The 71,629-nt window shown below is 47.2% G+C and overlaps 3 protein-coding genes across 6 annotated transcripts; all 3 read right to left on the bottom strand.

Moving 5' to 3' along the window:
• Window positions 1-16,389: 16,389 nt before the first annotated feature.
• LOC147991951 (uncharacterized) lies at window positions 16,390-21,714 on the bottom strand. Of its 2 annotated transcripts, none has more exons than XM_048687265.2 (2): window positions 21,579-21,714; window positions 16,390-19,561 (listed from the first exon to the last, which is right to left on the bottom strand). In XM_048687265.2, exons 1-2 carry the CDS (start codon window positions 21,620-21,622, stop codon window positions 16,927-16,929), a joined length of 2,679 nt encoding a protein of 892 aa, XP_048543222.2. In that variant the 5' UTR covers window positions 21,623-21,714; the 3' UTR covers window positions 16,390-16,926. The 2 variants fall into 2 exon arrangements, with proteins under 2 accessions (XP_048543222.2, XP_048543226.2); XM_048687269.2 differs by lacking the exon at window positions 21,579-21,714 and adding an exon at window positions 19,799-20,676.
• LOC125522173 (vacuolar protein sorting 38) lies at window positions 21,115-23,811 on the bottom strand. Its single transcript, XM_048687272.2, has 6 exons — window positions 23,384-23,811; window positions 23,086-23,292; window positions 22,809-22,971; window positions 22,361-22,569; window positions 21,579-21,812; window positions 21,115-21,454 (listed from the first exon to the last, which is right to left on the bottom strand). The coding sequence occupies exons 1-6, from the start codon at window positions 23,540-23,542 to the stop codon at window positions 21,341-21,343; spliced, it is 1,086 nt and encodes a 361-aa protein (XP_048543229.1). The 5' UTR covers window positions 23,543-23,811; the 3' UTR covers window positions 21,115-21,340.
• Window positions 23,812-24,913: 1,102 nt separating this feature from the next.
• Window positions 24,914-29,760, bottom strand: LOC125522202 (transcription factor GAMYB). 3 transcript variants are annotated; one of them, XM_087526646.1, is made up of 6 exons: window positions 29,539-29,760; window positions 28,265-28,650; window positions 26,494-26,887; window positions 25,902-26,384; window positions 25,646-25,806; window positions 24,914-25,569 (listed from the first exon to the last, which is right to left on the bottom strand). In XM_087526646.1, the coding sequence occupies exons 2-5, from the start codon at window positions 28,631-28,633 to the stop codon at window positions 25,676-25,678; spliced, it is 1,377 nt and encodes a 458-aa protein (XP_087382772.1). In that variant the 5' UTR covers window positions 28,634-28,650; window positions 29,539-29,760; the 3' UTR covers window positions 24,914-25,569; window positions 25,646-25,675. The 3 variants fall into 3 exon arrangements, with proteins under 3 accessions (XP_087382772.1, XP_048543254.2, XP_048543248.2); XM_048687297.2 differs by having other exon boundaries at window positions 25,646-25,809; window positions 29,539-29,759; XM_048687291.2 differs by having other exon boundaries at window positions 25,646-25,809; window positions 28,265-29,759.
• Between the last annotated feature and the right edge of the window lie 41,869 nt (window positions 29,761-71,629).

Consider the following 71,629-nt stretch of genomic DNA (forward strand, 5'->3'; position numbering starts at 1 on the left):
TTTTTGGTCCTTACTAACAAAAGGGGGAGAAGCATATGAGTTTGATAGTCTTCAAGCGGGTCCATATGGGCGGGTGCTTTATATTTTGCTTTGTGTTTACAACTCTCGTTTTGATACATTTGGTTCTTTGAGTTGTAACACTTAAACTCAATGGTCGTCTGCTGCTTATTTGCCACTTTGTGATGCGATGATAAATTCCGCATTTAGATCATTTTGCAGACGTCCATTTCCATTATGCATGTCATTATCTTCACATACCTTCACATGTATAATGAATTGTCATCATAAGTTGAAGAGGATCTCCACAAGTACAACCTGCCATGTACATTTGCATTCCAAAAGCAAATTACTTATATGCACATCTTCAGGGGGAGCCCTTGCAACTTATGAAGACAATTCCTTATCCTTTACAATTTCACATATTATATTCCCCGTTGAAAACTTCAACTAGTTTGTCATCAATCACCAAAAAGGGGGAGATTGTAAGTGCATCTAGTGCCACCCCTAGTTGGTTTTGGAGTATTGATGACAAACCTAGTTGAGGGACTAATGTGTTTGTGAGAATTGCAGGATAACACAGGTAGAAGTCCCTCATTGATTCGGTTTTCCTACCAGAGATGACCCCTAAAATTGTATGAAGACATTGATGTCAAAGGTGGTATGTGAAGATACTCACATTGAAGACTATGACAAGAGAAGACATCGCATGAAGCCTATGGAGCTCGAAGACTTAGATCTTTCGTAGTTCTTTTTCTTCTTTGAGTCATAGGAACCACCGTACTGTTAAGTGGGGTCCAAGTGAACCACTCAGAATGACTGAAGTGATGCTTAACCAAAACCTATGTCTTCGAGTGAAGACTATGAGAGCGAAACTTGTCCAGAGTCGGACAAGTCAGCTTTGCTTGTAGCCCAAGTAAAGCTGCCGCGTGAGTTTGAAATCTGACCGTTGGAACACGTGTCAGTTCCTTAGTGACCCAGGGTCATTTCGGACAAATCAGGTCGGGTTGCCTAGTGGCTATAAATAGCCCACCCCCTACAACCATAAACGGATGGCTGCTCAGAGTTAGAGTACGGCTTTTGTCGTTTGAGAGAAACCCACCTCGAAGCCTTTGAGAGAGAATTCCTTGCGAGGATAAAGCCCTAACCACCCAGAGCCTAAGAGTGTTAGGCATCACTTAAGTCTTCTTATCTGTGTGATCTGAAGACTTATTACACTTGAGGACTGTGAATCCTCCAGCCGGTTAGGCGTCGCGTTCTGAGCATCCAAGAGACATTGTGGATTGCCGGTGAACGAAGTCTGTGAAGGTTTGGGAGTCTACCTTGAAGACTTACCTGAGTGATTGGGCGAGGCCTATGTGACCTTAGCTCAAGGGGAATACGGTGAGGACTGGGTGTCCTGAGCTGCGTGTTCAGGACTGGGTGTCTGGGACTGTGTGTCCTCAGGTTTAAATACCTAGCCGCCCTAACCAGACGTACAGTTGTCACAGCAACTGGAACTGGTCCAATAAATCATTGTCTTCAACGAGTCACTGGTTTCATCCTTCCCTTCCCTTTACTTACTGTTGGTCCTTGTGAAGTCATAGTATGATTGCACTATCTTTTGTCTTCACTGAGTGACTGCGTGTTCTGTTTGGCTTCAGAATATCTTCCTACCTGATCCTTACTACCTAGCTGCTATTAGTCACTGTGCTTTCACTTCATTGAATACTTGACTATGGTTTGCCTAGTGTAGTCTACCTTCCGCTGCATGGTAATAGGTTTATTTCTGTTGTTTGTCTTCGAAACTTCCACGTTTTGAAGACTTTCATAAAAATCACCTATTCACCCCCCCTCTAGTCGATATAACGCACTTTCAGTAGCAGTTCTAATGCAAGCATGAGAGGGAAAGAAATGGGCGATATCGGTATGCTCAAGGGGGGTTTGCTTGCCTGGTTGCTCAGACAAGAAGAAGAGGTCGTCGGTGACGTAGTCGATCATAGCGGCATCATCGGTCTCGGGGTCTACTGGAGAGAAGAGGGGGGAGAAACAGTAAATACAGAGCAAGCAAGTGCATAACAGGACAACAGGCAGAGCTAGACGTGTTCTAACGCGGTGCTACACGATACCGGCGAAGGGAGAAGTCAACCGGGAATGTTTTCCCGGTTCCGGACCTATGTCAGACAGAGGACCGGAGGGGGGAATGTTCCATGTTCATCATGCTAGGGGCATGTGACAGATGAACGGACTGCGCATTCGGATTTGTGGGATTTTTCTGAGCAACTTTCATATAGAAAACATTTTCATCAGAGTTACGGTTTAATTTCTACGAATTTTCAAAGTTTTAAACATTTTCTGTAATTAATTAAATTAACAGAAAAGAAAAATGATGTTAGTAGAGTGTCAGCATGACATCAGCAGGTCAACAGACCCGCTGACTAGTCAAACTGACCAATGGGTCCCACCTGTCATAGACAGAGGGCTAACAGTGGGTTATTTTAATTAAATATGGCTAATTAGCAGTTGGGCCCCACATGTCAGTGACTGATTAGGTTAACTAATTAGTTTTATCTATAAAAAGTTTTAATTAACTTAATTGTGTGGTGGGGCCCGCTTGTCAGTGACACGGGGCTGCCCAGTCAGCAGTTGACTGGGTCAACTGGTCAACAGGGGACCAGGGGCCCCACTGGCAGTGACCCAGGGGGTGGCCCTCGGTGTGCCACGTCGGCGGCCGGCGCCGGAGTGAGCTCCGGCGAGCCCTGTTCACGGCGGAGGGCTCGGGCGGCCACCGGGATGCGTCCCTCGTCGTCCGTTTGACGCGCGGTTAGGTGCGTTCGGTCGAGGGCGATGAGCCGCATCAAACTGGGGCGATAGCGGGTCGGGGGCGGCCGGAGACGGCGCCGGCGTTGACGCGTCGGCGACCAAAGAAGGGGAGGAGAGCGTCGGGTTCACGTCGCAGGTGCCCGTTTGGCACGCGGAGCGGTGCGTTCGGATGCGGGCGAGCAGCCGCGTCGAGCGGTGCAAGTGGCTGGAGTGGGGGAGGCCCCGAGCGTCACCGGCGATGAGTAGAAGCGGCGGCGAGTGACCACGGGTTAGGTCCGTGCGTGAGGGCGGCTGGCGCGCTGGTCGCAGCCGACGGCGGTGGGCGCACGCGAACCGCCGGAAGGAGCAGCGGTAGAGGCAGTGGGGGGGAACGGCCGGGCGTGGCCGGGGCCAGCGGGACGCGACGAGAACAGGGGCGTCGGGCGCGCATGAGCAGGCCCGGGCAGCTGCGGGCGAGCCCGAGCGGGGGCGAGCGGCAGCGATAGCAAACAGAGACGGGAGGGCGTGGGCAGTCGGGGCGCTGGGAGGCTGTTGGCGTGCGCGGGAGCTCGAGCGAGCTCATGGTTGCGGCGGCGGGCTCGGGCCACGGCGACGGAGCAGCTAGGGGACGCCTACGACGGAGGGGAAAGGGAGGAAAGGTAGGGGGCTCACGGCGGAGTTGTAGAGGGGTGGCAGCGGGCTTGGGGGCGGTTCGACGGCGATGTATGGCGGCGGAGATGACGACGAGGGAGGTGGCGTCCGACGAGGAAGTAGGGTCGGGGGCGCCGTAGTGGTGCTCCTCGGCTCAGCTCGTAGTCGAAGGCGACGAGGCGGAGGGCGGCGAAGGCCCTGGCACGGTCCTAGGTGACGGGGACGGCGGAGAGCTCGCCTGCGTCGGCGGGCATGGCGGCGGTGCGGTGGCGCGGTGGATCTGGAGAGCGAAAGCGACGCGAGGAGGGGGAATGGATGGGGACGCCAGGGGGAGTGGAGAGGGGATCGAGGAGTCGGGGCGTGGCAGCCTTATCCTCTCGCGGGGTTCATCGCCGGCGAGGTGGTTCGACGGCGACGAGCCCCTTGTAGCGACGAGGGTCGTGGGAACAGAGAACCGACCGGGGAGGGAGGGGGTGGGCTGGACAGCTGGAGTGGGCCGAGGCCCAATGGGAGGCCAGGGGCTGTTTTCTCTGTCCCCCCTCTGCTTTTCCCTGCTAATTTCTTTTTTTTGTAAAACCAGAGAAGGAAAATGATTTATCTAGGGACGCTAACGATTTAGGAAAATTGTGAAATTGGATCATAAAAGCCCAGTGCATTTTTAGGCACTGCCACAATTATTTTTGGGAGAGGTTTAGATTCATTTGGAATTTTCATAAATGAATTTGCATTTAAAAATGCTAGAATGGCACTGTTTAATTGCTATAGTCCATCTTGGCTTGGAGGCGATGTTGTGTTCCTTAAAAATCAATTTGTTATGGAATTTTGGCTAAAAGATGAACTATTTTTTAGCCACTTTTGTGCAACTCCATATTTCACTTGTAAAAAGAATATGATTTGAAAGTGGAATTTCAAAGGATATTTGAATCAAAGGTGGTCAAGCACTGTTTAGTAAAATGATTAGCTTAATCACAGAGGGTTACTGTAGCATGAAACTGGGGGTGTTACAAATCTCCTCCACTACAAGAAATCTTGTCCCGAGATTTAAGAGGTGGAGTAAGGAAAAAGACTCGGGAAGGACGGAGCTCAACACAAGATAGGTACGAGGGGACTATGGCAGTGAACGCGGCATAGAGGCATCTCTCGAGTTGAAACTTAAGAAAACAACAAGAGCAAAATATGAAGGTACAATAGGAAGTTTCAAGCGAATGGACAAATGATCGATACCTGAACAGAGTGTGAGAAGGGGGTTCAGAGCATCAGGAATAGATCATCTCTCGGACGGTGGCTCGTGACAACACACAAAGCCAAGAGCAAATGATACTTCGGAATAAAGGATATACAAGAGAGTCAGGTTCCAATCCTGTGGAATGGTGGGTTATGGGCCCACCATGTGGGTGAAAAGTAGGGGGAGCGGTGACATCTTGCATGGTCATGATAGCAAGGCATGTCAGAGGGTAGCATGTCAGTTATGTCGGCAACAACGTCGGTACCAAGGACGAGGGACGAAGAGAACCATTATCCTGCTCGTTGAATGAGGCGGGCCATTAGGCAAAGTTCTCGTCCATCGGTAGTTACCGGAATGTCAACAGCAATAATAACAGGGTCTTTACTGACAGGGTTGTACATTGAGGTGCTTACCTAAGCAAGAAATTATCCCTGCTGAGATAAGTTAGTTTACCAGAAAGGTTAAACAAAAGAATGGAAAGGAAAATATGATTAGCATATTAATCAGAATAATGGAAAGGAAAATGTGTTCAACACAATTATCAGGAGTATATCCTTCCCAAGGACAAGCAGAGGGTGATATCCATGACAGGATAGTAAGTAGATAACCAATTAGGTAAAGGGAAAGAAACTTCATGACATCACCCATACAACGGTGTTTGGATAATTGATAAAGAAAATTTAGTATCGTGCTTCAAATGTTCTTATTGGAGATCGGAGTACCACAGACATGCTTCAAGATAGCATTGACATGGTTTCAAGCAACGGTCAGACTTTGGATACACCAAGGATCCATCGGAAACAACTTGAAATAAGTCATACAACTTTAGCAGGGAAGAGATGAGGGTGTGGCCGACGGGCTTAGTAACAATCCATCGACATGTCAAGAAGGATGTGTTTGCGAAATTATATGAACAAGTTTGTGTTGGGGAAGGCAAGAATGTTGTGATGATAACATAAATCATCGATGGGGAGGATTGTATTTCTCACCATGAATTCCATTGATATCCTGGAAAAGCTCAGAATGTTGATGATGATCGCGACACATTTGTTGAGAGATTTCATGAAGATGTCACCGAGCAGAAAGGAAGGAAGAAGTGAAAGGCTATGGGAACCACGGATTCGACACAAGCTCAAAGTCAAGCTTGTTTTTCAAGGTGAAATGATAAGATGAGGACGATCGATGTAAGCTTAGCTCATCGTCGGAAGTTGCTCCGAGCATAAGGACCAGGTAGCACAGTTAAAAAGTTGACACGATAACAATATAGCCGATCAGGCTAGGAATGATGTGATGGGGTATAAAGCTTCCCAGTATCAAGTACTAGGTGTAATGCCAGAAGGTAAATCGGAGTAGAGGTTGGACGGGGGAATGATTTGCGCAGGATAAGTAATTGTAACTTACCCAGTAAATGGGATCATGGAGGAAATATGGTCGGGACCATAACTACAAGGGATCCAATTCACGATACCGGGAGAATTATTCAAATGATTAAATATCCTTGCAAGAAGCTTTCATGATAAGTCCCACACCGTGTCCGTGGGCATGAACAAAAGGTTCAGGGTCGACTCCCACTTGTACAATGCATAACCTTTCATTTTACTTCTCGCTCTTGGTGAAGTTATAGTATTGAAATTATATCTGATGAAAAGCCAGTAGAGTATAATCCACATAACTTTCGAGTTCACACAGATTAGAAAAGGCATAGGTTCAACCCATGAGGGCATCTTAGGAACATATACCACCAACTTAAAGAGTAACTAACACAGCTGCAAAGGTAAAGCATGGTTGACCAAAGAAGAGGATACAATTTAACAATGGTATTATGTATCCGGGAAGAACTCACAAGGTGATTAAATACGAGGGGTACTGTCGGGTAATGATCCAACAAAGGATGTGGTGGTCCACAAGGGATCTGATGTGAGCATCGATACTCAACCAGAAGAAGAAAGAATGCAAGGATATCAGATTATAGAAACAACTAACTAATTCAAAGCTCAAATGTAAAGGAATTATGATTTCCAAATCAAAGGATTAGAAGCAGACGCTCTCATTAAGGATGGATAAGTAGAATAGACCTAGGGGCACCATCGATGACAAACAGATTGGTCGAGAACCAGCTCATGTTCAAAATGACGTCTAAGCCGGAAAGATAATTTAGAAGGATCAACTGATGATTGTGCGCTTTCACACACATGTTGAATCCATAGGAACAGAATGACAATCACGAAGAATTTTAAAGAATATTGCTAGACATATGGAATTAACTGCAATGCAAGTAAGCAAGAATTCCAAGAACAACAGGCTATTGAGATTTTCGAAAGATCAAATAGTATTTCGAAGACACATAAACAACAAGGGAGAAACAAATCCTCGGTGTGGGTGAGGATTAATTTGTAGGCGTATTCAGGTGACAAGGAACTGCAAGGCAATAGGCACAAAGTATTCTCGAAACAATAGGGAGAATTTCCGGGCATCTTGTAGTAACAAGAGCAACTAGGGATGAAGGAATGAGCGACAAGGATATGAAGTTAGTCATAGGGGCTTATCAGTGGTAGGGAATTGTAAACGCGATGAGCACATGTTCTCAGGAGAACATCAGAGAGTATCTTCGAAATCTTCTGGTGAAGCAGACGATCATCTAGAAAGAAGGGCTCTCCGGGAGAAAGTAGTTACGAGAACCTAGAGTTAGAGTTAGCAAAATCATTTAACCCGAATAGAAGAGAGATCAGAGTCCCAGAGTATAGACAAGGAATAAAAGATCCTAATACCACCCAATTGGCGACGTGGGCCCATAAGACACACAACCATGTTAGTAAAAGTTTTGTAGTGACTAGACTCAACTTTGGCCAAGGAGTTGGAAAGGGGGCTACCTACAGGCAGTCGGCTCTGATACCAACTTGTGACGCCCTCGATTCAATCGTACACTAATCATACATGAAAATGTGTACGATCAAAATCAAGGACTCACGGGAAGATATCACAACACAACTCTAGACAAAAATTAAAATAATTCAAGCTTTATATTACAAGCCAGGGGCCTCGAGGGCTCGAATACATAAGCTCGAAAGCACAAGAGTCAGCGGAAGCAACAATATCTGAGTACAGACATAAGTTAAACAAGATTGCCTTAAGAAGACTAGCACAAAAGCAACAAAGATCGAAAAGGCAAGGCCTCCTGCCTAGGAGCCTCCTAACTACTCCAAGTCGTCAGCGGACGTCACGTAGTAGTAGGCACCCTCGGGGTAGCAGTAGTCATCAGTGGTGTCGTCTGGCTCCTGGGATCCGTCATCTGGTCGCAACAATCGGGTATGGGGAAAAAGAAGTAGCAAAGCAGCCGTGAGTACTCATCCAAAGTACTCGCAATACTTACATCAGATCTAAATTAAGTATGCATCTGTATCAAAGGAATGGGTTGTATCTGTGGACTAAACTGCAGAATGCCAGAAGGGAAGGGGAAAGCCTAGCCTATCGAAGACTAGCATCTTCTGGAAACCACCATCTTGCAGCAACAGGAGGGAGTAGAGTAGCATAAAGTAAAGTAGCAGTAATGTTATCAACCTCGGCCGAAGATCCTTTCTCGACTCCCTGCGAGAAAGCAATCCCAGAGCCATACTATCCAGTTATCATCACAATCCAATTCTCATCACCATGTCTCACCTCAAGTATCCAGTTCGAGTTGTATCGATCGGGATACAACTCCAAGTGTCCGTTACCATAGGACAGGCTATTGATAGATGTTTTCTTCCCTGCAGGGGTGCACCAACTTACCCACCATGCTCGATTAACTCCAGCCGGACACACTTTCCTGGGTCATGCCCGGCCTCGGCCAAACAATACGCCGCAACCCGACCTAGGCTTAATAGAGAGGCCAGCACGCCGGACTAAACCTATGCCCCCAGGGGTCATGGGCCATCTCCCCGGGAACTCCTGCACATTGCGTGGGCAGCCTGTGAGCAGACCTAGCTGCCTCCCTAAAAAGGCAGGAGCTTACCAGTCCAACCCGGCGCGCGCCGCTCAGTTGCTAACGTCTATTAAGTTTCGGCTGATGTATACGACGCAGAACGCCCATACTATGCCCACATGATGGTTAGTGCTATCAGGCCAGAGGCCCCTCGGATCAAATATCCAAATCGTAGTGGATTAGGAACGCACGGTAACAAGCAGAGACTCACGAAAGATGTGACCCCGTTGCCCCGTCTTGAGTACTTGCGGCAAGGGATAAGAATGCCCGGCCACGCCTCGTAAGTATCTCGCGGGCACCATCCAGGTCAACCCGACTACACATCACTCGCAATTAAGCTCGCGCGGGTACCACTCAGGGTCAACCCGTCTTTAGTCACATGGTTTAGTCCAAAGTCATAGTAACCATAGTAACTGTGTGTCTAACACCAAGGGGAAAACCCGGGGAATCACCCCCGGTGAATTCCACTCGATGTTGTCATCAAGGTGAACATAAGAGGATCCACCCTCGAGGTTCACGTTTGATGGGTTGCAAGACAAAGCCGTAACGGAAGTGGTTAAGGAGGAAATCACCCTCGATGACCTCGACCGTAAAGCTACACTACGGAGATCTCATCAGGAGTGATGTATGAGGTTCACCCTCGGCACTCGATAGTAACTCTGTAGTGTCGTACAACTAAGGGGGGTGATGTGCGGTGTCGGGGCCTGGACGTCGATCACGTTGATCGAGTCATCGAACATAAAGCGAGGCAACTGGGAGAAGGTGGGGGTCACTGATGGATCACTAACCATCCTATACTAAGTAGTTTAGGATAAGCAGGTAAGGTATGTAAGCAGGTACCAACAACAGGCTATGCATCAGAGTAGGATCATACAGAAAACAGTAGCAGTTCTAATGCAAGCATGAGAGGGAAAGAAATGGGCGATATCGGAATGCTCAAGGGGGGTTTGCTTGCCTGGTTGCTCAGACAAGAAGAAGAGGTCGTCGGTGACGTAGTCGATCACAGCGGCATCATCGGTCTCAGGGTCTACCGGAGAGAAGAGGGGGAGAAACAGTAAATATAGAGCAAGCAAGTGCATAATAGGACAACAGGCAGAGCTAGACGTGTTCTAACACGGTGCTACACGATACCGGCGAAGGGAGAAGTCAACCGGGAATGTTTTCCCGGTTCCGAACCTATGTCAGACAAAGGACCAGAGGGGGGAATGTTCCATGTTCAGCATGCTAGGGGCATGTGACAGATGAACGGACCGCGTATTCGGATTCGTGGGATTTTTCTGAGCAACTTTCATATAGAAAACATTTTCATCAGAGTTACGGTTTAATTTCTATGAATTTTCAAAGTTTTAAACATTTTCTGTAATTAATTAAATTAACAGAAAAGAAAAATGACGTCAGTAGAGTGTCAGCATGACATCAGCAGGTCAACAGACCCGCTGACTGGTCAAACTGACCAATGGGTCCCACCTGTCATAGACAGAGGGCTAACGGTGGGTTATTTTAATTAAATATGGCTAATTAGCAGTTGGGCCCCACATGTCAGTGACTGATTAGGTTAACTAATTAGTTTTATCTATAAAAAGTTTTAATTAACTTAATTGTGTGGTGGGGCCCGCTTGTCAGTGACACGGGGCTGCCCAGTCAGCAGTTGACTGGGTCAACTGGTCAACAGGGGACCAGGGGCCCCACTGGCAGTGACCCAGGGGGTGGCCCCAGGTGCGCCACGTCGGCGGCCGGCGCCAGAGTGAGCTCCGGCGAGCCCTGTTCGCGGCGGAGGGCTCGGGCGGCCACCGGGATGCGTCCCTCGTCATCCGTTTGACGCGCGGTTAGGTGCGTTCGGTCGAGGGCGATGAGCCGCATCAAACTGGGGCGGTAGCCGGGTCGGGGCGGCCGGAGACGGCGCCGGCGTCGACGCGTCGGCAACCAAAGAAGGGGAGGAGAGCGTCGGGTTCACATCGCAGGTGCCCGTTTGGCACGCGGAGCGGTGCGTTCGGATGCGGGCGAGCCGCCGCGTCGAGCGGTGCAAGTGGCTGGAGCGGGCGAGGCCCCGAGCGTCACCGGTGATGAGTAGAAGCGGCGGCGAGCGAGCACGGGTCAGGTCCGTGCGTGAGGGCGGCTGGCACGCTGGTCGCGGCCGACAGCGGTGGGCGCGCGCGAACCACCGGAAGGAGCAGCGGCAGAGGCAGTGGGGGGGAACGGCCGGGCGTGGCCGGGGCCAGCGGGACGCGACGAGAACAGGGGCGTTGTGCGCGCATGAGCAGGCCCGGGCGGCTGCGGGCGAGCCCGAGCGGCAGCGGTAGCAAACAGAGACGGGAGGGCGTGGGCAGTCGGGGCGCTGGGAGGCTGTTGGCGTGCGCGGGAGCTCGAGCGAGCTCATGGTTGCGGTGGCGGGCTCGGGCCACGGCGACGGAGCAGCTAGGGGACGCCTACGACGGAGGGGGAAGGGAGGAAAGGTAGGGGGCTCACGGCGGAGTTGTAGAGGGGTGGCGGCGGGCTCGGGGGCGGTTCGACGGCGATGTACGGCGGCGGAGACGACGACGAGGGAGGCGGCGTCCGACGAGGAAGTAGGGTCGGGGGCGCCGTAGTGGTGCTCCTCGGCTCAGCTCATAGTCGAAGGCGACGAGGCGGAGGGCGGCGAAGGCCCTGGCACGGTCCTAGGTGACGGGGACGGCGGAGAGCTCGCCGGCGTCGGCGGGCATGGTGGCGGTGCGGTGGCGCGGTGGATCTGGAGAGCGAAAGCGACGCGAGGATGGGGAATGGATGGGGACGCCAGGGGGAGTGGAGAGGGGATCAAGGAGTCGGGGCGTGGCAGCCTTATCCTCTCGCGGGGTTCATCGCCGACGAGGTGGTTCGGCGGCGACCAGCCCCCTGTAGCGACGGGGGTCGTGGGAACAGAGAACCGACCGGGGAGGGAGGGGTGGGCTGGACAGCTGGAGTGGGCCGAGGCCCAATGGGAGGCCAAGGGCTCTTTTCTCTGTCCCCCCCTCTGCTTTTTCCTGCTAATTTCTTTTTTTTGTAAAACCAGAGAAGGAAAATGATTTATCTAGGGACGCTAACGATTTAGGAAAAATGTGAAATTGGATCATAAAAGCCCAGTGCATTTTTAGGCACTGCCACAATTATTTTTGGGAGAGGTTTAGATTCATTTGGAATTTTCATAAATAAATTTGCATTTAAAATGCTGGAATGGCACTGTTTAATTGCTATAGTCCATCTTGGCTTGGAGATGATATTGTGTTCCTTAAAAATCAATTTGTTATGGAATTTTGGCTAAAAGATGAACTATTTTTCAGCCACTTTTGTGCAACTCCATATTTCACTTGTAAAAGGAATATGATTTGAAAGTGGAATTTCAAAGGATATTTGAATCAAAGGTGATCAAGCACTGTTTAGTAAAATGATTAGCTTAATCACAGAGGGTTACTGTAGCATGACACTGGGGGTATTACACCACACTAGTCTACGGCCGGTCGCGGCGGATCCCTTTGTCTTCCCCATGTCCGGCAGCTCGCTCACCGGACTGTCGGGAGCCCGGAAGGTATATATGCTTCAGCGCAAAAGGAAGCTTACTTCCCCACCGGTCATCGAAGTGGAACCGTCGACTGATGCTTCAGCCGGAGGGGAAGCGGGGAACCTCCGCCTTTGTGGAGCCCAGGCTTGGGGCGACGATGTTCTGCGCTAAAGAACCGGGCAAGTCACTGGCGACACGCCGGCGGTGGCCTTCCTGGGACCCAAGCGAATGCAGCCTCCCGTGTTTACTTTCCCTCGATGTTGGGCGGCAGACGTGGACGCACAGGCCACCGACTCATCGACCTCCGCGCAGCCGGCTTCTTTCTTTGTCGGCAGGCGCGGTTACGCGCACGCTGACGACGGATGACGCGGTATGTGTAGCTGGAGTAGGTTTCTTGGCTTCCACGCGGGTTTAATGAAGGCGTTTGAATGCGGCGAGGAGGCGTGTTCAGCCGGGCAGTGCCCTTGGCTGGCGCGTCGCTTCACTAGCGGAGATAGTGGGAGGTCGTGTCTATCCTGAGCCGTTTTTAATGTGGAGCATCACACGTCTTGCTACACATTTGTGTGTTCCATGGCTGACATGGTGGGCCGGCCTTTTGTAGGTGGTAGGGTAGCTGCGCGCATTTGCTCTACTAGCACCGATGACTGTCGCACAGTAACCGAACTGCGAAGAAATTTGTTACGGATTCTGTGTCGACGTGAGATCCAAACAAATATTTTGCCTCTATTCGAAATTTAACTGTCGTTGAAATGAGTAGTACGTACTTACTTACGAAATTAGGCAAAGGACACACCTCCGAAACAAATGTTAGTACGGATTTTGACACACGGGACGTGAGATTCATCACATGAACACGTACGCCTGGCCGCTGCCACATGCATATGCATGGTGCCGCTGTCTATTCTGTCCCGGGATGTTTCTTGGACCGGGATTAATTAGCCCCAGCATCGAAATTAGTCAAAGGATAATGCCTGTCACCCTTGACGGATTAGCCGTACTAGTGCTACGGTTTATGCGTGCGTCTGTTGCCCAGCTGCTACGAGAGCGAGCGATACAGCAGGCAGGCAGGCAGCACAGCGATTGAGCGAGCAGACACCCATGGTTCTTTCTTCAGGTGCTCTTACGTACAAATGTCCACGTACGTACTGTATTATATTCTGTTAGATCATTTTGACGCCACTAATTAACTGACGTATTTTTTTCGAAAAAACTTCCAATCTATTCATCTTCAATCATAGTAGTACAACGAACACTAGAAATAATAAAAATTACATCAAGATTCATAGACCACCTAGCGATGACTACAAACACTGAAACGAGCCGAAGACGCGCCGCTGTCATTACCCTTCTCTCGTCAGAGCCGGGCAAACCTTGTTATAATAGACAGTCGGGAAATCATCGTGCTAAGGCCCCATAAAACCAACACACCAAGGTTAGTAGTAATATTTTTCTACACTGTAACATGTGCTGACCCCATTGATTGTTTTTCCTCGTTCCATCCGCCGTACGGCCGCATCAGCAATTGATTGTATCACCTGATGATCCCGCAAAAAGGAAAAAAGAAGATTGTGTCACCTGATGGCTCGGATGAGTGGTACTCTATCTTCACATGAATTTTGTTAACGCGCTCTAGGGGTAAAGAAGAACGCAAGAAGAAGAAGAAGAAGAAGAAGAAGAAGAAGAAGAACATATAACTAAGCACATTTACAAAGCATCGAGCATCATCAAGAAGGGCTTCTTCGAGATCAGAGGGAATTCATAGTCAAGCAAGTTAGGAGAGAACAAAACATTGTCAGTCACTTTTTAGCAAACTATGGTAGAATAAAAAAGCGCACTTCGGCTTCGTTCAGGACCGGATGAGGTACCTGACCTTTGTAATGCAGACTTGATTGCCCTTTGATGAATGAATTTCCTTTTCCTCAGACAAAAAAAGAGAAGGGCTTGCCAAGGTCTTGCATTCCAATAAAGATTTTTTACTCGATGGTATCGTACAATAAAAAAATAGATGGGCCCCGCTGACTGACATGAGTGTGTACTAACAGTTGTGTGCGTCTTTTTTTTCACGTGAAATAATGTATTACTCAACTCAAAAAGTTCATACAATCAACCGCAGCTACTTTTGTGGCAACCAAACGCCCCCAAGCAATCCAAGTCATGGTTCTGTCTTATAAGGGCATATCCAATGGCGACTCGTAATTTTTCTCTCGTATCCGGGGACACGGATGCGGTAGGCCGCCATCCAACCGTAACCGCGTACATTTCAAACATTTTTTCAGCAAACCGGATGAAATTCATGCAAACACGACTGGATTTCATATAAACATGACGGATTTCATACAAACCAAACGAAAACGTTTACATCTTGAACATATCTTAACTAAAATGGTAAAACTATGTGCACATACGGTCGTGCCGAACTCCACTTCGACGACACAGATACACTATACTAGTCTACGACCGGCCGCGGTGGGTCCCTCTGTTTTCCTCATGTCCGGCAACCCGCTCATCGGACTATCGAGAGGCCCGGAGGTATATGCTTCAGCGCAAAGGGCGGCTCGCTTCCCCACCGCTCATTGGAGTGGAACCGCGGGCTGATGTTTCGGCCGGAGGGGAAGGGGGGCACCTCCGCCTCCGTGGAGCCCAGGCTTGGGGCGGCGACGGTCTGCGCTGAAGAACCGACCAAGTCACTGGTTGTGCAAGTCGGCGACACGCTGGCGGTGGCCTTCCTGGGACCCAACTGGCGGCTGCCTCCCGTGTTCTACTTTCCCTCGATGTTGGGCGGCGAACGCGGACGCATAGGCCACCGACTCAACGATCTCCGCGCAGTCGGCTTCTTTCTCTGCCAGTAGGGCGCGGTTACGCGTGCGTTGACAACGGATGACGCGGTACTTGTGGAGGGGGTAGGTTTCTTGGCTTCCACACGGGTTTAATGGAGGCATTTAAATGCGGCGAGGAGACGTGTTCATCCGAGCGGTGCCCTCGGCCGGCGCGTCGCTTCAATGGCGGAGGCAGTGGGAGGTTGCATCCGCCCTGAGCCGTCTTCAACGTGGAGCGCGCGCGCTTTACAGCGGCATGAATGCGGGCAAGTGACGCAGGGCGGGAAGCACACGCAGGAGGAAGGAGGGGTTTGGGGTGTGGGAGAAAATATGTCCAGACTACACCACAGACCGATACATGACCACGTTGAATGGTTTTCATGATCCAGACGGCTGTGAGAGATTTGAGGGTCAGCATTGGAGATGCCCTTGGAGTTGCTCGTAGAAATATTCAGACCATGTACATCGGTTTTGACACCCTTAATCAGCGTATCAGGATTAAGATTTCTACACTGTACATACGCTGAACGACATTGATTATTTTTCCTGGCTCCGGTCCCGTACCAGCGGTCGATCGTTTGATTCGATGGCATTGTGTCGTGGACAATGTTTTGCCCTCACAGGAGAGCTTTAGGTTGGGGGTAAAATAAATAAATAACTGAGCAAGTTATACAAGAGCATCGCGAAGAAGGGCTTCGATCGTATCGTATGATCGTATCCTAATCAGTGGCGAAGCTACATGTATTCTATGATGTGAAGCCACATCACAAAAATGTTCTTAGCAATCTAATCCTAGCTACTCCCTCCATACAGGCGTTTTAGTGAGTTCGTTCACTCATTTCAGCCCGTATGTAGTCTGTACTAAATATTCAAAACATTTTTTTTAAGGGATCCAAAACATCTTATAGTATTTGTGAACGAGGGAGTATATTCAAGTTTATATGTTTACGTGCATTTTTTTTTGCGGGAGCGTGACAAGACGTGAGGCACGACATTTTATGGCCAGATTGCAAGAACGGCGTGTGGCAGAAGCTACTACTAGTACTACAAGCCAGCTTCAGCCGAAGAAAGTTCTGAAGAATCTGATCGCGAGACGGGGCAGTCGGTCATGCACGCAAGCAAGATTTGGATGGTTTGGGCGCTTTCTTCTGCCGCTCCTTGAATCGAGTGACCAAAGATGAGAATTTTTTGTCACTGAAGCAACCGCGTGCATGTGTGTGTGTAGCTTCTGACATTGCGGCCGGAGCTGAAGAAGCTAGTAGAGTAGCATGTTTGCTTCCAGCTGGGGAAAAGAATCTTCAGACCACGGGCCAAGAGCTTCACAAGTTCCAACTCTTGGCCGCTGCTCTAGGTAGTCTGGATCCACGCTGCATCTCAGCTGGAGAAATTCTGGTAAAAAGCAAACAAATAATCAGGGTTGAGAATTAGATAAGGATACTCAACAATCTCCGACAGGCACAGAGATTATGCTCTTTCTATTTCATTTCGTTTGGAACAACTTCACAAGGCCTATTGACGTTCAAAAAATGGCATCTGGAACAGTACTATGATGTTTCTATCCAATTGCACTCACAAAATGTACAGGGAAAACTTTGTATGCTTGCTTCCAGCTGGGGAAACGAATCTTCTTCAGACAGACCGCAGGCCAAGAATCTCACAAGTTCCAAGTCTTGGGCGGGGGTTGCCGGCCACTGTTCTAGATAATGTGGGTTCACACATTGCATGGCAGCTGGGAAACTTCTGCTAAAAGCAAACAGGAATCAGGGTTGAAGATTTCATAAGGATATTCAACATTCTCTAGGATGGAATAACCTGTAACATACACAAAAATTGTTCTCTCTCTCTTTTCATTTTTTGGAACTTCACAAGGCCTATGTTCAGAGAATGGCAACAGGAACAGTGCCATGTTTCTATCCAATTACATTCACAAAATGTACAGGGAAAGCTCTGTGCTTCGACATCACTTGATCAGAAGATTCAGAGCCTATGTTGCAGCATTGCACACTGGCTCAGGCTCCATCCCACTGGCGACAGCGGCATTCAGAGTTTCATCACCCACAAAATCAACCGTGTCTGGGCATTTGCTTCCAGCATTTCCAACATCACTTTCCTGTCTTGGCAGCTCTGGCGACGTGTCCCCCAAAAGGACATCCTTCTCGACGAGGTCGCTGCGGTCCTCTTGATCGGTGACTGACGAAATGATATCAGATTCAGCAACAACGCTCTGCCTCGACACGCTCTTGTCGCTGAACTGCCTCTGGAAGTACCAAAGGAAATCCTTATTGAAGTCGGTGTGTTCCTCCTGGTCGGCGACCAAAGAAAGGGCATCGGATTCAGAAACAACAGTTACTTTCGACATGCTCTTGTCACTGAACTGCCTCTGGAAATACCAGAGGAAGTCCTTATTGAAGTCGCTGCGTTCCTCTTGACCGGCGGCCAAAGAAAGGGCGTCAGATCCAGAAACAACGCTCAGCCTCGACATGCTCTTGTCACTGAACCACCTCTGGAAATCCTTTTTCACAAGGTCGTTGCATTCCTCTTGATCGGCGCCCAAAGAAAGGGTGTCAGATTCAGAAACAACGCTCAGTCTTGACACGCTCTTGTCACTGAACCACCTCTGGAAATCCCTTTTGACGAGGTTGTTGCTTTCCTCTTGATCAGCGACCGAAGAAAGGGTATCACACTCAGATACAGCACTTAGTTTTGACACACTCTTGTCACTGAACTGCCTCTGGAAACTGCCTGTACTTTCTTCCTGAATATCCATTGCATCCAGCACGAAACATGGCTTAAATCGAGAACGGTGTCTCTCTTGGCCGCCAAAATTGAAGGTATCATGCCTCTTGAAGACCATGTCTCGGCGGGAACCTGTCATGATTTCTTGAGAATCCAAGTTATCATGTGCAGATACACCACCATCATCTGATTGTTCAGAAGGGGGTTCAAACAGGTTATTTCGCCGATGCATGATTGAAGGAGCCGAGCCAGGAATGGCTGCCTCATCAGGATCAGAAGCAAGGTCAAAAGGGCTCCTCCTTGATACTGAAATGGGCTGAACTTGCATACGGAAACGTGAAAATCTATCTGCACTCTGACAAGCATCATTTCCATCAAGATCAAATATTATATTCTTCCTTGATCTTCTCTTAGCCATCAAGAACTCCAATCTACGACTCCTTTCCACCTCAGAGTACCCAAGATCCATGGCATTCTTATCTTCGTCTGCTGTCCCAAGAAATTCAGGTTGGTTCCCACCATCATCCTTCTTCTTTTCTCCATCCTTAGCATCATTTTCAGCTTTACCAGTATCAGGCTTGCTGTTATTATCACTGTCCATTTGAGGATCCAGACGGCAGAAGTTGGAACCGCAGACAGAATCATCATTGTCAATGGGCTCGGGGCTAGGGAATTCATTGCCTAAAGGAGGATCAATCTCATCAAGCATTGGAGCAACATCAGCCATAGTGATATCACAAGAGGAATCCTCTAGCTTACCAGAATCATCATTGCTTAAAGGAGGATCAGTACCATCAAGCATTGGAGCAACGTCAACCATAGTGATATCAGAAGAGGAAAACTCTGGCTTGACAGAATCAAAATCTGATGAAACATCATGGTTGCCAACTCTTGCACATGGTGAAACTAGAGAAGAGTCTAACCGGCTGCTGATATCAACATTGATAGGCTCAATCTTTATCCCATCAAGCTTCTTTCTCTGACGGACAGAAAAAGCACGGCCCCATTTGCAAGTACCAGCCGGTTTTTTAGTTGGGTTATCTTCTGAAACCTCTCCCACATTATCACTTTGATCATCTGTCAACAATTTATCTTGATTTTCCTTTCTTACTGTTTCATCATTTTCCCTATCATTCTCACTGGAAGAGCATAAGCCAAATGTTGTCTCCTTCTCATCAACTCTTCTTTGACCAGCATCCTCAAACAGGCTAGCATACTCGGTACTATTATCATTGTTGGAAAATGGATCTCTGAACTCCCGTTCATGATCAGCCTTCATGAATTTCTCCATACCAACCTCTTGCTGCAGTGTCACCATGGAAGAAATAGAAGCGAAGAGTTCAGTGAGTCTATCATGTCCATAAACTCTCTCATCTCCTTGATCAACTGATTCCTTCAAAAGAGGAACAGTATCATCCAGCTCAGTAAGCTTGTCAGCCCTTGCCTTGCTAAAACTTGGGTTTCTGATTTCCCAACATTTAAAGCCAACTGTGCTCTCCTTAACTGCAGGCACTGAAAATCCCTGATGTGCTCCAAAATGAACATTTCTGGAAAAACATCCAAACCTGGGAGCTGAACTATCTGTGTCAGTCTTCCGGTCTTCAATGGACTCAGGAAGATGTGTGCTCCCATAACTTAGCAGTATACCAAGAAGAAGGGTGGCGCAAATAATTACAGGGGAAGTGGAGAGAAGGAAAGCGAAGAGACCCGGTGAAGATCTGTACAGCAGGTAAAGCAGTAGGGCTAGACTGAAGAGAGCCCAGTGTTCAGAGGCACATCTATAGCTTATTCCGATAGAGCACTTCAAAACTTTCTTGATGCCTAATGTATCATGCTTGGCCTGGACACCCATGGCCACTCCTCTCTCACCTGCCAGCACAGACCTAGCAGAGAAAACACACTGGCAACATTAGCTCATCGAATGAATTCTACCAGAGGTTTAATTCTACAAAAAGCTTGTGTTACGATCCTAAACCATATTAAAGTTTGTTATGGCTTTCAATTCTAAAAACCATATCAGACTAAACTAGAAATGTGGGAGCACGTTCAAGAATTCAATTCACATGATTACTCTGGAGACGCGGAATTAATACTGGATCGGCAGCCTCAGAAGTTGGTACCTTTAAGCGGACGCCGATCGGAGCCCGAGATCCGAGGGGCGGGGGCAAGAACAGAGGACCGGGGCCAGCGGGGGACTCCGGCGGCAGGCAGGCAGCAGCGGCAGAAGATCAAAGGCAGGCCAGGAACAACCGAACAAGAAAAGGCTGGCAAGCTAGCGCGATTGCCTCTTGGGAAGTTCAGATGGGATCGCCGGCAGGGCGGCAGTGCAGCGGTTGGCAATGGTGATCCCGAAGAAAAAGGGGAGCGAAGGAAAGGAAAATGGTGATCCGAGCTCAAGAAAGTGAAGGAGTCTCAAAGTGAAGCAGGTGGCGGACTGACCGACCGACTGGCGAGCCACGAAGTGGGAGCGCGGCGCGGCGCCGATCGCTGGTAGTGGGGGAGGGTGGCGGGGGCCCCGGGCCTCATCACACCATCTCTTCTGCTGGTACTTCCGCGGGGCGGTAGTTGTCCCCGGCCGTCGCCGGACACGGGTGAGGCGGTGGCACGTGCGCCCACGCCGGCGGTGGGGCCGCCGAGCCGAGCCAGCGGGGCGGGCGGTGGGTGGGATCCCTTTCCCGCGTGTTTGGTCGTGGAGGGGGAGCCGCGCGGTGGTGGCTGTCACCATTGCATTTGTGTGTGCGGGATCTCGATCCGCGTCTGCCGCCGCCGCTTTCATGCCAAGACTTTTTCCGGGCCCGGACGGACCCATGGACGGTGCCGGAAAGCTTCTTTCCGGACTCTTTTCTTTGGTCCCTGCGGTGGTGTTCATGATGGTAACAGCTCGGTTCTTGAATTTTCTCTTCTCAAAACACCAGGTCGGTTCTTTAATTGGTGCACCGAATTTAGTTGCGTCAGAGCAATGCCTTTTTTTTAGAAGATATTCTTTTTCTCTCCAGTGTTAATAAGTTGTTCACATGACAACATCATGCTTCTTTATAAATATAATGATGATATAATAGCAATGCTTAAACCAGTGATGAAGTTAGTTAGATGACTGCAATGATGTTTCATTTATAATACTATTGGGCTTGTGATATCCATGCTCAAATAGTCAAATGGATAATGAGTTTGGTGCGTTGTGTACACTGCCTGTGTTCCAAACAGGTCCAAAGTAGGTCTTGACTCCTGAATTTCCGAGTCCAATGACTTTCATATCAACTCATAACCTTTTTTATACAACAGCCTCAGAGGGTAGTACGTACCCAGAAACCTCAAAAATATACTCCCTCCGTCCGGAATTACTTGTCATAGAAATGGATGTCATCTAGACGTATTTTAGTTGTAGATACATTCATTTTCATCCTTTTCTGCGACAAGTAATTCCGGACGGAGGGAGTACATGGGGGAGAGGCTTTTATGCTCATGTAAAACCCCATCTGTAAATACCATTGATCTAGCACAACCCAGTGCTGCTCTTTGCTGCGCATACAAAAACTCGGCACAGCGAGAGTAGGCAGAATCACACAAAAGAACAGAAAGAATACCTACTTAAACCTGTATTCTACCATATATCTATCTATACAGCATATGCGATCCAAACTCACGATGATCACCAAATCTAATCATATATACAGATACTCATCTGACTGTACAATCCTAATAAGCTCCCGCAGATTACCAAATGCATTCCTCCCAGAACTCTCTGCTCCGATGTAGTTCAAGAGCTGCTCCGTATCCTAACCACCCATCATTGAAAATGTGGACAGCAAGCAGTCTTAGTTTGCTTGGGAAACTGGATTAAACAAAGATTGCAGCGACAAACAGGGAGATGGAATACAAGACTGTATGGAGAACACACACCTTTTGCAACAAGTGAATGGCGTAGGATGCCTTTGTCGAGTCATCTTGATATTCCAAGAAAAGGGGATAATCTGTTAGTTTTGAGTCAGCGCTGCCGACCCTTCGATGTTCCGTTGAACCCATGGATGATGCTTCAGCTGAAGGCAAACGATCACCGACATAAGATCGTGATCCTCCAAAGCGCAAAGGATATCGGAGGGGAATGTCAAGATATGAAGCAATAAGCAAGACTGCCTACAGGAAATTAACAAAGTGAGCAACTTGTGATTCTAACTCTTTTGAACTCCACACAAAATTAACATGGTAAGCAAGTAGTGATTTTAACTCTAGTGGCTGCACCTATAAAATCTAGTGTGCAGATGCAGGCAGATAAGATTCTAACTCTTTTGAACTCCACACCAAATTAACATGGTAAGCAAGTAGTGATTTTAACTCTAGTGGCTGCACCTATAAAATCTAGTGTGCAGATGCAGGCAGATAACTTACACTCCTATCATAGTGTAGGCTTGATACCATGGAACCACTAAATCTGGAAGGGCCACAATTTATATTGTATTCCAAACTAATGCATGAAAAACTCAATGCTCTTCTTTTTTGATCTTTACCACTGGATCTATTAAAAACTATACCAAAAAATCGGCAGCCCAAGAAATATTTTTTGTATTTTCTTCTTGAAGCATGACAACTGGCCTAGCTAGGCTGGGATATATGTGCTACATCAAATGTATTGTCTATTTGTCTTAATATTTTGTTGTGCAGGAGCATTGGGCAGACAAACTTACATGTGCTGCATATCCAAGCACAGCTGCTGACCTCTGAAGCTCCTTGTGACTGTAACTTGGCTGCTTTGTCTTGGGCTTTCCAATTTGCCAACCAAAAAATGTCAAGGGGCCAACATGTGGAGATTTGATAATGCTGAGTAAATGTCTTCCATTTCCATTCATTTCTTGCGGAAGTGCCCCATTCTCTTCCGAAGGTGTTCGGCACTCTCCTGAAAATGTGGTGTCATTTCATCATAAACGGTTACATGAAGTGAGATATAAGGATCGACTGTGTTTTTAATTAGCTCTCTGACTCGTATAAAAACCAGAGCAAAAATAAAATAAAATTCATGTGACAGCATGATTGTTCATTGCTTATCTATGGGCCTGTGGGGCATATACGCTAAAATCATGCACATCGTATCAAGCATTGTTGCTCAGGGGAGGCACATGAGTACTGAATTCTCACCATTGGTACGGGAATGGTGGTTCTCTGCAGCCGGCAGGTCTCGGAAGACCCTGACAGGGTACAGGGCGGCGACCTGGGCTACCATGGACTGCTGCCTCGTCCTGAGCAGCCTCTGCAGATCCCCAAGCCGCGCCTTCTCCGCGGATTTCAACTCTTTGGCTTCCTGCGATCAATCAGGAGGAGACGGATTAGATATCGGACCAAACGCAGGCAGCCAGAATACCCAATGCATTCCGGTGTCGCGTGGAGAGGAAGAAACGGGCGGGCGGGCAGGTACCTGCACTTGGCGGTGCGCGGCGGCGAGGGCCCTGGAGAGCGGCAGCACCCGCTCGATCTGCGCCTGCATCTGCTCCTTGCGCCGTTCCACGCCCTCGGCGGCCCTCCGCCTGGCGACGGCGAGCTCGTCCGCGCGCGCCCGCCGCCGCTCCAGCCGCCGGCTCAGCTCGTCCAGCGCCGCGCCCTGCCGCACCGACTCCCTCCTCACCTGCAGCAGCAGCAGGATCAGGCCACGCTCGACAAAAGGGGGCGCGACGAGCGGGGCGGAAGCAAAGCGAGCGAGCGAGAAGCATTCTCACCTCGAGCGCGGCCTCGAGGCGGCGCGCCAGGCGTGCCCGTTCCTCCGCCGCGGCCGCGAGCTCCGCGGCGAGGGCGCCGGCCCGCTCGAGGCTTCCCCGGAGGTCCGGCCACGCGACCGACTTCTCGGAGTTGGGATCCGGCCCGGCCCTGGCGCTCATCCCGGCGCGCGCGATGGAGATCGTACTAGTAGGCGGCCCGCGGCGGCGGCGGCGCCCATGGTCCTGGCCCGCCGTGACGAGGCCGGGGCCGAGGCGTGTGCCGTACTACTGGTAACTGGCGGCGGCAGGAAGCAAGCGAACGAGGCGAACCCACGCAAGGGAGAAGGGCTCGGTCGGTCGGTCGGTGGCGTCCGAGGAGAGGGGGCAGCGCCAGCGCGTGCGTTTTTGTTTTTTTTGGGCTGGGAGTTTGTCTCGGCGACGCGACCGCGGGCGGGCGGGCCGTGGGGAAGGGGGAGGGTGCCGACAAGCGTGCGCGCGGCGTGCCGCTGCCCCGTCAGCGCGCGGGGCCCGGCCAGCGAGGCGGACAGGTCGACCGCCCGGAATTAACTGCGGCACGGCGATCGGGCGCCACGTGCCGATTTCTTTATCGCCGTTGGCGCTCGTCGGAATGGCCCGTCGAACGTGCGTGCGTGGTGTGACGGCGAGTCGGCGACGGTGCCGACCGACTGAGCCAGTTGGTGATGCTGTGGCTTTGTCATTGATGGAGTGACGCTCCCGTAGCTGTCCTGTCACCGTCCGGGGCGACGCCTCGCCTCACCGGCAAAAAAACATCACCCTCGACCCCCTCAAACAAACTCTCCCTGTCAAGAAGTGGTGCACAACACAACCAGCGCGCCTTCTCCTCTCCCGGAATGCACCAACGAGGAACCAATCCAGAGGAGAGACAGAGAGTTTTTGTTTTTCCTCCTGGAAATTTAAGTCAAGAGGAGGTGGTTGCGTCCACGATTCCGCGGCAAGCCAGCAATAGCACGTTTCATTTCGTGCCGGGGAACGTGACACGAATCTACCACTGTACTATCTCTATATATATTGTATTACTTAAAAAGAACGTAAGGTTTCTATTTCACCTTTTCTTCCCACCGCTCCTTCGTCCAACCTTCCATTTCCAAGGTTTCTATTTCACCTTTCTTCCCACCGCTCCTTCGTCCAACCTTCCATTTCCATTTATATGATAATCAATCGTCTTAATTTACTTACCTTCTGAACCAATTCCATTTTAATTTACTTATCAAATTTCTAATCAAAATATAAGATAATTCATGGTCAAAATTTGATGAACATTTATTTAAATAATCGCATTATTATTGACAGATAAATCACAATTTAATGTATTAGAATATTTATATCCCGTTGCAACGCACGGGCATTGCTTTAGTATAGTAGTAGTATTCCTCCTAGCAGCATAATAAAGATGCGGATCTCCTGCTGTGCGTTTCCGCTATAATACTGATCTTCTCTTCCTTCCAATGTGAACTCCCGGATCTTGCAAGCGACGCCGGCATTCACGGATATCAAACAGACAGAACACACTGGCCTCCGAATTCGCAGATATATAAAACCTCAAAAGAACATCACAACATGCTGGCACCGTGTACAGCCGTGCTACGTGGAATAGAATAAACCAAGGAATGTTCAAGCGTACACACCAGTGTTACAGGTACAGGCAGGCGACAGAGGTGCCAAAGTTCTGATGATAAGAAAAATGGGAGTGAAACCACTCGCAGTCAGTCGACATGCGCCAGGCGCTCACTTTGGCCATCCGGCTTTGAAAATGTCCAACCTACTCATTCAACCTGGTAACAAGAGGGTCAATACCGTCCAAAGCGACGCCTTTTGCCCACAGGCAGACACCCTGATGGAGGAGACGGACAAAGAGTCAAGGCCACCACTTTCCGCCCATGTGGCATCCTACTAGGTGCTCTCCTTCCTCCGTCTCCTCCAGAAGCATGCCAGGTGGGCAGCAATGTGCCAGCTTGGCGCATGCTTGGACAACAATGAACCTCCTTACGTACTTCAGTGGGCATTTTGAAGGTTGGCCAAAGTGAGCGCGTCTTGCAGGTTGGCTGAACACGAGGGAATTCTACTCGAGATAATGGAACAAAGAACAACCGACTCTTCTACAGCTTTATTGGAGGCCAGTTGGAGATTTCGTCTGGTTCGAAGGGATGCCGCTCACAGGTACCTGCCTGGACCAGGAAGAATAGCGTGTCAGTCAAATGCAAGTTCAACAATTGCATAGCTCACAGGTGGCTCGGTCGGTACCTGCACCATTGTAGACCCATTTGAATCGCATCACTGGAAGATGGGCGGCATCGCGTTCCAATGGGAGAATGCGTCTGCCCCGGAATCTTCAGGATGAGGCAAGAGAAATCCTTTTTTGTATTGCAGGATTGTTGGTTCATCTGATACAAACACAGGGCTCGCTGCTGCAAGTGAAATCAGTGCTGATTAAACTAGTGAAATCGGTGAACTAACCAAGGTACTATCAGTAGATGGAGAAAATGGAGTAATCACTAACCAGATGAAAAATCGGAGCACGGTAACTCATCAGGCGATGCTTGGCAAAGAGGCGAGGCGGGCGAACAGCTGTTGGCAAGAGCGTACAGGTTGGGGTCTCGCTCCAAGAAATGGAGCTCTGATGTTTCCACCATAGCATCGCAGGGTGAGCCAGTAGAGGCACTCGAACTCCCCACGGACAGCTGCTGGTTCTCTGCAGAGCTTACTGCATGAGCTTCTGGAAGCGGCTCTTCCAACTGACCGCTGTTCCCTGGTATCATGCACATGTGCTCAAACTTAGCTGATGCCATTGCCGCTGATGAGCGCATGCAGGGATCAGCAAAGTTGGCACCCTGCGCAGCGCAGGTCCTTGAGTATGCGGACCAGTTGTTTGGATCAGATCCAGCAAATTGGAATGAAGGGAGCTCCATCTTCCAGGGACCAGTCATGGGCCTAGAAGTAGAGAAGTTGCCATTTGAAAAGGCATGGCTGCCATCGAAGGTACCTGCACAAGGTGATGCACTCTTATAGCTGAAGTTGGTCACACGGTCACACAAAAATCATGATACAAGCTTCTCAGACTTTGAAGGATTCATCAACTGAGGAAAATGTACCATTGATGGCCGCGTTCAACCAAGGAAATGAAATCTCAGATTCTTTCAGAACTTCTGCTTGGTTAACTTGATCCATGAAGCCATGGTTTGTTGACTCAAAGTACAGACCAGGTAAATTGCTGAAAGAAACATCTGGAAGCTGGGGTGCATAAGATAAAGCTTCTTGGTCATCAATGAAATCGCCCCACGTTGAACTGGGATCATATAAACCATTTCCATGGAGGAGATCATTGGCCAGCTTCTCGCTAAAACTGAAGTCAGCGGACTCATGCTGATCTTCATTTGAAGCCTGTAGGCATATTTCAGCAGGATATATAGGCGTAGAGGTGCGCTGGCATTTCTTTATTCGAGTGTTCCAGTAGTTTTTTATTTCATTATCAGTGCGCCCTGGCAACTGAACATGTTCTGAAGGTTAGTGGCAATTAAAGAGAAGAAATGTGTGCATAAGAGATAAGTTACTTTAAAGACAAATTACCAAAACAGGTATTTACATGCAACCAAGACAAATACCTATTCAAAAAATTTCGGTAAAACTTTGATCAATCTCTAGCTCTGGATTTCCATGGAAATACACTATATAGCTGTATGATAGAATGATGCCAAAGTACAAGAATGCTACCAGGTGGACATGCTTTTTAACACAATTACTTTCGTGCATACTTTTGCCAGTCAAACAGAAAGGCTGCTTATTGTCTTACAGTCCTAGTTGTAGTTGAAACCACAATATGCTCACGTTATTCTATTGAAGATTATGTCAAAAAGATAGAACTGCCAATCATATGATGCAACAAATAAGTGAGATGGAAGGAAGTTCAGAGATACGTATAAGAATACGAATGGTCGGAGTCTGGAAATGCTGATACCAAAATGCAGAATGTATCAAATGGAGTACATCAATTTAACAGACAAAGATCTAAAGAAAATGTATAGGATATATTATTTGTGCAATATAATACTGTTATGTTATATAATTATGTTTTGGTAACAGCATCGCTAATTGAAAAACAAACTAATAGCTTTGGCATAAGGCAGTACCACAAAACTCAAAAGGAACATAATTCAAGTCACAGAACTGACAAGTGGTCAACTGGTCATATAAAATAAATGGAAAAAAGAAACGATAATACTAGGCAAAATTTTGGCGAATAAGCCTGATATGTTGATCATCAGATATCCAAGCAGACGGTAATACTGGATTAGTGGACGGGGTTGTGGGGTTAAAAAATCTAAGCAAGGGGTTAGTGGGAATGGGGAAATAAATTATTTCTGAAATTAACAAAATAACTTAATTTGAACCACAAGTTTGGTACTTTATTAGGTTGCACCAAGAAAATAATCAGGCTTCATATAATGGACAATACCTTCAGAATCATAATGAATGATAAGTTACGATGTCTGAAACTAATACCAATGTTCTGTTCTTAATATGAACTATGAAACTACTCCTTCCGTTCCTAATATTTAGGAGTGGAGGGAATAATATTTACTGTTCTTAATAAGAACTATTACAAACTCAAGAAAGAAATTTCCAACAGCATAAAACATATATTCGCAACATTAAATTCATGCATGAGAAGATCAAAGAAGCATATCACGCAAAATATCAGGATCTTAATAACTCTACTAAGGATACTCTGACATCCAAATCAGATGCAAGATTAAATAGCATATGCAATCTATTAAATTAAATATCAACTCTCATGAGAGAAGCATGAGAACAAAATTTGATGAATGCTGAACCTGAAAAACATGAGCTTGAAAGTGAACTTACACGGGCAGCCATTCGAGCCCACTTATTCCCCATTTTGGAATGGAGCTTAATGATTAGGTTCTCCTCCTCTTTGGTGAAAGTGCCCTTCTTTAGGTCGGGCCTCAGGTGGTTTGCCCAGCGGAGACGGCAGCTCTTGCCGCACCTTAACAGCCCGGTGTCCTTCTGCACCACATTCCAGTTCTGCACACCATGCTTCTTAACATACGCCTCCAAGATGGCATCCTCGGCCGGTGTCCAAGGGCCTTTCTTCAGTTGTGGTCCAGCTCTCCTACGTGGTGACTCCCTCGCGCTATCATCATCGTGGGATGCCAAGTCAACCTGGTCCGGACCAGGCATCACCCGGTCGCTCTCGCTCTTAGCCCGAGTCATCTCTCAGAAACACGGTGCTGAGTTATGCAAAAAAGACTGCAAACTTTAAATGGATGGCCATGGAAATGTATAACAGTAGAAGCTAACCAAGACATGAATGAGACAGAGCGCTTGTGAAAAATACATCAATAGGTGTGTGCTTTTTCCCCCCGAATTGAGGAGCTCTTGGCTCCCGATTTTCATTGCAGAAAGCAATAACACAACACAGGTTCATAACAGTTTACATACCACACTCAGGCTCGCGATCAAAAACAGTCATCTACATGTCCAACTAAAACTCCCAGGAACACACTCCCAGAGAGCAAAGCAACTACCTTATTGCAGCAAGCATACCACCAGCAACACGACAGCATCGAAGTGATTTCACATAAGTCAATACTCAATAAACGTGTGTTTATAACACGTTTGAAACTGCACACGACGCATCCATAGCTGAAGCATCGGAAGAAAAAAATTCTACGATTTGGTAACGAGCCAGGTAATCAGTACCAGTAGATCAGAGCTACTTTCTCCCCCAAATCGAACACGGCAAAAAACCCATGACCTAACTACGATCAGATTTAACCACGCAACCTCTCTCGACTCTCGATTTCTACGTCTTCCCAAAAACAAAACAAAAAATTCTGTGGATCCGTGATGCACGCGAGAGGAAGTAAAACTACAAAGCTACCCTTATTTGGAGGTAATCACGCGGAACAGATCTCGCAATTTACAGATCAAACCACGGAACAGAACCCTACACCACAAGCACCGATCACCAATCCCCCCGCCGTCCCCCGGAAACGGAATTCCCATCCCGAACCCGGCCCCAAATCGAGCCCTCCCGACGACCAATCCCTCCGCGCCTCGGATCACCCGCCCCGGAGCCCGAGGAAAGCAGCGATTCCGCGGGCCTCTGCCGTTACCTGACCGGAAAACCCGAGCTGGCTGGGGGAGGGGTGACCGGAGCGGGAGCCAGGCCGCCTGATCGAGCCGCGCCGCCGCGACCTCCCCCCGCCGTGCGCTGCTGGATCGGGATTGGGCGGGGGCGCCTGGGATTGGGTGTGGCGGCGGAGGGGAGATCGAGTTCGTCTGCCAGCCTCCGCTGCTGACACACTGGAGTGGGGGGTTGGACTGGGAGGGGAGGGGATTTAGCGAGGAGAGATCCCCAGCTCTTGCGGAGCGACACGTTGGCATTGGGCCCATTTGGTCCAACTGGGTTCCGATACGGGAATATTATCTTTCCGATTAATTTTTTTAAAAAAATGATCCAGATCTCTATTAACAAAAAGTTCAACAGAAGTATAAAGCATCTCAAACATAATACAAATAATACAAATTACATTGAGATTCCAAGACCCTCAAACAACCACTACTGTCGTCACAACAAGCTGCTGACGCGCCGCTGTCAGCGCTCCCCTACGGCTCTGCCAGAGCCGGCCTGACCTTGTCGATGACAGCCGTAAAGTCTTTGTGCATGTGCCCCTATATAAGGAATAGTGTGCTGGAGCCACGGTCGTCGTCGTTGAATCCTTGCATAGATCTGAAGCACCTGACACCAATGATGAATCCAGCACGAAAATGGCGCGTGGACTCCAAGTTAGCACGATATTTTTTTAGAAAAATGTTAATGCAAAAAAGGGTTTGTTTGAAGAAAAAAACTCCATCTCGTATTTCCTTTCTTCAAATAAGCTGAGGTTTTCCCAGGCTACTACCGGGAAAATGTAGTATTTACTGGAATGTTTCTATTTAAAAAAAATTGAACCAAATTTTGAATATTCTTAGCTAAATAGACATAATTTCCTAGTCCATTTGTCTAAATGTGCTCAAACTTTCCGAGAATACTAATAGAAACATGTACTCCATCTGTTTCTAAATATAAGACCTTTCAGGGATTCCAAGTAAAATGAGTAAATCTACACTCTACATGCAATATATCTATATACATTTGTATGTAGTTCATATTGAAATCTCTAAAAGGTCCTATATTTAGGAACGGTCCTAAATATAAGACTTTTTAGATATGTCAAGGAGAATTACATACGGATGTGTATAGATATATTTTAGAGCGTAGATTCACTCGTTTTGCTCTGCATGTATAATATATATTGGAATCTTTAAAAAGGCTTATATTTAGGAACGGAGCGAGCGGTACTTACTGAAATTTTTGAACCAAGTTTTCAATCTTCTTAGCTAAATAGCCATAATTTCCTAGTCCATTTGTTCAAATGTGCTCAAACTTTCCAAGAATGCTACTAGAAACATGTACTCACTCCGTTCCTAAATATAAGACCATTCAGGGATTCCAATATAGACTACATATGACACTGCCTGACAGCTACTGGACTCCTGTTTAAGCCTAGCTATTGGACTCACCACTGCCTCACAGCCGACACCAAATCTTGCCCAAGACAAGAAACCCTAACCTCACTGCCCCAAAGAAACAACAATAATCTACTCCGGAGCTCCCTTGACTACGTCGAGAAAGATGAACTCGAGGAAGATCGGAGCCCGGAGGACAAACTCGAAGAAGTAGCGTCGCCATCCGCCTGAGCACCATATCTGCGAGGACTAAAAAACCCTAACCTAAACTACTAACCGGAATGGAGGAGTCGGGATTCCCCTACCCGCTAACGGCCATCGGAGCGGCATGCAGAGAGGAGGCGAATCCACGGGCTTGCCGATGAAGCTTGGACAGAAGAGTTTGCCCTAACCTCCTAGGGTTAGGGGGAAGGAAAACGAGAAGAGAGAAAGAGATGATCATCAATACTCCTAACCATGATGATCTAAAATGAAAAAGCTTACCATGATGGTCTTCCTAAAAAAAAGAATAGATTGCTAATGTTTAAAGCTAACTACGAAATGCGTACATGCAAGGGCTTCTATTTTTCGTCACTATCAAGGAATATTGTGATGCACCCCGTCAGAAGGTTAATTTGCAGAAATTCTCAATACCCTTTTGCAAGGGTGTGTAAAGTCTATTATGAACATTGTTAAAACTATTTTGACGGTTCCCAATGAAATTTTGACCGAACAGTACCTTGGTTTGCTATCCAATGTGGGGAGGGCCAACATGATAACTTCAAATATCTTAAGGATAGGTTGTTTATTGAAAGTTAATGATGGATTGGGAATTGTATGGCGGCAGCAGGGAAGGAGATCCTTATCAAATTGGTAGCTCACGTTATTCCAATGTATTCTATGCCATTTTTCTTGCTACCGAAAGGCTTGTGTTCATAAATTTATAAAACTAGATGATACTCCGTGCGTTGCTGCGGAGCTATATGGTACAAATAATATCTTTGATCATTACTGCACTTCATCACAATAAAACATCCAGTGGAAAGGCATTGTACACACCCCAAAGATATTGAGTGCAGTAATGTTACTAGTCATTGATGTGTTACACATTTTAACAAAATAATTCTCACCAAGCACATTAAAATCTTGAGTTCCATTGTTGTACTGACATAAAAGGATTAACCATCCAAATTTTGTCACTATGAGTGAGAAAATTGGTGTTCCAAAACTATTGTCCATAATTGTATCACTATTCCACACATTCAACCAAACAATATTGAAGCCAGACAAAATTCCTAAGTAATCTTTCCCTAAAGGTGAGCATTATCTAAAGGTTGCCCAATGTGCCCGGCATGTAGACATATCCTATCACCAATTATCAATCGATTACACCTATAAAATGCATAAATCTAAAAAAACATTGATTGTTAATCAACAGTACTATAAAATAGCTACACAGAGACTCTAATACGTCTCCAATGTATCTATAATTTTTTATTGTTACATGCTATTATATTATCCATTTTGGATGTTTTATATGCATTATTATGTTATTTTATATCATTTTCTAGGACTAGCCTATTAACCTAGTGTCCAGTGCGACTTGTTGTTTTTTTCCTTGTTTTTGTCTTTTACAGAAAATCAATACCAAACGGAGTCCAAATGGACCGAAACTTTTTGACGATTTTTCTTGGACAAGAAGACACCCATGAAGCTTCAGGAGGAGGCCAGAAGGCCCACGGTGAACCACGAGCTCACCAGGCACGCCCTAGGGGGGCGCCCTATGAGCTTTGTGGGCCCCCTATGGCTCTTCTAACCCTAATATCTGCTCTACAAATACCGAAATATTCCCTAAAGACCAGAGGGCACACCCAAAAAACTTTTCCGCCGGCGCAAGCTTCTGTCCTTGTGAGATCCCATCTTCGAGCCTTTTTCGATACTCTGCCGGAGGGTAAGAGATTATAGAAATAGGTTGTTTCCAAGTGACCAACAACCATAGCATCATTAATCAAGGTCTGAAGGAAAAGCAATGACGAAGAGCGGGAAGGAGAGAGGATCTCCTTGCCTCACGCCTCTTTTATATTTTAAAGTTTTCTAAGGGACACCATTTAGGAGAGTTGGGGAGCTGGATTCGGGGGTCCTCAGGTGTCCGGCCTATTCAAGCATGGGCCGGGTTGATGGGTCGTGAAGATAGAACAGAAGATTATTCCCCATGTTCAGATAGGACTCCTGGATGCGTGGAGGGCAAGATTGGAGACCGATGTATTATTTCCTTCCCTTGCAAACCGCCTCTGTACCCCTCTGGTGTATATATAAACCGGAGGGGCTAGTCCATAGGGATCATCAGAATTCATGTAGGCTAGACATCTAGGGTTTAGCCATTACGATCTTGAGGTAGATCAACTCTTGTAACCCCTATATTCATCAAAGACAATCAAGCAGGAAGTAGGGTTTTACCTCCATTAAGAGGGCTCGAACCTGGGTAAAACATCATGTCCCCTTTGTCTCCTGTTACCTCTAATCCTCAGACGCACAGTTCGGGACTCCCTACCCAAGGTCGGCCGGTTTTGACACCGACATTGGTGCTTTCATTGAGAGTTCCTTTGTTTTGTCGACAAAAGGATCGATGGCTCGCCTTATCATTAATGACGATATTGCTTCTGGAGGGGCCTTAACTCCAGGACAGGTCCTCCAGCTCGGTGATATTACCATAGGTGCTCCCTCGGCCGTCAAGCCAACGGCGGCCTTGTTGGGCAACGCAGTATTTCAAAAAAATTCCTACGATCATGCAAGATCTATCTAGGAGATGCATAGCAACGAGAAGGGGAGAGTATGTCTACGTACCCTCGTAGACCGAAAGCGGAAGCGTTATGAAACGCGGTTGATGTACTCGAACGTCTTCGTGATCCAACCGATCAAGTACCGAACGCACGGCACCTCTGCGATCTACACACGTTCAGCTTGGTGACATCCCTCGTACTCTTGATCCAGTTGAGGCAGAGGGAAAGTTTCATCAACACGACGACATGATGACGGTGATGATGAAGTTACCGACGCAGGGCTTCACCTAAGCACTACAATGATATGACCGAGGTGGAATTCTGTGGAGGGGGGCACTGCACACGGCTAAACAATCAACTTGTGTGTCTATGGGGTGCCCCCTCCCCCGTATATAAAGGAGTGGAGGAGGGGAGGGTCGGCCCTCTCTATGGCGCGCCCAAGGGGGATTCCTACTCCTAGTTGGAGTAGGTTTCCCCCCTTTCCCTAGTTGGAGTAGGAGAAGGAAGAGGGAGAAGGAGAGAAGGAAAGGGGGGCCGGCCCCCCTCCCAATTCGGATTGGGCTTGGGGGGGCGCGCCCCCACCTTGGCCACATCCTCCTCTCTCCCACTAAGGCCCAATAAGGCCCATTGACTCCTCGGGGGGTTCCTGTAACCTCCCGGTACTCCGGAAAATGCCTGAACTCATCCGGAACCATTCTGGTGTCCAAACACAACCTTCCAATATATCGATCTTTATGTCTCAACCATTTTGAGACTCCTCGTCATGTCCGTAATCACATCCGGGACTCCAAACTACCTTTGGTACATCAAAACACATAAACTCATAATGCCGATCGTCATCAAATGTTAAGCGTGCGGACCCTACGGGTTCGAGAACTATGTAGACATGGCCGAGACTCACTTCTGATCAATAACCAATAGCAGAACCTGGATGCTCATATTGGTTCCTACATATTCTACGAAGATCTTTATCGGTCAAACCGCATAACAACATACGTTGTTCCCTTTGTCATCGGTATGTTACTTGCCCGAGATTCGATCGTCGGTATCTCAATACCTAGTTCAATCTCGTTACTGGCAAGTATCTTTACTCGTTCCATAATGCATCATCCTGCAACTAACTCATTAGTCACATTGCTTGCAAGGCTTATAGTGATGTCCATTACCGAGAGGGCCCAGAGATACCTCTCCGATACACGAAGTGACAAATCCTAATATCGATCTATGCCAACTCAACAAACATCATCGGAGACACCTGTAGAGCATCTTTATAGTCACCCAGTTACATTGTGACGTTTGATAACACACTAAGTGTTCCTCCGGTATTCGGGAGTTGCATGATCTCATAGTCATAGGAACATGTATAAGTTATGGAGAAAGCAATAGCAATAAACTAAATGATCATAGTGCTAAGCTAACGGATGGGTCAAGTCAATCACATCATTCTCTAATGATGCAATCCCGTTCATCAAATGACAACTCTTGTCCATGGCTAGGAAACTTAACCATCTTTGATTAACGAGCTAGTCAAGTAGAGGCATACTAGTGACACTCATTTTGTCTATGTATTCACACATGTACTAAGTTTCCGGTTAATACAATTCTAGCATGAATAATAAACATTTATCATGATATAAGGAAATATAAATAACAACTTTATTATTGCCTCTAGGGCATATTTCCTTCAGTCTCCCACTTAGAGTCAATAATCTAGATTACATAGTAATGATTCTAAGACCCATGGAGTCTTGGTGTTGATCATGTTTTGCTCATGAGAGAGGCTTAGTCAACGGGTCTGCAACAGTTAGATCCGTATGTATCTTGCAAATCTCTATGTCTCCCTCCTTGACTTGATCACGGATGGAATTGAAGCATCTCTTGATGTGCTTGGTTCTCTTGTGAAATCTGGATTCCTTTGCCAAGGCAATTGCACCAGTGTTGTCACAAAAGATTTTCACTGGACCCAATGCACTAGGTATGACACCTAGATCGGATATGAACTCCTTCATCCAGACTCCTTCATTTGCTGCTTCCGAAGCAGCTATGTACTCCGCTTCGCACGTAGATCCCGCCACGACGCTTTGTTTAGAACGGCACCAACTAACAGCTCCACCATTCAATAAAAATACGTATCCGGTTTGTGACTTAGAGTCATCCAGATCAGTGTCAAAGCTTGCATCGATGCAACCATTTACGACGGGCTCTTTGTCACCTCATAAACGAGAAACATATCCTTAGAGTCATCCAGATCAGTGTCAAAGCTTGCATCAGGATATTTTTGACCGCTGTCCAGTGATCCACTCCTGGATTACTTTGGTACCTCCCTGCTAAACTAATAGCAAGGCACACATCAGGTCTGGTACACAACATTGCATACATGATAGAACCTATGGCTGAAGCATAGGGAATGACCTTCATTTTCGCTCTATCTTCTGCAGTGGTCGGGCATTGAGTCTGACTCAACTTCACACCTTGTAACACAAGCAAGAACCCTTTCTTTGCTTGATCCATTTTGAACTTCTTCAAAACTTTATCAAGGTATGTGCTTTGTGAAAGTCCAATTAAGCGTCTTGATCTATCTCTATAGATCTTGATGCCCAATATATAAGCAGCTTCACCGAGGTCTTTCATTGAGAAATTCTTATTCAAGTATCCTTTTATGCTATTCAGAAATTCAGTATCATTTCCAATCAACAATATGTCATCCACATATAATATCAGAAATGCTACAAAGCTCCCACTCACTTTCTTGTAAATACAGGCTTCTCCAAAAGTATGTATAAAATCATATGCTTTGATCACACTATCAATGCGTATATTCCAACTCCGAGAGGCTTGCGCCAGTCCATAAATGGATCATTGGAGCTTGCACACTTTGTTAGCACCTTTTGGATTGACAAAACCTTCTAGTTGCATCATATACAACTCTTCTTTAAGATATCCATTAAGGAATGCAGTTTTGACATCCATTGGCCAAATTTCATAATCATAAACTGCGGCAATTGCTAACATGATTCGGACGGACTTAAGCATCGCTGCGGGTGAGAAGGTCTCATCGTAGTCAACTCCTTGAACTTGTCGAAAATCTTTCACAACAAGTCGAGCTTTGTAGACAGTAACATTACCGTCAGCGTCAGTCTTCTTCTCGAAGATCCATTTATTCTCTATGGCGATCATCGGGCAAGTCAACCAAAGTCCACACTTTGTTCTCATACATGGATCCCATCTCAGATTTCATGGCCTCAAGCCATTTGGTGGAATCTGGGCTCATCATTGCTTCCTCATAGTTCGTAGGTTCGTCATGGTCAAGTAACATGACCTCCAGAACAGGATTACCGTACCACTCTGGTGCGGATCTTGCTCTGGTTGACCTACGAGGTTCGGTAGTAACTTGATTAGAAATTTCATGATCATCATCATTAGCTTCCTCACTAATTGGTGCAGGAATCACTGGAACTGATTTATGAGATGAACTACTTTCCAATAAGGGAGCAGGTACAATTACCTCATCAAGTTCTACTTTCCTCCCACTCACTTCTTTAGAGAGAAACTCCTTCTCTAGAAAGGATCCATTCTTAGCAACGAATATCTTGCCTTCAGATCTGTGATAGAAGGTGTACCCAACAGTCTCCTTTGGGTATCCTATGAAGACACATTTCTCCGAGTTGGGTTTGAGCTTATCACGTTGAAGCTTTTTCACATAAGCATCGCAGCCCCGAACTTTAAGAAATGACAACTTCGGTTTCTTGCCAAACCACAGTTCATAAGGCGTCGTCTCAATGGATTTCAATGGTGCCCTATTTAACGTGAATGCAGCCGTCTCTAAAGCATAACCCCAAAACGATAGCGGTAAGTCAGTAAGAGACATCATAGATCGCACCATATCTAAGAAAGTGTGTTTACGACATTCGGACACACCATTACGATGTGGTGTTCCAGGTGGCGTGAGTTGCGAAACTATTCCGCATTGTTTCAAATGAAGACCAAACTCGTAACTCAAATATTCTCCTCCACGATCAGATCGTAGAAACTTTATTTTCTTGTTATGATGATTTTCCACTTCACTCTGAAATTCTTTGAACTTTTCAAATGTTTCAGACTTATGTTTCATCAAGTAGATATACCCATATCGGCTCAAATCATCTGTGAAGGTCAGAAAATAACGATACCCGCCACGAGCATCAACACTCATCGGTCCAGATACATCAGTATGTATAATTTCCAAGAAGTCTGTTGCTCGTTCCATTGTTCCGGAGAACGGAGTCTTAGTCATCTTTCCCATGAGGCATGGTTCACAAGCATCAAGTGATTCATAATCAAGTGATTCCAAAAGCCCATCAACATGGAGTTTCTTCATGAGCTTTATACCAATATGACCTAAACGGCAGTGCCACAAATAAGTTGCACTATCATTATTAAACTTATATCTTTCGGCTTCAATACTATGAATATGTGTATCACTTCTATCAAGATTTAGTAAAAATAGACCACTCATCAAGGGTGCATGACTATAAAAGATATTACTCATATAAATAGAACAACCATTATTCTCTGATTTAAATGAATAACCGTCTTGCATCAAACAGGATCCAGATATAATGTTCATGCTTAATGTTGGCACCAAATAACAATTATTCAGGTCTAAAACTAATCCCGAAGGTAGATGTAGAGGTAGCATGCCGACGGTGATCACATCGACTTTGGAACCATTTCCCACGTGCATCGTCACCTCGTCCTTAGCCAATCTTCGCTTAATCCGTAGCCCCTATTCCGAGTTGCAAATATTAGCAACAGAACCAGTATCAAATACCCAGGCGCTACTGCGAGCATTAGTAAGGTACACTTCAATAATATGTATATCAAATATACCTTTCACTTTGCCATCCTTCTTATCCTCCAAATACTTGGGGCAGTTCTGCTTCCAGTGACCAGTCCCTTTGCAGTAGAAGCACTCAGTCACAGGCTTAGGTCCAGACTTGGGTTTCTTCACTTGAGAAGCAACTTGCTTGCTGTTCTTCTTGAAGTTCCCCTTCTTCCCTTTGCCCTTCTTCTTGAAACTGGTGGTCTTGTTGACCATCAACACTTGATGCTCCTTCTTGATTTCTACCTCCGCAGCCTTTAGCATTGCGAAGAGCTCAGGGATTGTCTTATCCATCCCTTGCATATTATAGTTCATCACGAAGCTCTTGTAGCTTGGTGGTAGTGATTGAAGAACTCTGTCAATGACACTATCATCAGGAAGATTAACTCCCAGCTGAGTCAAGTGGTTGTGGTACCCAGACATTATGAATATATGTTCACTGACAGAACTATTCTCCTCCATTTTGCTGTTGTAGAACTTATTGGAGACTTCATATCTCTCAATCCGGGCATTTGCTTGAAATATTAACTTCAACTCCTGGAACATCTCATATGCTCCATGATGTTCAAAACATCGTTGAAGTCCCGGTTCTAAGACGTAAAGCATGGTGCACTGAACTATCGAGTGGTCATCAGCTTTGCTCTGCCAGACGTTCTTAACGTTGTCAGCAGCATCTGCAGTAGGCTTGTCACCCAGCGGTGCTTCCAGGACATAATTCCTCTGTGCAGCAATGAGGATAATCCTCAAGTTACGGACCCAGTCTGTGTAATTGCTACCATCATCTTTCAACTTAGCTTTCTCTAGGAACGCATTAAAATTCAACGGAACAACAACACGGGCCATATATCTACAACAACATAGACATGCCAAATACTATCAGGTACTAAGTTCATGATGAATTAAAGTTCAATTAATCATATTACTTAAGAACTCCCACTTAGATAGACATCCCTCTAATCATCTAAGTGATCACGTGATCCATATCAACTAAACCATGTTCGATCATCACGTGAGATGAGTAGTTTTGAATGGTGAACATCACTATGTTGATCATATCTACTATATGATTCATGCTTGACCTTTCAGTCTCAGTGTTCCGAGGACATATCTGCATATGCTAGGCTCGTCAAGTTTAACCCGAGTATTCTTCTTGTGCAAAACTGGCTTGCACCCGTTGTATGTGAACGTAGAGCTTATCACCCCCGATCATCACGTGGTGTCTCGGCACGATGAACTGTAGGAACGGTGCATACTCAGGGAGAACACTTATACCTTGAAATTTAGTGAGAGATCATCTTATAATGCTACCACCGTACTAAGCAAAATAAGATGCATAAAGGATAAACATCACATGCAATCAATATAAGTGATATGATATGGCCATCATCATCCTGTGCCTTTGATCTCCATCTCCAAAGCACCGACATGATCACCATCGTCACCGGCTTAACACCATGATCTCCATCGTAGCATCGTTGTCATCTCACCAACTATTGCTTCTACGACTATCGCTACCGCTTAGTGATAAAGTAAAGCAATTACATGGCGATTGCATTTCATATAATAAAGCGACAACCATATGGCTCCTGCCAGTTGCCGATAACTGTGTTACAAAACATGATCATCTCATACAACAATTTATATAATCACGTCTTGACCATATCACATCACAACATGCCCTGCAAAAACAAGTTAGACGTCCTCTACTTTGTTGTTGCAAATTTTACGTGGTTGCTACGGGCTTAGCAAGAACCGTTCTTGCCTACACATTGAAAACCACAACGCGGTATAGTGACTACTTTTTGATCTTCAAAAAGAACCCTCTTCATTGAATCCGATTCAACTAAAGTTGGAGAAACAAACCCCCACTAGCCACCTGCGTGCGAAGCACATCGGTAGAACCAGTCTCGCGTAAGCGTACGCGTAATGTCGGTCTGAGCCGCTTCATCCAACAATACCGCTGAATCAAGAATCAACTATTGACGGCAAGTAATATGTATATACCCACGCCCACAAATCCTTTGTGTTCTACTCGTGCATATAACATCTACGCATAGACCTGGCTCGGATGCCACTGTTGGGGAACGCAGTATTTCAAAAAAATTCCTACGATCACGCAAGATCTATCTAGGAGATGCATAGCAACGAGAAGGGGAGAGTATGTCTACATACCCTCGTAGACCGAAAGTGGAAGCGTTATGAAACACGGTTGATGTAGTCGAACGTCTTCGCGATCCAACCGATCAAGTATCGAATGCACGGCACCTCCGTGATAAACACACGTTCAGCTCGGTGACGTCCCTCGTACTCTTGATCCAGTTGAGGCCGAGGGAAAGTTTCATCAACACGACGGCGTGATGACGGTGATGATGAAGTTACCGACGCAGGGCTTCGCCTAAGCACTACAATGGTATGACCGAGGTGGAATTCTGTGGAGGGGGGCACTGCACATGGCTAAACAATCAACTTGTGTGTCTATGGGGTGCCCCCTCCCTCGTATATAAAGGAGTGGAGGAGGGGAGGGTCGGCCCTCTCTATGGCGCGCCCAAGGGGGATTCCTACTCCTAGTTGGAGTAGGTTTCCCCCCTTTCCCTAGTTGGAGTAGGAGAAGAAGGAAGAGGGAGAAGGAGAGAAGGAAAGGGGCCCCCCCTCCTAATTCGGATTGGGCTTGGGGGGGCGCGCCCCCACCTTGGACACCTCCTCCTCTCTCCCACTAAGGCCCAATAAGGCCCATTGACTCCCCGGGGGTTCCAGTAACCTCCCGGTACTCCGGAAAATGCCCGAACTCATCTGGAACCATTCCGATGTCCAAACATAGCCTTCCAATATATTGATCTTTATGTCTCTACCATTTCGAGACTCCTCGTCATGTCCGTGATCACATCCGGCACTTCGAACTACCTTCGGTACATCAAAACACATAAACTCATAATATCGATCATCATCGAATGTTAGGCGTGCGAACCCTATGGGTTTGAGAACTATGTAGACATGATCGAGACTCACTTCCAGTCAATAACCAATAGCGGAACCTAGATGCTCATATTGGTTCCTACATATTCTACGAAGATCTTTATCGGTCAAACCGCATAACAACATACGTTGTTCCCTTTGTCATCAGTATGTTACTTGCCCGAGATTCGATCGTCGGTATCTCAATACCTAGTTCAATATCGTTACCGGTAAGTCTCTTTACTCATTCCATAATGCATCATCCTGCAACTAACTTATTAGTCACATTGCTTGCAAGGCTTATAGTGATGTGCATTACCGAGAGGGCCCAAAGATACCTCTCTGATACACGGAGTGACAAATCCTAATCTCAATCTATGCCAACTGAACAAACACCATCGGAGACACCTGTAGAGCATCTTTATAGTCACCCAGTTACATTGTGACGTTTGATAGCACACTAAGTGTTCCTCCGGTATTTGGGAGTTGCATAATCTCATAGTCATAGGAACATGTATAAGTTATGGAGAAAGCAATAGCAATAAACTAAACGATCATAGTGCTAAGCTAACAGATGGGTAAAGTCAATCACATCATTCTATAATGATGTGATCCCGTTCATCAAATGACAACTCTTGCCCATGGATAGGAAACTTAACCATCTTTGATTAACGAGCTAGTCAAGTAGAGGCATACTAGTGACACTCATTTTGTCTATGTATTCACACATGTACTAAGTTTCTGGTTAATACAATTCTAGCATGAATAATAAACATTTATCATGATATAAGGAAATATAAATAACAACTTTATTATTGCCTCTAGGGCATATTTCCTTCAGGCCCCTCCAATCGCCAAGCATCATCCCCACGTCAGCCTCGAACACTCCGAAAAGATGGATCCAAGAGATGTCTCGTCCTTGAACGAGCTGCTAGATCGCATTGCCGCCCTCGCGGTCGCAATAGACTATGATTGGATTGGGCTTAAACCAGATCAGAGGGAAATCAAGTCCCCACCGGTCACCCACCTGGTAGCGGTCGTTGAGGAATGAGTGGAGAACGCCTCTCCCCCTAAATTAAGCACTAGTTATGCTCGGACTTCCGAACCCTGCGAGCCGGATACCCATCCTCGAGAAGAGACCTCATGTCCTTCGAACACAGGATCGGACATTATGTCCGGAAGTCTTCAGGACCTTACTGATCCTGAACTGGTGACCTTGGAGATTCTTCAAACTCCAGATCCAATAGTGGGTCAAGGTTTGGATTTCAGCCCGCCCACCCACCACAAGCAATATTTCCCAAGCAATTCAGGTCCTCCAAACGTATGACCTAATGTATGTACGGCAGTAACCTCAGGAAATGGTCCATCACTTCTGGGCCAGGTTCCTCCTTATTAAAAACAAGATTAAAGATTGCTGCGACGACGATGCAGTTTTAGTTTTTTTGCCGCAACTATACGGACGAGGGAATCCTCAATGCCCTCAACCGCCACCGCATACTGCACTTTGCAGATTTGGCACACATAGTACAGAAGTACTGCGCAATGGAAAGCGCCTGGAAAGCCCAGACAACCCAGTGGGAACATCCTGCCTTTAAGCAGCCCACTGGACGGGCAAAATGGATGCGCTCTTATGGGGCACCCGGTCATCAGCCTATTGACAAGAAAATCAAGCCCTTCATGCGACATAGAACTGTCCTCGATGAATTGCTCAACAAGCCCTGTCAGATACACACGACACCGAATACCGAACCAACACATAGCCTTCGAGCATGTTGGGTACTCTGGCAGGTGGCTAAGAGCGGCGAGGCCATCCTCACTGTCGGTGTCAAAACCGGCGGATCTCGGGTAGGGGGTCCCAAACTATGCGTCTAGGCCGGATGGTAACAGGAGGCAAGGGACACAAAGTTTTACCCAGGTTCGGGCCCTCTTGATGGAGGTAAAACCCTACGTCCTGCTTGATTAATATTGATGATATGGGTGTTACAAGAGTAGATCTATCACGAGATCAGAGAGGCTAAACCCTAGAAGCTAGCCTATGGTATGCTTGTATGTTGTGATTGTTGTCCTACGAACTAAAACCCCTCAGTTTATATAGACACAGGAGAGGGTTAGGGTTACACAAGGTCGGTTACAAAGGAGGAGATATCCATATACGTATTGCCTAGTTTTCCTTCCACGCCAAGTAGAGTCCCATCCGGACACGAGACGAAGTCTTCAATCTTGTATCTTCATAATCTAACAGTCCGGCCAATGGAGATAGTACGGCTGTCCGGAGACCCCCTAATCCAGGACTCCCTCAGTAGCCCCTGAACCAGGCTTCAGTGACGATGAATCCGGCGCGTAGTTGTCTTCGGCATTGCAAGGCGGGTTCCTTCTCCGAATACATCACAGAAGAATTTGAATATGAGGATAGTGTCCGACCCTGCAAAATAAGTTCCACATTCCACCGTAGAGGGAATAATGTTTTCGCAGATCTAATTTGTTAGCTTGTTTCGGCAGCATGACGTTACGTCATGGCTCGGTGATTATTCGAACCGTTTCTTTTAACCAGCCCCGCACATAACGTGAGGCAGTTTTTCGACACGTCTTGTCAAAGCAGAGATCGTGTCCCCTTATTACGGGATTCTCATCAATACGGGCGTGGGTAACCCAACCGCGCCATCAATTGCGGCGCTTGGGGGATAAGCGAGTTTTATCAGGCAAGTGGGGACGCTTAATTTTGTCCGCCCATATAAAGGGATAAGGATTCACCTTTCTATCCACGCCTTCTTCCTCCTCTACTCATCCGCTCCCGCACACTCGAGCTCTAGCGCCCAAGCTCTCACTTCAATGTCAAGCCGAAGGTAGTGAGCGGCCGCCAGGCGGAGTGCAGAGGCGCCATGGTGGGCAAGATGCCCAACATCACATGGCTCGAGGGCACCTTCGTGGATACCATAAAGGGGTGGCAATCGGGTGGTTCTATATCACCGAGCTGCGCGACCCCGCATGGGTAGCGGCCCCCGAGTTCCGATCTGGCATCCCCATGCGGCTCACCTCCTGGAAAGAGAAGGGCCTGCCCTAGGGTAATTCAAAAGAGCTGACCAGACTCCAGACATGTATTCAAAACATGGTGGACAAGAAGCTCAAGCTCGTCAACATAGTCTAGGTTATGCTCGTCCGCCGGATACTCCCGTGCCAACAACGGGAGTTCACCTTGTGGGAGTTCAACCCAGCGCAGCACCGAACTCTGAACAGGCTCTTCGACATGACTCATGAAGATGCCTGGAGGGTGCTGTTCAAGGGTGCCGCGGTCCCTCCCCCCATTACTGAGGATCGCGGATTCATCGCGAAGCGCCAAGCCAGTGCGGTAAGCTGTTTTACCTTTTACAAGATACTTGTTTTCTATATAGATTGACTCTATGCGGGATCTAAACTCCCATGCCGTTAACAGGACTGGCAGAAGATGGCCGGACAAATCGACTGTCCGGCACCCTTGCCCGAAGGCCCTGCGGACGCCCTTCTGGCGAAGATGTTGACTCCGGCCCCTTATAAGGTGCCGGAGAAGACCAAGAAGGCCAAGGGAGCTCGAAAGAGTTCCCGACGCCAGGCGTCGTTGGACTCACCGTCCGATGACTCTACGGTGCACTCTTCCCCCGAAGACAAGGAAGAGGAATAAGAGGCTCCCCTACCGACTGGGGGAGACAAGAAAAGGATGGCCGCCCCAACTGGGGAGGCCGGAGGGTCCAAGAAGGGAAGGATGCTCCTTCTGGACAGCTCCACCGCCGCCGACGAAAGTGAAGACGAGTGGTTGCCCAGGGGCAAGACCTAGGGGAGATCATAAGTATTCGGATACCAAAGTAACCCATAGGATTCCTTTGTCGCATTGCTTTCCCTAACGCCGAACTCAATTGAGCAGGCCGCCCCGAGCAAATATTGAGGTATCCTCGGACGGCTCCCTGGGCTCATCGGACATGGATAGCGATCCAGTCCCGACCGCCACCTCCCCTCATCCAGCCGATGACGCTGAGGTGCTGTCTGAAGAGGCACCGGATCGAGGGGGGACAGTCCCGGAGGCGACTCAAGGCGACCTTCCGGACTCCGGGAGCCGAGGGGGCGGGGTCCCCGAGAGCTCCGAGTTCGGCCCTCAGCCGAACACCGCGCCAAACCCTCCAACGGTTCCGAGATCGGGCAGGCGGTCCCCTTCTAAGGGGGGTGAGACGCCTGTGCCGGTGACCTCTGTCCATCCAGAGGCGCCGGACACTATGTTGGAAGCGCTTCGCAGTGCTTCCATCGAGGAGGAGCACCGCACTATCATGAGTGCGGTGATCCAGAAGGTTCAGTCCGCCAAGAGCGGATTGACTGAAGCCTGTACTAGCCTTCTAACAGGCTTCGAGGTAAGTGTTTTAAAATGTAGTAGAAGTATTACCGCATAGACAGTAGCCCCTGATGCTTTGTTCGGTGTTCGTAAAGAAAAGCCGAACAAGGATCAAATAATATCGTAGGAGTCTAATATAAGTATGTCAATATGCATATGCAGGCTTCTCTGCTGGAGTCCGCCGCACTAACTGCATAGGTCGGCGTACTGAAGCAGGACCTCGATGGGTCCAAGAAAGAGCTCGGCCTTGTCAAGAGGCAACTCGAGGAGAACGAAGGTAAGTAATACCCCGTCTATATGTATATAAAAAAGGACGCGATTGCAAAATGACAGGATCATTGTATGTTTTGCCAAGGGCCACGACCGAGGTGGCGACCCTGAAGCAAGCGCTGACCAAGGCCGAAGATACAGTGGCCAAGGAGCGCACCGAGCGAGAGAGGGACGAGGCTCGGATGGGCGAGGTGTAGCAAGAGCTCCAGGTTCTTGTGATGAAGCACGAGGTGCTGGAGCTTGACTTGAAGACGTGAGAGTCTGAGCTTGCCGCGGCCCGTGAGAGCGCGAAGAGTGCCAAGGCCGAGGCCCAGAAGGCCCTTCGGGAGATCGATGCGATGAAGAAGATAGCGGCGGGTAAGGCTTTCTATATGCAAAGCAAGCATGTAAAGGTGAATTACCGATTACTTACCCGAATCCGGAGCTCTTCAGGAGCATTCGCAGATTTGCCCCGCAGTGTGTCCGATGCCGCACTATTCTACCAGGCCAAGGACGGAAGCTCGACGGAGAAGCTGTTCTAGTCTCAGTATGCTGAGGCCGAACATCCGGTGCCAATGAGCGACCAGCTGAAGCAGATGGCCAAGCTACATAAGGCGGCCGATCAGGCCATGAAGGGCTTCATAGTCCGGTTGTGGCCTGGCGACGCCCTTCCGAACAGCTTCTTCGGCCTGGTGAGGCGGCTTGTGGATGCCTGCCCTCGGCTGGAGGTCGTCAAGCGATCCGTCTGCATAGAAGGTGCACGCTGGGCTTTCGCCCGTGTAAAAATGCAGTGGGTCAAGCTAGACGCCGTGAAGCTGATCAAGGAGGGGCCACCGGAGGGCAAGGAGCACCGCCACCCCGATATGTACTACGAGGGTGTTCTTCCGGGTGCCCGTCTTATCACGGATGAGTGTTCACAAAATGTAATATTTGAATGAGACTTGCCCGTTTTGTCCTGTATGTGTGAAAACTGTTGGGGAACGTAGCATAAATTCAAAAAATTTCTACGCATCACCAAGATCAATCTATGGAGTAATCTAGCAACGAGGGGAAGGAGAGTGCATCTACATACCCTTGTAGATCGCTAAGCGGAAGCGTTCAAGTGAACGGGGTTGATGGAGTCGTACTCGTCGTGATCCAAATCACCGATGATCCTAGTGCCGAACGGACGGCACCTCCGTGTTCAACACACGTACAGCCCGGTGACGTCTCCTACGCCTTGATCCAGCAAGGGGAGAAGGAGAGGTTGGGGAAGACTCCATCCAGCAGCAGCATGACGGCGTGGTGGTGGTGGAGGAGCGTGGTACTCCAGCAGGGCTTCGCCAAGCACCGCAAGAGATGAGGAGGGAGAGGGGTAGGGCTGCGCCAAGAAGGAGATGTTCTCGTGTGTATGGCAGCCCAAAACCCCCACTATATATAGGGGAAAGGGAGGGGCTGCGCCCCCACCTAGGTTTCCACCCTAAGGGTGGCGGCCAGCCCTAGATCCCATCTAGGGGGCGGCCAAGGGGGGAGAGAGGGGGGGCGCACCACTAGGTGGGCCTTAGGCCCATCTGAGCCTAGGGTTTCCCCCTTTTCCCTTCTCTCTTCACCTTGGGCCCTGGTGGGGGGCGCACCAGCCCACCTGGGGCTGGTCCCCCTTCACACTTGGCCCACGCAGCCCTCTGGGGTAGGTGGACCCACCTGGTGGACCCCCGGGACCCTCCCGGTGGTCCCGGTACGTTACCGATAGCACCCGAAACTTTTCCGGTGACCAAAACAGGACTTCCCATATATAAATCTTTACCTCCGGACCATTCTGGAACTCCTCGTGATGTCCGGGATCTCATCCGAGACTCCGAACAACATTCGGTAACCACGTATATCTATTCCCTATAACCCTAGCGTCATCGAACCTTAAGTGTGTAGACCCTACGGGTTCGGGAACCATGCAGACATGACCGAGACAACTCTCCGGTCAATAACCAACAGCGAGATCTGGATACCCATGTTGGCTCCCACATGTTCCACGATGATCTCATCGGATGAACCACGATTTCATGGACTTAATCAATCCCGTATTCAATTCCCTTTGTCCAGCGGTATTGTACTTGCCCGAGATTCGATCGTCGGTATCCCGATACCTTGTTCAATCTCGTTACCGGCAAGTCTCTTTACTCATTCCGTAACACATCATCCCATGATCAACTCCTTGGTCACATTGTGCACATTATGATGATGTCCTACCGAGTGGGCCCAGAGATACCTCTCCGTTTACACGGAGTGACAAATCCCAGTCTCGATTCGTGCCAACCCAACAGACACTTTCGGAGATACCTGTAGTGTACCTTTATAGCCACCTAGTTACATTGTGATGTTTGGCACACCCAAAGCACTCCTACGGTATCCGGGAGTTGCACAATCTCATGGTCTAAGGAAATGATACTTGACATTAGAAAAGCTTTAGCATACGAACTACACGATCTTTGTGCTAGGCTTAGGATTGGGTCTTGTCCATCACATCATTCTCCTAATGATGTGATCCCGTTATCAACGACATCCAATGTCCATGGTCAGGAAACCGTAACCATCTATTGATCAACGAGCTAGTCAACTAGAGGCTTACTAGGGACATGGTGTTGTCTATGTATCCACACATGTATCTGAGTTTCCTATCAATACAATTCTAGCATGGATAATAAACGATTATCATGAACAAGGAAATATAATAATAACCAATTTATTATTGCCTCTAGGGCATATTTCCAATAGTCTCCCACTTGCACTAGAGTCAATAATCTAGTTCACATTGGCATGTGATTAACACTTACAGGTCACATCGCCATGTGACCAACATCCAAGAGTCTACTAGACTCAATGATCTAGTTCACATCACTATGTGATAAACACTCAAAGAGTTCTGGGTTTGATCATGTTATGCTTGTGAGAGAGGTTGTAGTCAACGGGTCTTGCCATATTCAGATCCCTATGTATTTTGCAAAACTTTATGTCATATCGTAGATGCTGCTACCACGTTCCACTTGGAGCTATTCCAAATTTTTGCTCCATTATACGTATCCGGTATCTCTACTCAGAGCTATCCGGATAGGTGTTAAGCTTGCATCGACGTAACTCTTTACGTCGAACTCTTTATCACCTCCATAACCGAGAAACATTTCCTTATTCCTCTAAGGATAATTTTGACCGCTATCTGGTGATCTACTCCTAGATCACCTTTGTACCCTCTTGCCAGACATGTGGCAAGGCACACATCAGGTGCGGTACTTCAGCATGGCATACCGTATAGAGCCTATGACAAAAGCATAGGGGACGACCTTCGTCCTTCCTCTTTCTTCTGCCGTGGTCAAGCTTTGAGTCTAACTCAACTTCACACCTTACAACTCAGGTAAGAACCCCTTCTTTGACTGATCTATTTTGAACTCCTTCAAAAACATGTCAAGGTGTGCGTTCTTTGAAAGTATCATCAGGCGTCTTGATCTATCTCTATAGATCTTGATGCCCAATATGTAAGCAGCTTTATCCAGGTCTTCCTTTGAAAAACACTCTTCAAATAACCATTTATGCTTTCCAGAAATTCTACATCATTTCGAATCAACAATATGTCATCCACATATACTTATCAGAAATGTTGTAGTGCTCCCACTCACTTTCTTGTAAATACAAGTTTCTAGCAAACATTGTATAAACCTAAAAGCTTTGATCACTCCATCAAAGCATATATTCCGATTCCGAGATGCTTGCTCTAGTCCATAGAAGGATCGCTGGAGCCAGCATATCCTTTAGCATCCTTAGGATCGACAAAATCCTTTATTGTATCAAATACAACTTTTCTTACGAAAAACTGGTAAGAAAACTTGTTTTGACATCCATCTGTAAGATTTCATAATCAAAAAATACAGCTAATGCTATCATAATTCCGACGGACTCAAGCATCGCTACGGGTGAGAAATTCTCATCGTAGTCAACTCCTTGAACTTGTGAAAAGACTCTTTCCCACAAGTCGAGCTTCATAGACGGTAACATTACCGCCCAAGTCCGTCTTCTTCTTAAAGATCCATTTATCTCAATGGCTTGCCAATCATCGGGCAAGTCCACCAAAGTCCATACTTTGTTCTGATATATGAATCCTATCTCGGATTTCGTGGCTTCTAACCATTTGTCGGAATACGGGCCCACCATCGCTTCTCCATAGATCGTAGGTTCATTGTTGTCTAACAACATGATGTCTAAGACAGGATTACCGTACTGTAGGATCGAAAGTATGTCTAGAGGGGGGGTGATTAGACTACTTGACCAAATAAAAACTTAACCTTTTCCCAATTTTAGTTCTTGGCAGATTTTAGCTATTGTAGGACAAGTCAAGCAATCATCACACAATTCAAGCAAGCATGCAAAGAGTATATTGGCAGCGGAATGTAAAGCATGCAACTTGCAAGAATGTAAGGGGAAGGGTTTGGAGAATTCAAACGCAATTGGAGACACAGATGTTTTTCCCGTGGTTTGGATAGGTGGTGCTATCCTACATCCACGTTGATGGAGACTTCAACCCACAAAGGGTAACGGTTGCGCGAGTCCACACAGGGCTCCACCCACAAAGGGTAACGGTTGCGCGAGTCCACAAAGGGCTCCACCCACGAAGGGTCCACAAAGAAGCAACCACCCACAAAGGGTCCCGAAGAAGCAACCTTGTCTATCCTACCATGGCCATCGCCCACAAAGGACTTGCCTCACTAGCGGTAGATCTTCACGAAGTAGGCGATCTCCTTGCTCTTACAAACTCCTTGGTTCAACTCCACAATCTTGTCGGAGGCTCCCAAGTGACACCTAGCCAATCTAGGAGACACCACTCTCCAAGAAGTAACAAATGGTGTGTAGGTAATGAACTCCTTGCTCTTGTGCTTCAAATGATAGTCTCCCCAACACTCAACTCTCTCTCATAGGATTTGGATTTGGTGGAAAGAAGATTTGAGTGGAAAGCAACTTGGGAAGGCTAGAGATCAAGATTCATATGATAGGAATGGAATATCTTGGTCTCAACACATGAGTAGGTGGTTCTCTCTCAGAACATATGAGTTGGAATTGTGTTTGTGTTCTGATTGCTCTCTCCACGAATGAAGAGGAGGTGGAGGGGTATATATAGCCTCCACACAAAATCCAACCGTTACACACAGTTTTCCAATCTCGGTGGGACCGAATCAACAAACTCGGTTGGACCGGAAAGGTAAACCTAGTGACCGTTAGAGATTTTCGGTGGGACTGACATGCAACTCGATAGGACCGATATGGTTAGGGTTTGGGCATAACGTAATCTCGGTGAGACCGATTACACAAACTCGGTGGGACCGAATTTGGTAATTAGCTAACCAGAGAGTTGGTCAGGCAAACTCGGTGGGACCGATTTGCTCTTTCGGTGAGACCGAAAAGTTACAAAAAGGAAACACTGAATTTACATTGCAATCTCGGTGGGATCGATTCGCTCTTTCGGTGAGACTGAAAAGTTACGAAAGGGAAACAGAGAGTTTGCAACCCCATCTCGGTGAGACCGAGATCCCTATCGGTAGAACCGATTTGCTAGGGTTTGGCAGTGGCTTATGACAAATGAAACTCGGTGGCGCCGGATAGGAAGAATCGGTAGGACCGAGTTTGGCTTAGGGTTTTGGTCATATGTGGATATGGGAAAGTAGTTGAGGGTTTTGGAGCATATCACTAAGCACATGAAGCAAGAGGCTCGTTAAGCAACACCTCATCCCTCCTTGATAGTATTGGCTTTTCCTAAAGACTCAATGTGATCTTGGATCACTAAAATGTAAAATGAAGAGTCTTGAGCTTTTGAGCTTGAGCCAATCCTTTGTCCTTAGCATTTTGAGGGTTCCACTTTCACATCCATGCCATGCCAATCATTGAGCTTTCCTGAAATAATCATCTTGGAATAGAATTAGCTCAATGAGCTATATGTTGTTATGAATTACCAAAACCACCTAGGGATAGTTGCACTTTCAATCTCCTCCTTTTTGGTAATTGATGACAACATATAGATCAAAGCTTCGACAAATGATAATAAGCATGAAATATATCGTCGCTTTGAGAAGTATGTGACAAGTAAGAGCTCCCCCTAAATTTTTGCATATTTAAAATTTGCTTTGGACTACAAATGCACAAAGAGTTAGAGTCATGGGTTACTCTTCCATGTCACATACATCTTGGTGGAGCGCTTAAAATGATAAGAATGAAATACATGCACTCATCACCAAGAATAGTGAATGATCACATAAGATAGATAAGATAATAGCATTCATCAAGCATTAAGTGTAGCTTATGATCAAACACATGATCATCAATGTCTCACAAATAATGACGTAGTATCTCAAGCACTCAAAAGCAAACAAAGTTCAAAAAACCACCAAATAAAGCAAGAGAGAAAAAGGCAACACTCTCTCTCTCGAAGCCTATGATCTATACATTTTTCTCCCCCTTTGGCAACAAGTTACCAAAAAGTTCCTAGAAAATGCATAGTACTAGATCGACGCTCAGGCTTGATCTTCAGGTGGTGGTGGAGTCCGGATCACTCCAAGGACGAAGGCTTCTGTAGATGCTGAAGTAGACGCTGGAGTTGGAGCTGAAGTAGATGCTGGAGCTGGTGGAACTGAGGCTGTGGCTGGAGCTGAGGCAGTTGCTCTTGTGTCAGGAACTGGCACTGCAGACGACGTCGGACCTCTTGGCACTCTGGCAAAGGTATCAGTTGTAGTCCTGCCTCTCCTCTCCTGCATGTCATCTTGGAGCTGCTCCACTGCAGTCTGAATCTCTGTTACCTTGACATCCAAGTCATAGAACTTTTGTTCCATGATTCTCTCTAGGCTTGCCTGGTTCTGAGTTAGGGTGGCTAGTCCTTTCTCAATCCGCAGGGTGGATGCAATCAGGTAACCACGGTGCTCTTGTTTGGTTTTCAAGTACTCAGATGCCTCCTCTTGAGTTGGCATCTTGGCAGCTTTCTCCTTTCTTGCCTTCTCCTTCTTTGCTTGTGCTTGGGCAGACGATGGCTCATTCTCAGTCATGACAACTTGATTGTCCTCAAAATCTGGACGGATGGGCAGGTGTTCCTTGTCCAATAAATATATGCCCGTGCCCATCTTAGAGTTGACGAGCTCCTGAATCTGAGGGGCATATCCACAGCTCCTCTTCTGATCTGCAGCAGTCCTCTTGATAGTTTCTACTATGAGGCTCATGACCTTGAACTTCTGTGGCACATCAAAGACATGAAGCAAGTTGATTGCATGGCCTCTGATCATCTTGTGATCTCCAGACTTGGGCAAGAGAGTGTGCCTCAATATCCAATTTATAGTTGGCAGCCCTGACAGAAGGTAATGCACAGACCCAAATTTGAAGGTGTCAAGAGCTTCATTGGGAATTTCCTTGTACATGTTGGACATTGAGTTATGATCCATCTTTTTCTTGGCATAAATGTCCAAGTCATCTGCTTGCTCCTTTGGGGCATTGATCAACTTTGCCCATTCCTCAATAGTAGATTGGTACCTCGTACCTTCAGACATCCAAGTGATCCTTCCATCTGGATAAAAATGTGCCGTGGAGTAGAATTGCATAATGAGCTCCTCGTTCCACTTTGTGAGCTTCTGCCCAACAAAGTCTGCAACTCCACAAGCACTAAAGCTGTCATACACTCCAGGGTAGTGTTCCTCATTGTCCTTGATGTATTGCCAGTCAACCCATCTCATATCACAGACTATTGGCTTCTTATCAAGCAGCACTGTCTCATAGAAATCTTGCTGCTCCTTGGTGTGAAATCTGTAGTCCACAGCAGTCCTCCTCCTTGAAGCATACGGGTCTGCTTCTCTCCACTTCCTCAGCCCTGAGTCTCTCCTGAGCTTCATATCCTCAGCCACAGGATTAGCATCGTTGTGGTCTGGGATCTTGGGCTTGAGCTTTCTAAGAACTTGCTCTTCATCCTCTTCTTCAGCAACAGTCTCAGGCACCGGGGCCTTGTTCTTCTCAGCTGCAGGTATGTTCCTTGTATTCCTCTTTGGTTTTGGCTTGGAGGCAGCTTTGGGTGCTTCTTTGGGCTTAGATGCAGCAGCCCCTGATTTGATAGCATCACCCATCAGCTTGGGTGCCTTAGGTGCTGGTGCAGCTACCTCTTCTTCCTCTTCCTCTTCCATGATGGAAGCCTTTCCAAGCACTCTGGCCACGGTCTTCTTGACCCTTTCCTTCCTCTTCTTGCCTTCAGCAGCAACTGGCTCTTTGGGTGCAGGCTTTTCAGTTGAAGCTCTTGCCTTTGACATGGGCTGCCTGCCTGCTGGCCTTTTGATTTTCAAACCTGGCTTTGTGCCTTGAGCTGGCTCAACTCTCTTTGATGTGGCCTCTTCCTCTGCCACATAATCTTCATCTTCAGAATCAGAAGTTCTCTTCTTCCTCTGTCTGGTGGCAGCTTTTGGCAAATTGCTAGGAGTACTCCTGCTGCCATCATCTGAAGAACTTGAGGGACTAGTGCCCTCACTCATCTGCACCTGCTCTTCTGACATGTTCTGGCTGTCACTCTGGTCTGACATGATGAACAAGCTGACTGCTGACCCTGTGAACAGATTATAGATGAGGTAGAATAGATGAGCATCACAAAATGCAAAGATTTTTGCAAAAGAATGATCCAAAAACTTAGTTTTAGTTTCCCACTAAAATCATCTCGGATCTACCGATTTTTAAACTCGGTGATACCGAAGCAGTTTTGGCACCTAAACTAGTGAACTCGGTCAGACCGAGTCACAGTTCGGTGGCACCGAGACTGCTAGGGTTTCACAGAGTTCCAAAATCGGTCACACCGATAAGTAATTCTCGGTCAGACCGAGTCTCACTTGTGCAATGGCATAAGCCAAATCGGTGGGACCGAGTTTTTCAACTCGGTGGGTCCGAGATGGTTTCGGCGGAAACCTAACCCTAAAATTTTCGAATCAAACCTAATCTACGAGCGTATTGACTGGATAGGAGTGTTTCAATCGTGGCAAGAATCATGATGATCACAATGTGCTAAGAATCGGATTGGAGAATAGCACAAAGATCGAGTCCATACCCTAGTTCGGCGGAGACTCGCTACGGCGGCAACGGCGGGGCAGAATTCCCGTTGACGGCGACGGAGACCAGCGACTGGAGGCGGCTGGCGGCGAGAAGATGATCCGGAGATCACGTTGGCAGAGCAGGCTATCGCGCGGGCGAAGGGGTTTGGAGAAATTTCCAAATTTTGCCCGTGACTATATATAGCCCAACCCTGTCGGTGTGACCGAGTGGAACAACTCGGTGGCACCGAGATTCATAACTGTAAGCAGTTACTGAAACTCGGTGTGACCGAAAAGTTCAAATCGGTTGCACCGAGATCGAAAACCTAGATCAACTTAATGATCTCGGTAGGACCGAAAGTGGGGTATCGGTCAGACCGAGAATCATAAAGAGGTTTTGGAAGTTTAAGTCTATGACGAATCGGGGACTCCGAGCGCTCCTCACACAGAGTGGTTCGAATCTGACTTGATCAAATTTTGTGATGTAGCATGAAAAGAGTTTGAGACGAGAAAAGCATAGATAGCTAGAGGAGGTTCTTAGGCATTCTTGTCCATCCACTTGGCAAAAAGAAATAAAACCGAACAATCAAAACAACAAGTGGATGTCCTCGAATGAGTAAAATATGCAACCAGCATGCTCACACAATAAGATGGCAAATGAAATATGTGACAAGGCATGCACAACCAATTCTAGCATCTATCAAGCAATTTGCGATGACTAGGTCATCTATATATGAGTATATTGACTTAGGAGTCAAGTGAGAACACTTGATCATAGGTCATACTCATCGTTTAAGCTCAAGTGGGGTTACCACTTTTACATAAAGCATTGTTGTGTTCACATCTTTAGAGTTGCTTTAGCTCAAGTCTTAGAGTAAAGCTCCCCCTAGATGTGATATCCCCCCTAAGAGGGATGAACTAACCTTGGGTTTTGTCGATGATGACTTCATGTAGATGTTGAAGATGTGGACGCTTAATGTTGATGTAGATCACTTGGAGCTATCCATTTGAGTGAATTGCACTTTCAATACCTACATGGGTTAGTCCCACAAGGAACAAACAAGGATATCCATAGACATAGAGTGATGCACACACAAGATGATGTCCATGAAAACTTTTAGGTTACCTTGTCCCTTGTCTTACCAACAAGAGGGTTTGTGACTCCTTGAACTAGTGCAAGATGTGGAAGTTAATTGCACTTGTTCTTGCCAAAATAATAAGAGTGAAGTATGTTGGCGGAGTCACCCTCAAGAACTCTCTAGTTCTTCTTCTTTTGGATCCACACCATCTTGATGAGAATCCTTGGAGTTGTAGTCGTACTTGATGAAGTGGAACTTGAAGTAGTCTTGGGAATCCACTTGACTAAGGTCTTAGGAGCTTCTTCAAATGCATCAATTTCCTCTTGAAGCTTGTCCTTGCCTTTTTGCTTGTAGTCTTGTGGTGGAAGATCATCTTGAGCTTGTGTCCCCTTGAAAGAAGTATCATACTTCTCTTGTTGAGGAACAAACTTTGTCTTGGGGTATTGATCTTCTTCCCACTCAACTCCATTGGCATTGAACTTTCGTTCAAAACCAACACCTTGATTCTTCCGGTGCATTCCTTGCTTGCGCACAATTTCCTCGAATTGGTTACTCTCGGCAAGGCTTTTGTACACTCCTTTCTCTATAATTCCCTTCAATAAACTATTTTCTTGCTCAAGTGTAACTTGGCTAAGAGAATCATTAGTGGAATCAAGAGAACTACTAGAAGCAACAATATTGGATTTAGCATGATCATTGTTACTGCTAGAGGAAGAATCTTTCTTGTCCTTGTTACTAGACTTGACTTGAGGCATGTAAGTGGATAAGAGTAAACGCTTGGCAATGTGAGAAGAACTTTTCTTGCGGAGATCATCATTGATTGCTTTTAAGAACTCATGCTCTTGCTCAAGATTGAGCTTTTCAAAGCGTAATTTCTCATGAGCTCTTAAAAGTTCTCGATGATCTTCGAAGATAGTTTCATGAGCTAACTTAAGAGTGTTTAATTCTTTAGTTAGAGCCTCAATCTTATCCTTATCATTGTCATTCGTTTTATCTTGATTAGCATGATTAATTGGTCTTTCATCATAGTATTCATCACTAGAGTTGTCAACAAGAAAATCATCACCTAACAAGTCATCTTCATCACTATTGAAATCAACATACTCGGGATGTGTTACCTTAGGACCTTTGGCCATGAAGCATCTTCCAACTCCTTCATTTGGTGAGTCAAATATGTCGTAGGAGTTGGTTGACACAAGTGCTAGACCGGCAACACCTTCATCTTGAGTATCTTCGGAGTCGGAGTGATAACTTCTCTCGGAGTGGCTGTCGGAGTCGAAGCCGGATACCCATTCACCAACATGAGCTTGATGTCTTCGTCTTGTGTAGCTCCTTGATGATTTTTCCTTCCTTTCCGAATCCTTGCTTCTCCGTGAGTATCTTCGTTCATAACGATCATCTCTACTCCTTCTCTCTCTTGGTGGTGATTCTTTGCTTCTTCTTTTTGGAGAATCTTCTATTCTCTTGTAGGGAGCCGTACACTCATTGGAATAGTGTCCGGGTCTTCCACAACTGTAGCAGTTTCGCTCTCGACTAGAAGATCTTTTGTCATTGTAGGACCTTGACTTGAAGCTTCTATCTTTGCTTCTACTCTTGTAGAACTTGTTGAAGTTCTTCACCATTAAGCTCAATTCTTCATTGAAGTCTTGTTTCTCACTTGATGATGTGGGGGCTTCACATGAGGCTTTATAGGCACCACTTGACTTGTTGTGAAGTTCCTCTTTATCCTTAAGTGACATCTCGTGAGCAACAATTCTTCCAATCACCTCCGTTGGCTTGAGATCTTTGTAATTGGGCATCATTTGGATCAATGTGCACACGGTATCATATTTTCCATCCAAGGCTCTTAGGATCTTCTTGATGATGAATCTATCGGTCATCTCTTCACTTCCTAAGCCGGCAATCTCATTTGTGATGAGAGCAAGCCTAGAGTACATTTCAGCGACACCTTCACCATCCTTCATCTTGAACTTGTCAAGTTGACTTTGAAGCACATCCAACTTGGATTCCTTGACGGAGTCGGTACCTTCGTGCATATCAATCAAAGTGTCCCAAATTTCCTTTGCATTCTCAAGACGGCTGATTTTGTTGAATTCTTCGGGGCACAATCCGTTGAAGAGAATATCACAAGCTTGAGCATTGTATTGCAACATCTTCAACTCATCCGCGGTAGCTTCACGGTTTGGTTCTTTCCCATCAAAGAAGTCACCTTGCAAACCAACACACACAATAGCCCAAACGGCGGGGTTACGTCCAAGAATATGCATTTTCATTTTATGCTTCCAACTAGCAAAATTAGTACCATCAAAGTAAGGACCTCTACGGTGATAATTTCCCTCGCTAGATGCCATACTCTCCTAGGTTGTGAAACCAAGGCTATGACTACCAAAAGCTATGGAGATCAAAGCAAATGGAGACCAAAGCTCTGATACCACTTGTAGGATCGAAAGCATGTCTAGAGGGGGGGTGATTAGACTACTTAACCAAATAAAAACTTAACCTTTTCCCAATTTTAGTTCTTGGCAGATTTTAGCTATTGTAGGACAAGTCAAGCAATCATCACACAATTCAAGCAAGCATGCAAAGAGTATATTGGCAGCGGAATGTAAAGCATGCAACTTGCAAGAATGTAAGGGGAAGGGTTTGGAGAATTCAAACGCAATTGGAGACACGGATGTTTTTCCCGTGGTTCGGATAGGTGGTGCTATCCTACATCCACGTTGATGGAGACTTCAACCCACAAAGGGTAACGGTTGCGCGAGTCCACACAGGGCTCCACCCACAAAGGGTAACGGTTGCGCGAGTCCACAAAGGGCTCCACCCACGAAGGGTCCACAAAGAAGCAACCACCCACAAAGGGTCCACGAAGAAGCAACGTTGTCTATCCCACCATGGCCATCGCCCACACAGGACTTGCCTCACTAGCGGTAGATCTTCACGAAGTAGGCGATCTCCTTGCCCTTACAAACTCCTTGGTTCAACTCCACAATCTTGTCGGAGGCTCCCAAGTGACACCTAGCCAATCTAGGAGACACCACTCTCCAAGAAGTAACAAATGGTGTGTAGGTAATGAACTCCTTGCTCTTGTGCTTCAAATGATAGTCTCCCCAACACTCAACTCTCTCTCGTAGGATTTGGATTTGGTGGAAAGAAGATTTGAGTGGAAAGCAACTTGGGAAGGCTAGAGATCAAGATTCATATGATAGGAATGGAATATCTTGGTCTCAACACATGAGTAGGTGGTTCTCTCTCAGAACATATGAGTTGGAATTGTGTTTGTGTTCTGATTGCTCTCTCCACGAATGAAGAGGAGGTGGAGGGGTATATATAGCCTCCACACAAAATCCAACCGTTACACACAGTTTTCCAATCTCGGTGGGACCGAATCAACAAACTCGGTCGGACCGGAAAGGTAAACCTAGTGACCGTTAGAGATTTTCGGTGGGACTGACATGCAACTCGATAGGACCGATATGGTTAGGGTTTGGGCATAACGTAATCTCGGTGAGACCGATTACACAAACTCGGTGGGACCGAATTTGGTAATTAGCTAACCAGAGAGTTGGTCAGGCAAACTCGGTGGGACCAATTTGCTCTTTCGGTGAGACCGAAAAGTTACAAAAAGGAAACACTAAATTTACATTGCAATCTCGGTGGGATCGATTCGCTCTTTCGGTGAGACTGAAAAGTTACGAAAGGGAAACAGAGAGTTTGCAACCCCATCTCGGTGAGACCGAGATCCCTATCGGTAGAACCGATTTGCTAGGGTTTGGCAGTGGCTTATGACAAATGAAACTCGGTGGCGCCGGATAGGAAGAATCGGTAGGACCGAGTTTGGCTTAGGGTTTTGGTCATATGTGGATATGGGAAAGTAGTTGAAGGTTTTGGAGCATATCACTAAGCACATGAAGCAAGAGGCTCATTAAGCAACACCTCATCCCTCCTTGATAGTATTGGCTTTTCCTAAAGACTCAATGTGATCTTGGATCACTAAAATGTAAAATGAAGAGTCTTGAGCTTTTGAGCTTGAGCCAATCCTTTGTCCTTAGCATTTTGAGGGTTCCACTTTCACATCCATGCCATGTCAATCATTGAGCTTTCCTGAAATAATCATCTTGGAATAGCATTAGCTCAATGAGCTATATGTTGTTATGAATTACCAAAACCACCTAGGGATAGTTGCACCTTCACGTACCACTTAGGAGTAGTACATATGCTTGTCGACCTACGAGGTTCGATAGCAACTTGATCCGAAGCTTCATGATCACTATCATTAACTTCCTATTCAACAGATGTAGGTGCCACAGAAAACATCTTTCTGTGTTGCATCATTCTCTGGTTGAAATAAAGGTTTGACAACCTCATCAAGTTCTATCTTCCTCCCACTCAATTCTTTCGAGAGAAACTCCTTCTCGAGAAAGGACCCGTTCTTAGTGACAAACAATTTGCCCTCGGATCTGAGATAGAAGGTATACCCAACTGTCACCTTTGGGTATCCTATGAAGATGTGTTTGTCCGCTTTGGGTTCGAGCTTCTCCGGCTGAAGCCTTAAGCATCGCAGCCCCAAACATTAAGAAACGACAACTTTGGTTTCTTGCCAAACCAATGTTCATACGACGTTGTCTCAACGGACTTAGATGGTGTCCTATCTAAAGTGAATGCAGTTGTCTCTAATGCATAACCTCAAAATGAAAACAGTAGATTGGTATGAGACATCATAGATCGCACCATATCTCATAGGGTTCGATTACGACGTCCGGACACACCATCACCTTGTGGTGTTCCAGGTGGCTTCAACTGTGAAACAATTCCACAATGTCTTAAGTGATTGCCAAACTCATAACTCAGAAAATCCCCTTTTGATCAGATCGTAGGAACATGATCCTTTTTGTTATGATGATTCTTAACTTCACTCTGAAATCGCTTGAACTTTTCAAATGTTTCAGACTTGTGCTTCATTAAGTAAATATACCTATATCTACTCAAATCGTCGGTGAAGATGAGAAAATAGCGATATCCACCGCACGCTTCAATTCTCATTGGATCACACGCATCATCATGTATGATTTCCAACAAGTCACTTGCCCGTTTCATTGTACCTGAAAACGGGGTCTTAGTCATCCTGCCCATGAGGCATGGCTCGCATGTGTCAAGCGATTCAAAATCAAGTGACTCCAAACATCCATCGACATGGAGTTTCTTCATGCTTCTTTATGCCAATATGACCTAAGCGGCAGCGCCACAAGAAAGTGGTACTATCATTATTAACTCTACATCTTTTGGCGTGAACATGTGTATTACCACGATCGAGATTCAATGAACCATTCACATAGGGTGCATGACCATGAAAGGTATTATTCATGTAAACAGAATAACCATTATTCTCTAACTTAAATGAATAACCGTATTGCAATGAACATGATCTAATCATATTCATGCTCAACGTAGACACCTGATAACATTTATCTAGGTTCAATACTAATCCCGAAGGCAGATGGAGCGTGCGATGGTGATCTCATTAACTTTGGAAACACTTCCAACACACATCGTCACCTCGCCCTCAGCCAGTCTCCGTTTAGTCCGTAGCTTTTGCTTCAAGTCACCAATAATAGTAACTGAACCGGTATCCAATACCCAAGTGCTACCAGGAGTACTAGTGAGGTACACATTAATGACACGTATAAACTTTGAAGTTGCTAGCCTTATTATCTACCATGCATTTGGGGTAATTCCGCTACCAGTGACCATTCCCCTTACAATAGAAGCACTTAGTCTCGGGTTTGGGTTCAACCTTGGGTTCCTTCACTGGAGCGGCAACTGGTTTACCATCCATGAAGTTTCCCTTCTAGCCCTTGCCCTTCTTGAAACCAGTGGTCTTGTTAAACCATCAACACTTAACGCTCCTTCTTGATTTCTACCCTTTACGGTCTTAAGCACCGCGAACAGCTCCGGGATCAACTCCATCCCTTGCATGTCATAGTTCATCATAAAGATCTAGTAGCTTAGTGATAGTGGCTAGAGAACTCTATCAATCACTATCTTATCTGGAAGTTCAACTCCCACTTGATTTAAGTGATTGTAGCACCCAGACGTTCTGAGCACATGCTCACTAGCTGAGCTATTCTCCTCCATCTTGTTGGCAAAAGAACTTGTCAGAGGTCTCACACCTCTCAATCACGGGCATGAGCCTGAAATCCCAATTTCAGCTCTTGGAACATCTCATATGTTCTATGGCGTTCGAAACGTCATTGGAATCCCGATTCTAAGCCGTAAAGTATGGTGCACTAAACTATCATGTAGTCATCAGGATGTATCTGTCAAGTGTTCACAACATCCACAGACGACGTTGTAGGGGTTTGCACATCGAGCGGTGCATCAAAGACGTAAGCCTTCTGTGTAGCAGTGAGGACACTCCTCGGACTACAGACCTAGTCCGCATCATTGCTTACAATATCTTTCAACTTAATCTTTCTCTAGGAACGTATTGAAACAGGGAGCTACAACGTGAGCTATTTATCTACAACATATTTGCAAAGACAATTTAGACTATGTTCATGATAATTGAGTTCATCTAATGAACTCCCACTCAGATAGACATCCCTCTAGTCATCTAAGTGAAACATGATCCGAGTCAACTAGGCCGTGTCCGATCATCACGTGAGACGAACTAGTCAACATCAGTGAGCATCTTCATGTTGATCGTATCTTCTATATGACTCATGCTCGACCTTTCGGTCTTCCGTGTTCCGAGGCCATGTCTGTACATGCTAGGCTCGTCAAGTCAACCTAAGTGTTTTGCTGTGTAAATCTGGCTTACACCCGTTGTATTTGAACGTTAGAATCTATCACACCCGATCATCACGTGGTGCTTCGAAACAACGAACCTTCGCAACGGTGCACAGTTAGGGGGAACACTTTTCTTGAAATTTTAGTGAGGGATCATCTTATTTAAGCTACCGTCGTTCTAAGCAAATAAGATGTAAAACATTAAACATCACATGCAATCAAATAGTGACATGATATGGCCAATATCATTTTGCTCCTTTTGATCTCCATCTTCGGGGCTCCATGATCATTGTTGTCACCGGCATGACACCATGATCTCCATCATCGTGTCTTCTTGAAGTTGTCCTGTCATCCATTACTTCTACTACTATGGCTAACGCTTTAGCAATAAAGTAAAGTAATTACATGGCGTTTATGTTGACACGCAGGTCATAAATAAATAAAGACAACTCTTATGGCTCCTGCCGGTTGTCATACTCATCGACATGCAAGTCGTGATTCCTATTACAAGAACATGATCAATCTCATACATCACATATATCATTCATCACATCCTTTTGGCCATATCACATCACAAGGCATATGCTGCAAAAACAAGTTAGACGTCCTCTAATTGTTGTTGCAAGTTTTTACGTGGCTGCTATAGGTTTCTAGCAAGAACGTTTCTTACATACGCCAAAACCACAACGTGATATGCCAATTTCTATTTACCCTTCATAAGGACCCTTTTCATCGAATCCGATCCGACTAAAGTGGGAGAGATAGACACCTGCTAGCCACCTTATGCAACTAGTGCATGTCAGTCGGTGGAACCAGTCTCACGTAAGAGTACGTGTAAGGTCGGTCCGGGCCGCTTCATCCCACGATGCCGCCGAATAAAGATAAGACTAGTAACGGCAAGTAAATTGACAATATCGACGCCCACAACAACTTGTGTTCTACTCGTGCATAGAAACTACGCATAGACATAGCTCATGATGCCACTGTTGGGGAACGTAGCATAAATTCAAAATTTTCTACGCATCACCAAGATCAATCTATGGAGTAATCTAGCAACGAGGGGAAGGAGAGTGCATCTACATACCCTTGTAGATCGCTAAGCGGAAGCGTTCAAGTGAACGGGGTTGATGGAGTCGTACTCGTCGTGATCCAAATCACCGATGATCCTAGTGCCGAACGGACGGCACCTCCATGTTCAACACACGTACAGCCCGGTGACGTCTCCTACGCCTTGATCCAGCAAGGGGAGAAGGAGAGGTTGGGAAAGACTCCATCCAGCAGCAACACGACGGCGTGGTGGTGGTGGAGGAGCGTGGTACTCCAGCAGGGCTTCGCCAAGCACCGCAAGAGACGAGGAGGGAGACGGGTAGGGCTGCGCCAAGAAGGAGATGTTCTCGTGTGTATGGCAGCCCAAAACCCCCACTATATATAGGGGAAAGGGAGGGGCTGCGCCCCCACCTAGGTTTCCACCCCTAGGGGTGGCGGCCAGCCCTAGATCCCATCTCGGGGGCGGCCAAGGGGGGAGAGGGGGGGGGGGGCGCACCACTAGGTGGGCCTTAGGCCCATCTGAGCCTAGGGTTCCCCCTTTTCCCTTCTCTCTTCGCCTTGGGCCCTGGTGGGGGGGCGCACCAGCCCACCTGGGGCTGGTCCCCCTTCACACTTGGCCCATGCAGCCCTCTGGGGCAGGTGGCCCCACCTGGTGGACCCCCGGGACCCTCCCGGTGGTCCCGGTACGTTACCGATAGCACCCGAAACTTTTCTAGTGACCAAAACAGAACTTCCCATATATAAATCTTTACCTCCGGACCATTCCGGAACTCCTCATGATGTCAGGGATCTCATCCGGGACTCCGAACAACATTCGGTAACCACGTATATCTATTCCCTATAACCCCAGCGTCATCGAACCTTAAGTGTGTAGACCCTACGGGTTCGGGAACCATGCAGACATGACCGAGACAACTCTCCGGTCAATAACCAACAGCGGGATTTGGATACCCATGTTGGCTCCCACATGTTCCACGATGATCTCATCGGATGAACCACGATTTCATGGACTTAATCAATCCCGTATTCAATTCCCTTTGTCCAGCGGTATTGTACTTGCCCGAGATTCGATCGTCGGTATCCCGATACCTTGTTCAATCTCGTTACCGGCAAGTCTCTTTACTCATTCCGTAACACATCATCCCATGATCAACTCCTTGGTCACATTGTGCACATTATGATGATGTCCTACCGAGTGGGCCCAGAGATACCTCTCCGTTTACACGGAGTGACAAATCCCAGTCTCGATTCGTGCCAACCCAACAGACACTTTCGGAGATACCTGTAGTGTACCTTTATAGCCACCTAGTTACGTTGTGACGTTTGGCACAGCCAAAGCACTCCTACGGTATCCGGGAGTTGCACAATCTCATGGTCTAAGGAAATGATACTTGACATTAGAAAAGCTTTAGCATACGAACTACACGATCTTTGTGCTAGGCTTAGGATTGGGTCTTGTCCATCACATCATTCTCCTAATGATGTGATCCCGTTATCAACGACATCCAATGTCCATGGTCAGGAAACCGTAACCATCTATTGATCAACGAGCTAGTCAACTAGAGGCTTACTAGGGACATGGTGTTGTCTATGTATCCACACATGTATCTGAGTTTCCTATCAATACATTTCTAGCATGGATAATAAACGATTATCATGAACAAGGAAATATAATAATAACCAATTTATTATTGCCTCTAGGGCATATTTCCAACAAAAACTTGTTTCATATGCGCCATGCAACGCTTGTTTGAATTTAAAATAGTACCTTCTGTTTGGCTGTTTATCCAATCTGAGAGATGGCTAGTCCTCGGCTTCTGCCCCCATGCCGCTAGTGCTGGGGTGTTCGGGATAAACCTGAGCACTCTTGTTCCCATATTTGGGTCCTTCGAGGGAGGTGCTCAGCACAACGAACAAGGCAACCGGACTAATATTGCTTTATCACTCTCACTTAGCCATAGAATTCTATAATTTTAAATTTTGGCGAAGCCCCTGGTGTTCAGAAGGCCGAATTCGGGGCGCGATACACGCCTGTAAGCCGGGCAGAGCTGGCCCCTCGCCCTAAGCGGCATAAGTCTTTAAGGACTCGAAAAACCTCACCGAACAGCGACCAGTCTTGTGCCTTATCATGACAGTCAGTTTTAGCTTTCTCTACTGAGGTGCTCAGCCCGGCAGAACCGGGGCACAATCGCAGTAGTTCTCCTAGCGCTACCTTAGCCGATAGAGCGGAACGTAAGGTACCAAAACATAGGAGCCGGGCAAACCCAACATTTGACAAAAGACATGATTCGGAGCTGATGCATATAATGCTATAAGTTCGGGGTGCCGCACTTGTGAAAGTGTTTGGACTTTTCACACCATATAGCGGGTATGTAAGCCCCTGGTGCATTGACCGTACCAGAGTGTACGGTTGCAAGGCGTCGTTAATGAACACATAGATATATGTATAACAAAAATGCAATAATAGTCGTAATGTCATGCATTGTTTATGAAAAAATTGCATTAAAGTAGAGTGATACAGATAGTGCAATAAGCAAAAGAGTAGGACTATGTCCCTTCCAAGGGCGAGCTGAGGAATGATATGAAATCTGTAATCAACCTAGGAATTCCATTGTATAACGTAGTTGTCTGCCTCCTTGGTTGCTGTATCATGTGTTCGACAATGGAGCTGCCGGACAGTGTTTCCAGAGATTAAAGTCCTGAAAGAAAAAGAAAAATAACCAAACGGGAAGCCCCTAGTGCAGTTTAGGCCGCGTTTTGGGGCGTGCCGCAGTTGTGCCCCCTCCCCTCCTGTGCCCATGGTATTTTTAATGCGTAATTATGTACGCGCGACGTGAATAATGCCGTTGGGCTGGGATTGGGGTGGCTGCCGTATTGCTACGCGAGCTTAGATCGCGCCAGGCGGTCTGTCTGCCGATTTCCCCGAGCGCGCTTGAAGGTGTTCGGGTTTTGAAATGCCGAACTGGTAGATTGCCTTGAGAGGCTGCTTTGCGCTTCTGCTGCAAGGGCCGCGGTGTGCTCCTCTATTCGGAGAGAGCGCTATGTGTTTCCATTGACTGTAATAACTCTGCGAGGTCCTGGCATCTTGAGCTTGAGGTATGCATAGTGTGGTACCGCATTGAATCTAGCGAATGCGGTTCGTCCGAGCAGCGCGTGATAACCATTGCGGAACGGGACTATATCGAAGATTAACTCTTCGCTTCGGAAGTTATCCGGGGATCCGAAGACCACTTCTAGTGTAATTGAGCCTGTGCAGTGGGCCTCTACGCCTGGAATGACGCCTTTAAAGGTCATTTTTGTGGGTTTGATCCTTGAGGGGTCTATACCCATTTTGCGCACTGTGTCCTGATAAAGCAGGTTCAGGTTGCTGCCGCCGTCCATAAGGACTCGAGTGAGGTGAAATTCGTCAATGATTGGGTCTAGGACCAGTGCGGTGAATCCGCCATGACGGATACTAGTGGGGTGGTCCCTGCGATCGAAGGTGATCGGACAGGAGGACCAAGGGTTGAACTTTGGGGCGACTGGCTCCAACGCATATACGTTCCTGAGCGCACGCTTCCGCTCCCTCTTGGGGATGTGGGTTGCGTATATCATGTTCACCGTCCGCACTTGCGGGGGAAACCTCTTCTGTCCTCCAGTGTGCGGTTGCCGGGGTTCTTCCTCGTCATCGCTATGCGGCCCCTTGTCCTTGTTTTTGGCAATTATCTTGCCGGCCTGCTTGAACACCCAACAATCCCTGTTGGTGTGATTGGCTAGCTTGTATGGGGTGCCGTGTATTTGACACGAGCGATCGAGTATACGGTCCAAGCTGGACGGACCCGGTGTACTTTGTTTGAATGGCTTTTTCTGCTGACCGGGTTTAGAGCCTTTGAATCCGGCATTGACTGTCGTATCCTCAGTACTTTCGCCGTTAATGCGGCGCTTATGCTTGTTGTGACGTGACCTGCTATTGCCGTCCTTGGTATCTAAGGTACCATGGTTCTTTGATATGTTATTACTGCGAGCCAACCAGCTGTCTTCTCCCGCACAAAAGCGGGTCATGAGCGTCGTGAGGGCTGCCATAGATTTCGGCTTTTCCTGACCGAGGTGCCGGGCTAGCCACTCGTCTCGGATGTTGTGCTTGAAAGCCGCTAAGGCCTCCGCATCCGTACAGTCGACGATTTGATTTTTCTTTGTAAGGAACCGAGTCCAGAATTGCCTGGCCGACTCTTCTGGCTGCTGAATTATGTGGCTCAAGTCATCAGCGTCTGGTGGTCTTACATAAGTGCCCTGAAAGTTGTCGAGGAATGCGGCTTCCAGTTCTTCCCAACAACTAATGGAGTTCGCTGGCAAGCTATTAAGCCAATGCCGTGCTGGTCCTTTGAGTTTTAGTGGGAGGTACTTGATGGCATGTAAGTCATCACCGCGGGCCATGTGGATGTGGAGGAGGAAGTCCTCAATCCATACCGCGGGGTCTGTAGTGCCGTCGTATGATTCAATGTTTACAGGTTTGAAACCTTCTGGGAATTGATGTTCCATTACTTCGTCTGTGAAGCATAAGGGGTGTGCGGCACCTCTGTATTGGGCTATATCGTGACGCAGCTCGAATGGGTCCTGCCCGCTGTGTTCAGCCCGGCCGGATTTGCTTTTACTGTATCCGGCGTGACATTTATCGTCTTGTAGAGTGGTGCACCCTCGTGATCCGTAGATCGATCTTGAATGCTTTGCTTTGTCCTCCAATATGTCTCGCAGGTCTGGTGTATCTCCCCATGCCTTTTTATTTGAATGGCGTTGGGGTGGAGGCTGAGCTTTTGGCTGGAATGCCTCTCTATCGCGGCCACGAGGTGGCCGATCAGCCGTTTCATACGCTTCTTCCTCCAGTCGGGGAAGTAACCTGCGCCTTGGATAACTCTTGGAGGGACGCTCGAGTTTATATTCCTCAGCCGCGAGGACTTCGGTCCATTTGTCAGCTAGCAGATCTTGATCAGCTTGAAGCTGCTGCTGCTTTTTCTTCAGGCTATTTGCCGTGGCCATAAGCCTGCGCTTGAAGCGCTCTTGTTCGACGGGATCCTCTGGTACGGCGAATTCATCGTCGCCGAGGCTTGCCTCGTCTTCGGAGGGGGGCATGTAATTGTCATCCTCCTCCTCTCCGCTAGCCGCTCTCTCAGGAGAGCTGGCTCCTTCATCCTCCTGCTCTAAATCTTGCTGAAGGGGATTGTTGTTGTCTTCGGCGCTATCCGGAGTGTTATTATCTCCTGTGCCGGTATCACCACTTTTGCTTTGGCGGGACTTAGAGCGGCACCGCTGACGTCGGAGCTTGGGTTGCTTCTTGGAGGGGTCATCCTCCGCCATCTCGTCACCGTTGCCTTCATTGGGTGTATCCACCATGTATATGTCATACGACGAGGTGGCTTTCCAGTGCCCTATAGGTGCTGGTTCATGTTCGTCTCCTACATCGTTGTCCATACCGTCGATGTCTTCGGAGTCGAAGTCGAGCATGTCAGTTAGATCATCGACAATGGCTACAAAGTGGGTGGTGGGTGGGTGTCGAATTTCTTCGTCGTCCGCATCCCAATCCTGTTGGCCATAATCCGGCCAGGGCTCTCCTGACAAAGAGAGAGACCTTAGTGAATTCAGAATATCGCCGAAGGGTGAGTGCTGAAAGATATCCGTGGCGGTGAATTCCATGATTGGCGCCCAATCGGATTCGATTGGCAGGGGCGTGGATGGTTCGGTTTCCGGAAGAGAGTCCGGCACCTTGGAGTCACGGGCTGCACGGAGATTTGTGCTGGTGTTCAGCTCGATCGCCGTTGAGACTGCAACCCCTGAGGTGGTGTCTAACCACCCGTCCTCGATTGGCGCAGTTGGCTCCGAACTAAGGGTCGGAGCTGATGCGGGCGCGGCTACGGGGGTACTGTTCGGTGGCAGAGCTAGGTCATACCCATCGCGACAGTGTGGCGCGCCCGGCTGTGGCTCGAATCCATCGAAAATCAAGTCCCCACGGATGTTGGCCGTGTAATTCAAACTTCCAAATCTGACCTGATGGCCAGGGGCGTAGCTTTCAATCTGCTCCAGATGGCCAAGCGAATTAGCCCGCAGTGCAAAGCCGCCGAATATGAAGATCAGTCCGGGAAGAAAAGTCTCACCCTGGACCGCATCACTATCGACGATAGTAGGAGCCATCAAGCCTAACGGCGACGACACAGAGGAACTCTCAATGAAAGCACTAATGTCGGTGTCAAAACCGGCGGATCTCGGGTAGGGGGTCCCGAACTGTGCGTCTAGGCCGGATGGTAACAGGAGGCAAGGGACATGAAGTTTTACCCAGGTTCGGGCCCTCTTGATGGAGGTAAAACCCTACGTCCTGCTTGATTAATATTGATAATATGGGTGTTACAAAAGTAGATCTACCACGAGATCAGAGAGGCTAAACCCTAGAAGCTAGCCTATGGTATGATTTTATGTTGTGATTGTTGTCCTACGGACTAAAACCGCTCGGTTTATATAGACACCGGAGAGGGTTAGGGTTACACAAGGTCGGTTACAAAGGAGGAGATATCCATATACGTATTGCCTATCTTGCCTTCCATGCCAAGTAGAGTCCCATCCGGACACGAGACGAAGTATTCAATCTTGTATCTTCATAATCTAACAGTCCGGCCAATGGAGATAGTCCGGCTGTCCGGAGACCCCCTAATCCAGGACTCCCTCACTCACCAACACTACCCTAGAGAAGCACTCTTCAAAGGATGATGATCTCAATGTCTTTACAGTCTTCGAGACCTTTTCTTCAAATAATCGGCGCAAAAGGGCACTCTGCGACCTCGCCGAAGTTAACCAAGTAACTGCAATAAATCCTTGGAACGATACGACAATAACTTTACCATCGAGGACGAACCAAGGGCCCGATCAGTCCGAGCACCAGCCGCCTTGGTCTTAAACCCAATTGTGGACGGCTTTCGATTCACCAAAGTGCTCACGGACGGCGGCAATGGATTGAACCTCATCTACGAAGACACGCTCAATAAAATGCAAATGGACAAGAGTTGCATTGCTACCTCTTGAGCACTGCGTTGGTTTTCCCTTGAAGAGGAAAGGGTGATGCAGCAGGGCAGCGTAAGTATTTCCCTCAGTTTTTGAGAACCAAGGTATCAATCCAGTAGGAGGTCACGCACGAGTCCCTCGCACCTACACAAACAAATAAACTCCTCGCAACCAACGTGATAAAGGGGTTGTCAATCCCTTCACGGTCACCTACGAGAGTGAGATCTGATAGATATGATAAGATAATATTTTTGGTATTTTTATGATAAAGAGAAATAAAGATACAAGTAAAAAATGGCAAAGGAAATATGATGGAAAATAGACCCAGGGGCCATAGGTTTCACTAGAGGCTTCTCTCGAGAGCATAAGTATTACGGTGGGTGAACAAATTACTGTTGAGCAATTGACAGAATTGAGCATAGTTATGAGAATATCTAGGTATGATCATGTATATAGGCATCACGTCTAAGACAATTAGACCGACTCCTGCCTGCATCTACTACTATTACTCCACACATCGACCGCTATC

The sequence above is a fragment of the Triticum urartu genome, chromosome 1A (assembly GCF_056163025.1).
Source record: "Triticum urartu cultivar PI428250 chromosome 1A, HENAU_Tu73, whole genome shotgun sequence".
NCBI classification, from domain to species: Eukaryota; Viridiplantae; Streptophyta; class Magnoliopsida; order Poales; family Poaceae; genus Triticum; species Triticum urartu.

Bases quoted from the DNA above. Each gene is read 5' to 3' on its own strand.
- LOC147991951 (XM_048687265.2), bottom strand. From the start codon at position 21,622: ATGACTCGACAAAGGCATCCTACGCCATTCACTTGTTGCAAAAG. The intron at 19,562-21,578 runs GTGTGTGTTCTC...TTTCTCTGCTAG, and splicing joins CCATTCACTTGTTGCAAAAG to GTCTGTGCTGGCAGGTGAGA.
- LOC125522173 (XM_048687272.2), bottom strand. From the start codon at position 23,542: ATGAGCGCCAGGGCCGGGCCGGATCCCAACTCCGAGAAGTCGGTCGCG. The intron at 23,293-23,383 runs GTGAGAATGCTT...CTGCTGCTGCAG, and splicing joins GCCTCGAGGCCGCGCTCGAG to GTGAGGAGGGAGTCGGTGCG. The intron at 21,813-22,360 runs GTAAGTTTGTCT...AATTTCCTGTAG, and splicing joins TGCTTGGATATGCAGCACAT to GCAGTCTTGCTTATTGCTTC.
- LOC125522202 (XM_048687297.2), bottom strand. From the start codon at position 28,633: ATGACTCGGGCTAAGAGCGAGAGCGACCGGGTGATGCCTGGTCCGGAC. The intron at 26,888-28,264 runs GTAAGTTCACTT...GAACATGTTCAG, and splicing joins GGGCTCGAATGGCTGCCCGT to TTGCCAGGGCGCACTGATAA. The intron at 26,385-26,493 runs GTACATTTTCCT...CACCTTGTGCAG, and splicing joins GTTGAACGCGGCCATCAATG to GTACCTTCGATGGCAGCCAT.